The 71,320-nt window shown below is 47.7% G+C and overlaps 1 protein-coding gene and 1 pseudogene across 1 annotated transcript; both read right to left on the minus strand.

The window, feature by feature from the left end:
* Positions 1 to 7,955: 7,955 nt before the first annotated feature.
* LOC134391621 (mortality factor 4-like protein 1) lies at positions 7,956 to 9,587 on the minus strand (annotated as a pseudogene).
* A 338-nt stretch (positions 9,588 to 9,925) lies between these two features.
* On the minus strand, positions 9,926 to 27,544 carry NCF4 (neutrophil cytosolic factor 4). The gene is made up of 10 exons (XM_063076059.1): positions 27,493 to 27,544; positions 22,136 to 22,220; positions 21,586 to 21,736; positions 19,195 to 19,265; positions 16,578 to 16,705; positions 15,442 to 15,499; positions 14,658 to 14,756; positions 12,018 to 12,148; positions 11,721 to 11,786; positions 9,926 to 10,121 (listed from the first exon to the last, which is right to left on the minus strand). Exons 1-10 carry the CDS (start codon positions 27,522 to 27,524, stop codon positions 9,926 to 9,928), a joined length of 1,017 nt encoding a protein of 338 aa, XP_062932129.1. The 5' UTR covers positions 27,525 to 27,544.
* Between the last annotated feature and the right edge of the window lie 43,776 nt (positions 27,545 to 71,320).

The raw sequence follows: 71,320 nt of genomic DNA on the forward strand, positions 1-71,320 counted from the left end.
GCACTGCCTCTGCATTCCAGAACAGCACCTCTTACCTTTATTAGAGCTTTTTTATTTGTGTGTGTGTGGGGGGGGTTGAATTATTATCTAGTGTCACTTCCTTTCAGCCTGAAGAATTTCTTTTAATATTTTTTGTATGGAAGGTCTGCTTAACAATGAATTCTCTCAGTTTTAGCTTATCATGGAATGTTTTTATTTCACCTTCATTTTTGAAATATACTTCTGTTGTATATAGAATTCCTGGATGACAGTTTTTGTTTTTGTCTTTGTTTTCTTTTAGCACTTTGAATATGTCATCCATTGCCTTTTGCCATTCATTATTTAAGGTGTGTGGTCAGCTGTTAATCTTATTGTGGTTTCCTTTTATGTGATGAGCCATTTTTCTCTTGCTGCTTTAAAATTTTTCTCTTTATTTTTGGATTTCCACATTTTGACTATGATTTATCTAGGTGTGGATCTTTTTGCTTTTATACTATTTGGAGGTTTTTTTAGCTTGTTGGATATGTAGACTGGTGTTTTTCATAACATTTGGAAAGTTTTCAGCCATTATTTCTTATTGTCTTTTGTCTGACTCTTTCCTCTCTCTCTGATATTCCCATTATGCATAAGTTGGTGCACATACTGGTGTCCCACTTTTTTTGAGATTCTTATTATTTTTCTTTATTCTTTTTTCTTTCTTTTCTTAAGATTACATATCTCTATTGTCTACCTCTCAGTTTGCTTATTCTTTCTTTTGAGCCTCTCTAGTGGATTTTTCACTTCAGTTATTGTGATTTTCAACCGTAGCATTTCAGTTTGGTTCTTTTTAAAAAATCATTTCTGTCTTTAAATTGATATTCTTTATGTGCTGAGTCATCATTACCATAATGTCTCTTAATTTTTAAACATGGTTTCTTCTAGTTTGTGGGAAAAATAGAATAATTTAGTCAGCCCCTCCCCTTAGGTCTGGTTGGGGGTGGTGCAGCACATTTTTTGTAAGCAAGTTGTGTCTGGGTGGAATTAGTACACATGTGCACCAATGTACCTTTCTAGTTTGTTGCTATTGTGTGTTCTTCAGTTTGTGAAGCAGTGCTGTTGTCTATTTTTAGCTCATGTCTAAAAATAGAACATGTTTACTCTGCTGGCAGCTGCTCAGTTTTTCTTTGGACTTTGCCAGTAGCAGTGGAGTTTCTGAGTTTCTCTTTGGACTGCCTAGGTATTAGCTGTATGTGTGCTGAATAAAGACTATTTTTCCTTCAACCAAGGCTCCAAGGACCTTTTTGCCAGTTACCTGACAGACCTGCGTGTGAAGGGTTTGTGAATGGGCCCAAGGGGTCTGTGAGCTCCAGACCCAGCCTTAGCTCTACAATTGGCATAGTTGGCAGGATTCTGAGCATGTACAGGAGCCAAAAGCCCTTGGAAGAAGGAGGAAATGTGGCTACTTTTGCATATGCTGTGCCCTGTGGCCACTTTCCTATTGACTGGGATCTGGTTGCTGTTCACTGTAATGCAAGGCAGCATAGACCAGGCACTACAATGGAGAACCCCTTGGGAGGTGGAGGAAATGTGGCTGTCTTTGAGCATGTGGTGCCTGGTGGCCACTTTTCTGCTGACCAGAGCCCGGCTGCTACTCACTATGCTGCAAGTTGATCAAGATTTGAAGCAGAAAGCAGAGTTGTTGGAAGTGTGGATAGATGTCCTGGAGGATGACATGCAGTGACTGGCACTCCTGCTTCTCACACCAGGGAGGACGATGAACCCATTGTTGAGTTGGGGGAGACCGTGCGTCCCCAGGCACAACCTGTCATGTATCAGAAAATGAAGTATGAGTAGCCTATGGGACAGAGCAGGCAACCAGTGGGCAATCCACAGGTGACCCAACTTACCACCTAAGTCCCATATACCCAGGTTGAATTAGTGGATTTGGGGAGACCGTTCCAGAAGAAAAAGGGGAAGCCCCTGACTGTTTGGCTGTTGTGGTTATGGGACCTAGGGGTGGATAGTGTGATGTGCTCTGGTGAGGAGATGGAAAAATTGGCCTCCATCACCATGCACCCATCCCTGAGGCAGTGGCTGCAGAATACCCGCAGATATGCACAAGGACCAGGTAATCACTCCTTAATGGAAGGAACTGCCAAAGTCCTAATAAGGACAACATACCCCATAACAGGTTGGCTGTACACAGGGGCCACCAACCCTAAAATGGGTGTAGCTCAGACCCCCATATATAGAACAAAGGAGCACTGTGTCAACGTGTCCTCTGTCCAAAGTGCTGCAAACTGTGCTAGGCCCGGTAGAGGTTGTAGATGAAATTTTGATACAACCATTACCCCTGGAGGTGGAGGCTACACCTTACCTGGAGGGACAGGGACATATCACAGAGCAAGCTTGGTATACAGATGGCTCTAGCATGGGACCTTGAGCATCATGGACAGCTTTTGCTGTTCAGCCCTCAACAGATACCATGTGGTATGAAAATGGTAAAGGGCAAAGCAGTCAATAGGATGAATTGAGAGAAGTATGGATGGTGATAAAAAATGAACCTGGGCCATTAACCACCTGTACTGACAGCTGGGCTGTGTTCAAAGGTTTAACCCTTTGGATCTCTACTTGGAAATATCAATGGTGGATGGTAAGCCACCAACCCCTGTGGGGACAAGCCATGTAGCAAGAATTATGGGAATTGGGGCATGAGAAAGAAGTAACCCTTTTTCATGTCACAGGACATCTCCCCCTAGCCAGTCCAGGAAATGATGAAGCTGATGCCTTGGCTAAGGTAAGTTGGCTAGAGAGAGCCCCAGCTACTGATGTAGCCCAGTGGTTACATCGATGAATGCAGCATGCTGGCAGTAAAACCCTGTGGATGGCAGCTCAAAGATGGGCCTTGCCTATAAAATGGGAAGATGTAGTGAATGCCTGTCGTGTTTGTCCAGTATGTGTTCAAGAAAGTCCATACCCCCAGAGGATGCCCCATACAGATGGGCAAATAACTCGAGGAAGGGTGCCACTGACTCAATGGCAAGTGGACTTTGTTGGACCACTGCCAAGGTCAGAGAATTTCAGATACATCTTCACAGCTGTTGATACGGCTACTGGTCTTCTGTTTGTGTGGCCTTGTAAGGCCCCAGACCAGGTAAACAGTGTGAAGGCATTGAATAGCCTTACTGCTATGTATGGCTGGCCTGTAGTCATAGAGAGTGATAATGGAACCCACTTTCCTGGACATGGAGTTCAAAGGTGGGCCTCCAAGTTGTCCATTCAATGGAAGTTACATGTGCCATATCATCCCCAGGCAGTGGGAATTATTGGATGGTACAATGGTCTTTTTAAAAAGGGACGAAAGCTATCTACCTAACCCCCATCCCTGAAGGGCTGGACACGGTGGTTATGGCCGACAGTCAGAATTCTAAATGAGAGACCCCACAAGGGTGGGCCCTCTCCAGTGGAAGCTCTGTTGCATAGGGCTACAGCATCTATACAACTGCAAGTCACTACTAGAGATGAGCTTTTGAAGCCAGGATATGGCAAGAATGGAAATATTCTCTTACCAGCCCCAATCTGTTTGCAACAGGGATAGACAATTCAATGGGAATGGCCTTGGAGAATAAAAGCCCTCCCCATATATGCTGGGTAGGTCTACTAGGATTAGAGGAAGGCTTGCAAGTTTCACCTTGGATGACAAGTACCTGGCCTCCTCAGGTAAAGGTAACATGGCCTGGAACAGATAAGTGCTCTATTCTAAAGAGCACATTTGTATTATCATTATGGACGATTATGAGTTCCCCTATACTGTTACATGTAGAACCTAGGATCCCACAGTGTTAGCAGATTAAGTATGGTGTCATAAACCAGGTAAGATACCTATTCCTGCAATCATCCATTCTCAGGATGGCAAACTGGCATGTATCTTACCAGAGGGGCAAGAACTTCCCCTTTTGGTACCAATAACCCTTCTGTCTTTTCTCCCATAGTGTTCTGGCTGCAGGCACTGCACCAGAGTCAACTGGGTACATACATACATTGGCGTGATCATCTACTGAATATGCACTGAACTTCACATCAATATGACTGCAAGATTCCCATGAAAAATCACACCAATGATGACTACTAACCAGACATGTGCAGCTAAAGGACAGAACTACAGGACAAGCCTTAAGGCATATCGAACAGACAATAGGTTATATAAATGTAAGAGTCATTTATCCTCACTAAGGGAACATCACGGAAGACTTTGAATGAATAGATTGTACAGCAACAGACCCTAAAGGGGTGGATTGTGGGGAAAATCGAATAATTTAATCAGCCCCCCCCCACCTTAGGTCCAGTTGAGGGTAGTGCAGCACATTCCTTGTAAACAAGTTATGTGTGGGTTGAGTTAGTGCACATGTGCACCAATGTATCTTTCTAGTTTGTTGCTATTGTGTATTCTTCAGTTTGTGAAGCAGCACTGGGCTGGCAGCAGCACTTGTGTCTAAAAATAGAACATGTTTCCTCTGCTGGCAGCTGCTCGGTTTTTCTTTGGACTTTGCCGGTAGCAATGGAGTTTCTGAGTTTCTCTTTGGACTGCCTAGGTATTAGATGTGTGTGTGCTGAATAAAGACTATTCTTCCTTCAACCAAGGCTCCGAGGACTGTTTTGTCTGGTTACCTAGCTCATAGACCTGCATGTGAAGGGTTTGTGAATGGGCCCGAGGGGTCTGTGAGCTCCAGACCCAGCCCTAACTCTACATAGTTCTTTGAACATATTTATAATTTGAAGTCTTTGCTAAGTCCAACATCTGGATCCCCCTCAAAGGAAGTTTTTGTTGCCAGCTCACCCCTGACCCTGTGTATAGGTCACACTTTCCTGTTTATTTGCAATTCACAAAAATTTTTGTTGAGAACTGAACATTTTACATAATACATTGTAACAACTCTGTGCATTGACACCCCCCCCCCTCCATCTAGGGCTTAATGTTGTTGTTATTGTTTGTTTGGCCATTTTTTTATTTAGTGACTTGGCTAAACTAACTTTGTAAAATTTATCTCTCCCACAATGTGCAGCCTCTGATGTCCCTGCTTAGATTTTTCCCCCTTGCTTTTTTTTCTTTTAGACTGGCTTGCTAGGGGTTGCTCTTGGATCTTCATAAACCATTTATCGGTTAAAAGACAAGCTTAAGCCCCCTTCACCAGTTAGAGTTTTACCCTTTACCTCTGGCTGTGTATGTGGCTTAGAGACAGCTTTCATGGTTCAGGGTGTTTACAATTTTGCTCACGCTTAGTCAGGAACTAGGAGCTCAGTTTCTTTCTCCAGTCACTACTTAGAGCAAGCAGCCTTGGGTATACACACAGTCTTCCAGACCATCAGGAAATTAGTATAATTTTATTTTTAAGCCTGGCTTCCTAAGAATCCCCTCTGTGTCAGAGTAGCTTATCGTTTAGCCATTGTTCTGTCAGAGGTTATGCCCCTTGAGCCAGTAAGGCCGTGTGTTTTGCTGGTGGGATATGTGTGGTTTAGGGAATTAGTTCAAGCCTGTCACACTTTCTACTCTGATTTTCCCGAGTGGGGGCAGCCTAGCACATGTGCACAGTCTTCTGGAGTCCTCGGGGATGACTGTAATCCCAGAAGGACTATTCTTGGCTGTATCTTTACCTGTTTCTCAGTTAAATTTCTGGCTTTGCATTTCACTTGTTGCAATTAATGCCTTGGAGCTACCAGTCTCCTTTTAATTGCTACTCACCAAAATATTCATTATTTTTAACAACTTTCCTGGCTTCTTTCCAAAAAAGTCAGTCCCCTCAGGAAAAGCTGTGGAATTTTCCATCCTTAAAGCCTGACTCTTTCCTTGGGCAGAACTTCTGCACCATTGCAGCAGAAGGGCAGGGCAATCAGTTCACTTCTCCAAGAGTGACAACCTGTTCTACAAGTGAGCACTGAAATGGAGGATGGTATCCCTTGATCTTCTCAGGTTGTCCCTCTCAGCGTGGAACCTCCACCCTGCAAGGGAACTAGCATTCCTTCTACATCTGTGTCAGAACCTTTGCTTTACTAGTGGGAGCTGAGTTGTCAAAGGGTGTGTTATGGGTTGAATTGATACATTCAAATCAAAAACGATATGTTGAAGTTCTAACTCCTAACCCTAGTACCCCAGAATGTGACCCTATTTGGAAATAGGGTCTTTACAAAGGTAATCAAGTTAAAGTGAGATCATTAGGGTGAGCCCTAATCCAATATGACTGGTATCCTTCTAAAAAGGGGAAGTTCGGACACAGAGACAGACAATGTGAAGACGCACAGCGGACGTCACGTGAAGACAGAGTGATGCATCTGCAAGCTCAGGAATGCTGAAGATTGCTGGCAAACCACCAGATGCTAGGAAGAGCTAGGAAGGATTCCCTACAGCTTTCATAGGGAGCATGGCCCTGAGGACAACTTGATTTCAGACTTCAAGCACCCAGAACTGTAAGACAATAAATTTCTATTGTTTAAGTCTCTATTTGGTAGTACTTTGCTACAGCAGCCCTAGGAAACCAAATCGTCTCAGCTGTGATTGCCTAGGATAGTGCTTCACTACCCAAGGCTGTGGTGATAAGAGACACAAGGGCCTGTCCCTTCTGGGATGAAACTGCAGAATATCAGCCACTGAGGAGAGAGGGAGCCCCTGTTGGTGGCTGCATCCATCCAGAGAAGAGTGTCTGGAGTGGAGTTTCCACTACGTGGAGCTGGGGGATGGGAACACGTTGTGGCTCAAATCATCAAGTCGAAGGTATACCTGTTCCCCAATGTTCATTGCAGCACTCTTTACAATAGCCAAGAGTTGGAACCAGCCCAAATGTCCATCATCAGATGAGTGGATACGGAAAATGTGGTACATCTACACAATGGAATACTACTCAGCTATAAAAACGAATGAAATACTGCCATTTGCAACAACATGGATGGACCTTGAGAGAATTATATTAAGTGAAACAAGTCAGGCACAGAAAGAGAAATACCACATGTTCTCACTTATTGGTGGGAGCTAAAAATTAATATATAATTCACACACACACACCCACACACACACACAAAAAAAAAAAAATGGGGGGGGGAAGAAGATATAACAACCACAAATACTTGAAGTTGATATGACAAGCAAACAGAAAGGACATTGTTGGGGGGGAGGGGGGAGGGAAGAGGGAGGGAGGTTTTGGTGATGGGCAACAATAATCAGCCACAATGTATATCGACATAATAAAATTTAAAAAAAAATAATAAATTAAATAAATAAATAAATAAAAATTTGATTAGAGACAAAATGGAAAATGATTAATAAGAAAAAAAATGCCATATACTCATCGTTCTTATGGAGATTTACTGATTTTTTTTTGAATTTTAAAGAAAAAGTTTTTTGAAGATCTAAAAAACAATTCCTACAGATTGACTTTTCCAGGAAACTGTAGCTACACGATGCATTGCATGTATCGTGCTAAAACACGTGTCAGACACAAATACAAAAACCACTAAACAAGCCACCATTCTTCAACAATCTGAGGAAAGATAAAATGCCTAAGGAACAACACGGATGACTTGCACAGGTTAGGCTATTTACTTTAAGCACCATAAAAAAATTAAAAGGAGCACAAATGATGAGTGTGTTCAGTTATATACACTGAGCTGAAACTTTGGCATGAGGAGTCACAGCATTTTGGCATATAGCATTAACACGTATTTAAAAAGTGCATAGAGTCAAAGGAATGGAGCCTCTAGCATTCACAAGCGACTTTGTCAGCTAGGCAGTAAGACACTCTACAGCAGGTCTCTCTGTCGTCCATCGTTGAATACATTGGGAGCAACTTTGACATTAAAAAAAAAAAGTAAGAAAAGAAAAAAGGAGCTGTTCCCCTTTTATTTTCTCTGTTTAAAACCGAACAGGAAACAAATATCAATTCTGTTATATACTGACATCTTCAAAGTACGTCATCTGTACAAGAGAAGGACGAAGAACAAACTTGTGTTTACAGAAATCCGAAGGTAAGTGAGCGAGCGTGCACCCCACCCAGCTTCCAGTGCTGCTCAGGAGGGGCCCCCTTCTGATCGCTGGCAGTAAACACAGTTGCAGCTACTTTAGGAAATCATGAAGATAATTCAGTAATAAAGCAAGGCTCTTCTCATCCAGAGGCGTATAGGCCAGCGTCTCTCCAATGTGTGCGAACAGTCTCAGCAGATGTGGTGCTCCGTACACCTGGGCACGGGGTCCCCAGGGTGACCTGTGAGGATCTCGGCATACTGCAGGCTCTCACGTCTGTAGAGCAGCCGAGGGCCCAACGTCACACTGCAGTATTCTTTGATCCCTGCCACAACTTCATTAACAGCATATTCCCCATTATCTGTGTGTCCTCTGGATTTCTTGTAATCGGCATCATCGTCTAGAATGGAATTCACATTCTTGACAGGAAGACAAAAGAGCTGTTTCCCCAGGGTAATTAACTCCCCGTCATCAGCAAGCCATGGTTTTAGCTCTTCAGGAATCTTCTTTAACTTCAACTCTGTTCATGAATGTTTTCTCACTTTCAGTGGTAGCGTCCACCCGGGCCCTTTGCTTCCCAGGAGACTGAGGCATCTCGATGCCACCGCCCCCATCTCCATCGCCAGGTGTTTTCTGTTTGTCCTTTTTTGTTCTCACATCAACATTCCCTGTGGCAGACCAGATGTCTTCTTTCCTGCGGCGGCCTTTTCCCATCCCCTCTGCGTATTGCCCTTGACCGGCTTTTTGAAGTTCTCGCTGTTTCTGCAGATTAATGTCCATGCATTCGAGGACTCTGTTCTCTGGAAGCCATTCATACCAGTTTTTATCCCCGCCACCGTAATGTCCGAAGTATTTCATTTGTCTGTCCTTTACGGCACCCTTGACCCACTTTGCTTCATAAGGAAGAGGTCCGTGAAATCACAGCACTTGTGCACCTGCCTGGGATCCAGGCTTTGGGCGCTGCTTTGGCTCCGTTTATAAGGGATTGACTGCCGCCTTCTCCCGCTGCTTTGGCTCCGTTTATAAGGGATTGACTGCCGCCTTCTCCCGCCGCCCCTAACCCTCCACGCCTCCTTAACCATCTTCCTGAGCAAGGGTTTCTCCATTGGCTGTATGCCCTTAGAACAATTTTCGGAGACTTTAGATAGTGGGCTTTAAGCATTTTTCATCAGTTAAATACTTGTTTCACTGGAGAGAGGGTCCACCGAGCTCCTCACACCACCATTCTGGAAGTGACACCGGTTTAATTTTCTGAGGGATCGGGATAGAAAGAGCATTGGCTCATAGAAGAAGATCCTGTCACTCTGCTCCCTCTTCTCCCCCAAGGGAGCAGAGTCCCCACTACCACCCCACCCTACTTACAGTGGAGACCACCACCAGCAGGACTCAAGTCTCCCCCGCCCCTCTGCAGAGCAGCAGAAATAGAAGGGCGGAGGAAAGCCCCCCGACCCTCATCACACAGCAGGGGACTTGGCACTGGTGTGACTCCGGAGGGCACCTGGGAGTGGATTACTTCTGTGAAGCAGGCAGCCAATCCCAGGAAAAGGGAGCAGTGGCAGGGAGAAGGGGTGAAAGGGAGGTGGGCAGCCGGGCTGGGGGTGTCACTGATGTCTCCACACATGTAGACAAAGCGACGGCAGGGGTGGCTGGATTAGAGGCCCAAGCCAGGGCCCTGCCAGATCTGGATGGTCCCCAGGTGACGCTCATTCATATTTTACTCCCTCTTCTCTCTCCCCCCAAAACACACCACTTCCCCCAGTGTGGCCCTTTGAGATGGAATGATTTATTTAATTCAGAGACACAGTATAGAAACAGAGTACTAGCCAAGCCCAGAGGGTCCATTGGATGCAGAACCAGGATGTCTGTCCCATTCTCTCAGCCTTCCCTGGTCCTAAACTCCTCTGAGGGCTGAAGGTTCTTTGCCAGGTGTCCCCTCATTGCTTCAGGGATGCCATCGGCTCAGGGGACTGTGTTGTAGACCCTGTAGTTGTCCTTCTGGGTGATGTGCAGCTTCCAGGGGAAGAGGCGCTTCTGGGAAGGGAGGCTTTGGGCCTGCCTCACCATGAGCCCCACGTCCTCGTCTGACAACAGCCGGACCAGGTCCCCCTCAGGGTCCCGGTAATTTAGAACAATGTCCTCCCTCTGGAACTCCCGCCTGGGTGGGAAAGGTCAGGGTTAATCAAAGGTCAGAGGAGAGAACCCAGAGGCGATGGGCTTAAGCAGAGGGGTGGGCAGAGGGAGGGCAGAGAGTTTATGGCTTGGGTCTAAGGATCAGAAAAGGTCAGAGCTTGCTCCAGGCCTTCATCAGCCAAGTAGCCCAAGCTCTCATTGTACAGATGGGGAAACTGAGACCTAAAGGGGAGAAGGGACGTTCACAATAAATTAGTGGCACAGCCTGAAATGTCTTGTGTATAAATGTGCTAAATCCTTCAGAACTCTTTGTGAGGCAGAGCAGTGGGTTTGGCTGGGCACAGAATAAAGCCCAGAGAGATGCCTGTTTGAAGCTACTTAGTAGAGAACTCATAAGGACTGGGGCTGTCTACCTGGCTGGGGAACATCAAACTTGATCTGACCTTTCTATACATAATTTGCCAAAATGGGAAGCTAATTGACTTGCGAACACTTTGATTCCAAAATTCCACTTCTCAAAAATCATCCCAAGGAAAATCATCACAAGCCCTGTAGGGCTGAGCTGTGAATAAAACAGGAAGGCAAAATAGGTGCAAAACACCTAGACTTTATACTAACACTTAATATTTCTCCCTTCGTTCTCTCCAGGGGATCAGACAAGTCACCAAATATGTGAACAAAGATGGTCATCACATTTTTTATCACATCATGCATTGTTTACAGTAGTAAAAATGTGGAAGAAAACCTAAGTAGCCAACAAAAGGGTGTGGCTACGTTACTTATGGTGCAGCCACAGAATGGTGCTGTGCAGCCCTAGTAATATCTGCATGCGTGTGTGTGTGTGCGTGTGTGTGTGTGTGCGTGTGTGTGTACTGAAGAGAGCTGAATGTACATCAGCTAATGAGAGGAGTATGAATGCGAGTGTATTACAAAAAGTTCCTGGAAAAATAAATCAGAAGATCATAAAAATCTTTTCATGAATATTTGAAGTACCTTCGTATAAGGTGATTTCACTTCTTTGAATGAATGAGTGAGTCAGTGAATGAACGAGATGAGATGAAAGCAGCTTTCCAGATAAATTCATATCTTGACCTATTCTAAAACTGAAATATGTCTTCTTGGGGATGGACAGCTTGGTGACCTTCCTCACTTTTCCTCCTCTGCATACTGGGACCCAGACCTTATCTGCCTTTCCCTTTCTGGCATGATTACTGACATTTTTTTTTTTATGAGTAGGTATTTATGAGTATAGTCAAAAATGTAACAGTGCTATTACTGTTCTGTAAAATAACTACCCAACAAAGACCTGGATCTTGGGAGGTGGTGAGTTCCTGGCTGGTGGAGAGTCCAAGTCCAAGGCTTTTAGCTACAGAGACTTTAGCTCTGGCTGCAAATCTCTACTCCCAAATGATGTGACCTCAGCTTACTCCCTTCACCTGTCTGCAGCTCCCGGTTCACCTCTACACAGGCTGATGATACCTGACCGTCAGGCTGGGCTGTGAATAAAACGAAAAAGCAAAACGGGCGCAAAATACCCAGCACCTTAATACCCATGCTTCACAGTCCTCCCTCTGTTCTCTTCTCCGGGGCATCTGACTTCTCCTCCAGTGCCCAGCCCTCTCACCTCATGAGCTCCAGCAGGTCTTTGAATAGTGGAGTGCTGCTGAGGTCTTCCTCCACTGCTATGTCCCTAAGGGGTCAACAGGTAGGGGTGAGGTGGCATCAGGCCAGAAGGGGGATGTGGGGTGCTGGGAGGTGGGAGTAAGTCTGGCTAGGCCATGCTGGACATTGACTTCTTGTTACAGTGTTGTGGCTTATCTGGAAGGCAGTGGGAGCCACTGCAGGCTTTGGAGTGGGGGCAGGGACAACATGAGAGTATGTGGTATGGGGGATGGGCTGCCCCTCCCAGCAGGCCACACACTTGATGGTGCTGATTGTGTCTTCGTAGTAGTAGCAGCGCAGCCAGTTGGTGGGGTCGTCTTCCTCGGGGAAGTCCTTGAGGATCTTCACAAAGGACAGTGGGAAGATGCCTGTGGCTCCCCGGACAGTGCCCTGAGGAGGAAAAGAGGGGCCACCCAGTTGACATGAGGACAGGCAGCAGGGCCACACCCTGGAGCCCCGGCCCCTTCATAATGATGAAGAAAGGCAGACAAGGTCTGGGTCCCCATATGCAGAGGGAAGAGGAAAAGTGAGGAAGGTCACCAAGCTGTCCGTCCCAAGAAGACTTATATTTCAGTTTTAGATTAGGTCAAGATCTGGGTTTATCTAGAAAGCTGCTTTCATCTCATTCATTCACTCATTCACTTCACTCACTCATTCATTCTTCCAACAAAGACTCCGTGAACACCAGCTATGCGGCAGGCTCTGAGCACTCAAAATAGATAAAAGTCCTTGCTCCCTGGAGCTCCCGTTCCAGTGAAGGATGACAGGGGACGCATGGGGGAACAGGCGAACTGTACAGTGGGTCAGATGGTGGTGACTGCCACTCATTTACTCATCCCACGGATACCACCAAGCCCCTTCTCTAGACCATGCAGCCAGAAATCTATTTCTCCAGCCCAGTCCTGTCCTTAAAGCCCAGACCAAGCCCTAGGTGTTGGCAGTGCTTTGTACAAATGTTCTCTAATCTTCACCACAGTCCTGTGAAAGACAGATTATTTACATGCCATTTTACAGACACATAAGCTGAGGCTCAAAGTGGCCCCAGCTGCTCCCCTGCCCTTCCTCCAACCTGAGGCCAGAAGTTGGTCAGCATACTGACACATGGAACTTTCCAGTAAACAGGAAGGCAATAAACGTTTCCTGTTTCTGGTGACCCAGAGCTACCCCTCAGGCGGCTATAAGAGCTGTCACATTCCTGAGACAGAGCTCCAGGATTAGGGACAAACAGAAATTGCTAAATCAGCTAGACCAGTCACCACTTGCTCCTCTCCAGCCCTGGACACCAGAGACCCCACCCAACCGTCAACAGTCCCAGGACCCCTGGGGGCTAGCCCTGCCTCTGGGCCTGTCCCAGAACCTCCTTCAGAACCCTCACTACCCCTACCCCCCACCTCCCAGCCCACCAGGAACCAGGAAAGAGAATCTTGTTTAATAACAATAGGACCCCAGGCCAGGCCTCCACACAGTCAGTAGGGGCTCTTCTATGAGCCACGCTGGGCAAAGCAATGACTGGGACAGACAGGCCTTGGCTTTGAAGTCTCACTGTTATGGGTAAATGTGTTCTCAAAGTTCCATGTATTAGAAACTTAACCCCCACTGTGACAGTGGTAAGAGAGTGAGAAATCCCATTATGATAATTGAAAGGTGGGGCTTTAAGAGGTGATCAGATTGTGAGGACTGTACCCTGGTGAAAGGATTGGTCCATTCATGGAATAATGGGCATGGTTCTGACGGCTTTACAAGGAGAGTGAGTGAGCAGGTTAGCTCTCTCTTGCTCAAACCATTCACCATGTGACACCTTGCATGGCTGTAGAGTCACCACCCATCAACAAAAAGACCCTTGTCAGATGTGTTCCCTGGACTCTGGCCTTCCCAGCCTCTGAAACTATAAAGAATAAATTTTATTTCTTTATAAATTATCCAGTTTCAGATATTCTCCTATAAGCCACAGAAACGGACTCATACACTCACTTAAGTGATCCCAGGACCCTCGCACCAGCCAGGCACTGTGTACTCAGGCTCTCTGTGGGCAAGTCCTGCATGTCTACCATCTCCTTTAACCCTTCCAGAAACCCCATGAAGAAGCTGTCAGTATTATCTCCATTTACAGAAAGGGAAACTGCAGGGTTGAGTAACTTTCCAAAGGTTCACAAAGCTAGTTAAAAACAGAGCTAGGAAATTACACAGGCAGACACTAGAGCTCATGCCCTCAATTACAAATTTTTATTGCTGCCTGCAAGGCAAGCAATGTTATCCCATACTGGAGATGAGTGGTTCTCACCTCCAGGAGCAAATGTCTGGAGACTTATATGATTGTTGCACCACAGGGTTTGCTACTGGCATCTAGTGGGGAGGCAAGGGTGTTGCTGAACACCCGACACTGTACAGGATAACCCCAGCAAAGAATGACCTGGCCCCAAATGTTGGTAGTGTCACTGCTGAGAAACCCTGCTATGCACCAAGAAATTAAACTCAGTAGTTTAACTTGTCTAAAGCAACCTGTTTGTTGGGGTCAGAACCAAAGGCAGGTACATGGACTCCATAATCTTCTCCTCCCACCAATACGGCTTTCCCTGACTCCTCCTCAGTCTCTGCACCACCATCCTGATATACACACCTGAAGCTACCTCACCTCCAACCTCATCTCCAACCTCACCTCCATCCTCACCTCAATCCTTACCTCCAACTTCATCTCCACCTCCACCCTCACCTCCAACCTCAACTCCAACCTCAACTCTATCCACACCTCCAACCTCACCTCCAACCTCCCTCCATCTTGACCTCCAGCCTCACCTCCACCACCTCCAACCTCACCTTCAACCTCACCTCCATCACCTCCACCCTCACCTTCACCTCCATAACCTGCATCCTCACCTCCAACCTCACCCTCCAACCTCACCTCCAGCCAGTCTTTGTTGATCCGACTGAGAAGGAAGATCACATCTCCAGCTTTAAAATTCAGCTCCAGTTTGCTGTTCCCAGTGAAGTCAAACAGGGCCTGGAGAGAAGATTGGGGTAAAGAGGGAGGGAGGAAATATCCACTGAGCTCCTACCAAAGTGCCTAACTTACTGCAGTGTCCCATTTTACAGATGAGGAAGCTGAGGCTCAGGGAGGATGAGTGGCTTGTCTAAGGCCACTCCACTTGTTAGGAGAGGAGCTGGGATTTGAACCCAGGTCTCCTTGACTCCAGAATGGGTGCTCCTCCAGACCTGATGGGATGTGCACACAGGGGGCAGGGTCCAAACTCTCTGGGGCCAGCTCCTTCCCCCACCCCCAGGCCTCACTGTAGGCTCCAAGCCCACCATAATTCCAGCTGCTCTCTACCAGGGCACTGTCCATGCTGGTTTTGCAATGCCCATTTGTCTGTCTCCAGGGGGCCGTGAGCTCCTTGAGGACAGGGCCTTGTCTGAGTCATTTCTGAGGCTTCAGTCCCTAAGGCAGGGCCAGCCCAAAGGAGCCCTAGCAAGCTCATTGGATGAGTGGATGGGTGGCCATGTCCTGATCACATTCCCTCCCCTCAGCTGGGCTGAGGGGTCTCCAGTGTCAGAGGCTGTAGCTCCTCACATCCCCCAGTACCCAGCACTCTCCCTGGCACTCAGCGACACCCAGCAGGAGGGACACAGTGGCTGACAGTGGAGCCAGGCCCTGCCCCAACGTGGGAGGGCCTGGGTGCCGAGGGTACCTCTGCTCGTGGAGCTTCCATGCGGTCAGCACTGGTGCCTTGTGGGGACATGCTCTTGCTGTGGAGAGAGAAGAGTGGCTTGTCAGCCCTCCCGACTCAGGGCTTAGTTCCCTGCTTCTGCACAGAGGAGACCCTCGCCAGGGGTGGGAAGCGGGGAGAGGAAGAGGATGCTAAAACGCAACGCAGGTGCTCCTCTGGGCCGCACCCTGTCCCCTTGCCCTCACAACCACCCTGGCGGCGGGACAGTTCTCCCCTCTTCATGGACCAGAAAGCAGAGGCACAGAGGGGGTGGGGAACAGGAGACCCCTTTGTAAGTGCATTCAACTCGTCAAACCCTTCACATTTGTTTCTTCCTCTGTTCCTTACAACCAACCTCGGAAGTAAATGTTATTATTCTAGTTTCCAGCTGAGGAAACTGAGCTTTGGAGAGGTGATGTGCCCTGTTCCAGGCCTCTGGCTGCCATGTGGCATAGCTGGAATGCAGACTGTGTCTGCCTGGGTGCACGGGGGAGAGGCGCCAGGCATGGAGAGGACACTGAGAGATGACGGCGGGAGGAAGAGAGGGAGGCCAGGGGCAGGGGAGCACTGTCCTGCTTTCCTGGAATTCTTAGGGGCAGCAACCTCGGCTTTGGAAGCTCAGTGCTATTTCAGTGGCTTGGAGTTTGGGTAATTCTCTTCTGCTTAGGAAGGGACTGGAAGAGTGTGGTGTGCTCTTTGGAATAAGCGAGTAGCAGCGTCCCCTAGAGGCCAGTGTGATACAACCGGAGCCACAGCCAGCCCCAGAGAACTGAGAAACCAGGGAGCAGGCATTCCCGGGAGCTGCTCAGAGAGAGTTTGGGATTGAGTGGCTCTTCCCTCCTCTATGGCACCCCCTTCTTTTCAGGCAGCCAAACCCTCTGGGGTCAGCCCTTAGTCCCCCTTCTCCAGTCTCCAGTCCTTGCTATCGCGCGCATCAAAACGCAGCCCCTCTGTCCCTCCAGGTCCTGAGCTTGATTTTCCAAACTCATCTAATGAGCCGAACCATCCCGGGGCATCCAGAGATAGAACCGATCGGTCTTCCTTCTCCCGTTCCACGGAGAAGAGAGGCCCTTCCGCAGGGGCCCGGGGCTCGGGCCGGGGGCGGGGCGCTCACTCACATTTTGCGCGTGCGCGGGCGGAGGCGGCGCAGCGCTTGCGGCACCTGCTCCGAGTCGTAGGGCGACTGGTAAAAGAAGATCCGGACGTCCTCGTCCATCAGCACCCAGACCGGCAGGCTGAGCAGGCTCTGGTGGGTGACAGGGTAGGACAGGTCAGCAGAAAGGCCCGGCCAGGCCGGCCCAGCGGCTCCTGTCTCTACTAATGAATCCCATGCCTGAGGTCTGGTAACAGAAATAAGTTATTTCAAAACCAAACGAGAAAAACTCAGCAGGCTGAAGGAAACACTTCACGAGTTCTGCTCCTGGGTCCAAGGTTAGGAGGGGGACCACTGGCTTGAGAGGAGTTTATTTGGAAAAGACCTAAAGTTCCCCAGAAATGACGGTAAGGGCGATGACAGGTAACACGACCTGGTGGTGACTGTGCCAGGCACTGCGCTGAGGACCACATGTGTGTCCTCCACCCATCTCATGACAAGCTGTAAGTCAGGATCAGAGAGGCGAAGGGACCTGCCTGAGGCCACACAGCCTAGCAAGTGACAGAGCTAGGCCACCCAGAGTCAGAGTCCTCCGCTGCTAAAGCCCACACCTTACCCAAGATAACACAACACGGTGGGGGTGGGGGGTTCCCAAAATAACCTAAACTAACAACCTAAATGATGGTGGCATTATGATCTAAAAACTGCTTCCTGATACCTTATCTCATATCACAGTTGGGGAAACTGAGGTTTGGGGAGGGAAAATGCCTGGCCCGGGGAGAACAGAGGTAGGAAGGGGTGGGGTGGTGTCTCGAGCCCTAGTCTCCTGGTTCCATCCCACTCTGGTTACGCCCACCACAGTGCAAAGACTCCCAAGCTGCGGGACCGCGGAGCACCCAGAGCCTGTGGGGTCATCCACCAGGCTCCGCACCGCACAGGTCCAGGAGCACGGAGGGCGGCTTCGGGTGCTGCAGCTCCAGAGGCACCCAGAGCCCTGCAGAGAATCGCACAGAGGCAGCAGGATGGGGAGGGGCAGGGAGCTCCATCTCAGAGAGGCTGGGAATGCAGAGCCTAGACGTGGGAGTCATATGGGGAGGAGCAAGAGGCAGCTAGAAGGTGTATAAGGAGCCAGGTTGATCCTGGGATCAAATCCCAGCTCTGCGTCTCCCCAGCTGGGTGGCTTTGAGCAAGCGTGGCTCCGGATGTTCATTAATATCTCCCTCGTGGGATTGTGGGATTGTCCTCCCACCCTCTCTCCCTTCCTTCCTTCAGAGCTCACCCTGCTCTTCCAGCCCAGCAGCAGGAAGGTGGAGCCTCAGACACCCACAAGGAGCAGCGTCCTCAGCATCCCCTTGAGGGGAGATGCCTCCAGTGCTGGAGACCACGGGCCACAGAGCCCAGGATTCCTGCAGCCACCTGCCCTCTTCTCCCTCCACCCACTTGCTCTGACCTCCTTTTGCTCCCTTCCTCCACCAGGAGTCAGGCTCTCTCACATTCTGGAAGAGGTTCGTATCTTATAAAGCTCTTTCCCATCCTTTTCTCGATAGATCCCAACTTCATTCCTGTGAGACCAGAGCCCCATTTCATGGGTGAGAAAAACAAGGCGCAGAAAAGATGGGCAGCTCTCCCCAAATCACCCAGCCAGTCAGTGTCACAGTCAAGACTAAAGAGGCTCCGAGTTGAGTGCTCTTCAGCTGTAAGGATGCCTCTGGGCAATGAGGAGGGTTTCCCTCGCCAGCTTCCTGGGGTCACTATCAAGCCTCAGCTTGTGTGCCTCTAGTGATGGGGCACTCACTGCCTCATGAGGAACACTGTCCCTTTCCTGGATGGCTCTGTCTTTTTTTTTTTTTTTTTTTTTTGTGACTGGCACTCAGCCAGTGAGTGCACCGGTCATTCCTATATAGGATCCGAACCCGCGGCGGGAGCGTTGCCGCGCTCCCAGCGCCGCACTCTCCCGAGTGAGCCAAGGGCTCGGCCCCCTGGATGGCTCTGATTGGTAGAAATCCTTTCCTGACTCCCCTGGCCTCTGCCTTTAAAATGCCCCTTCTTCTGCGTTCCCTTCTCATATGGGTGCGAACGGTTTGCAGTTTGGGGAATACACAGGGTGCCCAGCTAAGACCTGTGAGTGCAGTTAAAATCAAGCCTCTGCTCAGGTGTGGGGGTGTGCTGGCCTGGGGAGAGGCCTTCTCTGGCTTGCGCAAAGGTGCTGTATGACCGAGCTGTGGCCTGGTCGGTCATGCCCCTGTCATGTAGGCATACATATGCCTCTGTGTGATTTCGTGATTGACCTGTTGGTATTCCCACTGGACAGTGGGTACCTCGGGGGCAGGCACTGGGTCTAACTGACCACAGTATCCTCACACTTAGCATAGACATTCACCTGTGGGCTTGGAGCATTAAATAAAGATTTGTTGATTCAAAGCATGGTTCCTTAAATTTTCTCCATTGCTCCTTCCTCGATCTCTGGAACCCTGAGAACTCACCCTATTTCTCTCCCCAGACCAGGCATTGAAGATGGGGATCATCAGAGCCAGAGAGCCAGCCTCAGTTCCCAAAGCAGTGCCCCGGGGTGAGGCCGGGGCTTCTCCCCAGCCTCCAGCACTCTGTGCCCTCCCACCCGAGGTGGCATGGCCCGCTGATACCTTCATATAGGCGTTGAGGGCGGGTATCCGTGTCTCGGCGATCTCCTGCTTCACGCCCACGTAGACTTTGGCTGAGGAGAGGCAAAGAGGTTCTCAGGAGGCTGGCCCAACACAGTGCCTGGGCTGGGGCTGTCCCTGCAGGCCAGGAGTTCCGCTGGAGCTCATCCTCACTGGCTCAGCACCCTTCCCCTTCAGGCATCAGGATTCTTTAGGTCTGTCAAGGCACTTCCAATATGCCACCAAGGTTAAGAGGCATGGATCTAGAATCATGCCCAGATGGACAAAGACTTGTTGAGGTTATGAGTGAACAATTCCTCAAAAGCAAGGCAGGGTGTTCTGGGGAAGGAGAAACAGATGATGGCTGACCAAGAGACAAATGTCCTCTGCAGGAGCCTTCAGTCGGGGGCACTGGGGGAGCCTCACTGGAGAGCCCCCACCAGGAGGCCAGTGTGGGACCCGCCTGGCTCCCAATGCCTGTGAGACGGACAGGGATGATGTCTGGTGGGGAAGGAGGTAGCATATGGGGGTCTGTGCCGAGATAGACATTTGGGAGTTAGTAGCAAGAAGGTAACAATTAACGTCACAGGCATGGGTCAGCTTGCCCAAGGGAGTGTTCACAGTGAGAAGACAAGACAGGGGACGCTGGCAGTTCAGGGAGTCCCCACCTTCCGAGGAATATCAGAGAGGTGGGTTCTGCAAGGAGAAGTTGCAGGAGGAGCCAGTGAGGTAGGAGGGGAATTGCGAGACTCTGGGGCCACCGAAAGATGGAGAAAGCTTCACAGAGGAAGAAGTGGGAGAGTGAAGATAGGCCTAAAACATGCCCATGGAGGCCAGAGTTAAGTCCCAGCCCACCGCACCGACCGGAACTTCGGTGGAGCTGAAACAAAGCTGGGGATCGAGGAGCAGATGGAGGAGAGGAGAGGAGACAGTGAGTGACAACTTACAGCAAAAGGAAGAAAAAAGAGACCTTTGAGAGCTTGGGGACATGAAGGCTAAGGGAGGCCGGTTGCAAGAATGCTTTTTTATGGCATGTGGTTGTTTAAAGACAGAAGAGAGTGGAGCAGTGCAGATGCGTAGAAGGAGTCGATATACCAAGGAGCAGGTGAATATACAAGAAGACGAGGGATAGATTATCAGGGGAGAGTCCCCAAAAGAGAAGAGAGGAAAGTGATGGCGACCAAGAGCAGAGCTTGGCCTGGCGGAGGCGAGATCCCCATTCACCCGCAGCCCGGGGACGGAGGGAGAGACCGGGCGAGGGGGACCAGCCTGGGAGGAGGAAGGGAGAGGCAAGGAGCCCCTGGGGAGAGCTCCAGTTTCCTCGTGTGGCCGGACGAAGAGGAGCACAGTCATTTGCTGAGACAGAGAGAGACAGAGAGAGACAGAGGCAGAGACAGGGAGACAGAGAGAGACAGACAGACAGAGACAGGGAGACAGAGACAGAGAGACAGAGACAGACAGAGACAGAGAGACAGACAGACAGAGGCAGAGACAGGGAGACAGAGACAGAGACAGAGAGAGAGAGAGACAGAGGCAGAGACAGGGAGACAGACAGAGACAGAGACAGAGACAGGGAGACAGAGAGACAGACAGAGAGGGAGACAGAGAGACAGACAGAGACAGAGAGAGACAGAGAGACAGAGACAGAGAAACAAAAACAAAGACAGAGACAGAGCACATCGCTGAGGTGGGCTTGGTGACTGAGACAGGGGAGGTCAGGAAGGGTCTCTGAGGTTGGGGGAGGGTGAGAGACAGTGCCCGTGTGTGCAGGGCGTGGAGGGCACCGCCAAGCCCATGCTGGTGTAACCCACTCGTGGTGGTGGGAACGGGAGCCTCAGCCAGAGGTTTGGAGCTGTCCAAGGTGTACACACAGGACTGAGCTGGGGAGCAAGGGGCTCGGGGGACTGTCGACAAGCAGAGGCGTGACACCCTTTGGCTTCCCAGCAGGACAGGGAAGGAAGGAGAGACCCGGGACACTGTGGACGCAGAGACTGCGAAGTTAGAGGGCTGGACTCGTGGCAGGAGGCAGGAGGCAGGGCTAGAGGAGGAGTCAGTGGTTTAGTTTAGTGAGGGCGACTCGGGGAATCCTGACTCTTCAAGAGAGACCAGATGCCGACATGCTCCACTCAGTGGCTCCTTGGTGGTAGACAGCTGAGGCAGGGTGGCCGTAAAGGTCATCAGAGGTCAAGGGCTGTGAGGCCGGACTGCTAGAGGTGAGGACCCCGGGATGACACAGAGAGGAGGTGGAGGGATGAGGGTCGGCCTCTGTGACTGCCAGGAGGGGGCCAGGGACTGGGGTTGAAATAAAGTCACTGAACAGTGTCAGCTGAGCTTCAAGGAGGGGCGCGGGGGCGAGCGCAGATCTGCAGCAGCAGGGCTGGCAGCAGCGCCTACCTGGGAGCGTGGGCAGGCTGCAGCTGAAGGGGCTGCTCTTCTCTGGCCCGTAGCGCTCGTCCAGCTTGCTGTGCAGCGCATAGAACTGGCGGTAGCGCCGGTAGATGAGGTATTTGGAACCTCCTTTTGTCTTCACCTCGATGACAAAAACCTAGGGGGACACAGGCCGGCGGGGAGGTCTGAGAGGCCAGGGGCAGAATCTAAACACAGAGGGTGGAGGTTCAGAAGCCAAAGGGATGGAGTAGGGTTTCTCAACCTCAGTGCTACGATGGGGCCGGATAATCCCTGGCTGGGATATGGGGGTGTCCTGTGCACCATGGGACGCTGAGCAGCCTCCCTGGACACTACCCGCTGGATGCCAGGAGCAGCCCTGCCCCACGCTGTAATAATCTAAATGTCTCAGGGTATTGCCAAATGTCCCCTGAGGGGTCAAATCGGCCCTGTTGAGATCCACTAAGGTAGAAGTTAAGAGATGAGTGAGTTGGAGGTTCAGAAGGTGGAGGGTGAAGGTTCAGAGGTCAGAGGGTGAAGAACCAGGGGTCTCTCTTACAAAGTGGCTGGTGAAGCCTCTCTTCTCCTCGATGTCAGCAATGTTGGCTGAGATGGCCACATCATCTGGAAGCTGTTCAAAGTCGCTGGGGGAGGCCAGAGGAAAAGAAACTCTGGTTATCACCCTGACGTGTCACCTGGGCCCACTGGGCATGAGGCAGCGTGCAAAGGAACCAATGGTGTGGCTGGCACTGCTCGTTCAACACCTTCCTGTGCCAGGCGCAGACACCGGCAGTGGGAATACGGAGACAACGAGACTCAGACCAGGCCTTGAGAGTGACAGGATTGGAAGATGGAAACCATATGTCATAGCCATATTCTAGTCTAACAAATTGCTTTGCAAACAATTCACGCAGGAACAAGGTATCAATTGCCTCCTCCATGCCAGGCCCTGGGTCACAGGGGTAAACAAAGTCAACACGCCCTGAACAGAGTACTATGGGATCCCCACAGAAAGGATGGCTAATCACATCCAGGTCACGGAAATCCTCAAAAAAGAGACGACCTTTGAGCCGGGTCTAGAAGGTCAAACAAACCCACCAGGTAGAAAACTAGGGGAGAGGAACAGCATATGCTGAGGTTCTGATGTCAAGGCGTGGGCCTGGGTCCTGCATGGCTGGGCCTGGTGTCACGTGAGACTGAACCAGCAGATGAGGCCGGTCTGAGGAGAGTCTCGAGTGCCGAGTAAAGAACCTCCATAGGCAACGGGAAGCCGTGCAGGGCTTCGGAAGGAAGTAGAAATACGACATGATCCGGGCTTTAGGAAGCCAATGCAGGCAGCCATGTGGAGTGCAAAGGAGGGGCAGAGGCTTCGGGAGAGCACCATTGGAGGCCCTGAAGTGGCCCGACTGTGAGTGATACTGGCCTGAGCCAGACAGCAGGGACAGACACAGGGGCACCTCCTTGGCAGACACTGTTAGTATTTGAGTTCCCTGCTTCTTCCTGGTTAACCAAGTACTCATTTTGTTCAGAGTGGCAACATGCCTAGCCCTAGGATGACTGATCACTATTAGTTTGAGCCAAGCATAACAATCTTGTTCCTGTTTCCCAGCTTCCCTTGCAGCTCACAGCAGCCAGGTGACCAGTTCTGGCTGATGAGACCTAAGAGGAAATCTGTCGCAGGGGCCTCTTGAGAATATTTGCATTCCTGATCTACAGGGATGGACAAGGCCAGCTTGGTATCCTCCCTTAACAACAGCCTTGAAAGCAGGTGTGACATCTGGACCTGCAGCAGCCATATTGCATCCATGAGGCAAAAACATGTTGTCACTGAGCTGTGGAGCCAGCTATAGCCTACCTCTGGACTTCTTGCCATGAGAAAAAATAAACCCCTGTTCATTTAAGCCACCGTCAGTTCCTCTGTTCCCTGCGGACTAATGCATTTCCACTGGACACATAAGCAATTTGTGAGCTGTCCCTACGTTATGACAGCAGGGTTTGGGCACTGTTTGGATGTGGGGGATAAAGAAAGGGCAGTGTCAAGAGTGACACCCACATTTCTGACTGGGATGAATGGGAAGGGGCAGGTTGATGGACTCAGTTTGGGGCATGCTAATTTGAGAGGCCTCTTAGGCACCCATGTCGATGTCCAGCAGGAAGCTGGTGTGTAGCCCTGGAGCTCAGCATGGGGATCTCAGCAGCAGGGGGAGAGGTAGGAGCCATCTGCTGTGGCTTGTGGTTAAAGTCCCCTGTGAAGAGCTATCAGTGAGTAGAGGAGGGGCCAGGAGGGACAGATAGAGGACGAGAAAACAGACAGCCAAGGAGAGATAGAATGGCTGGGAGTCGCCAAGTCCAGCCACTTGGAGCGAGGCAGATGGGGAAAGGAGAAGCAGTTATGACTCTTCATTGTAGCGATTGGGAAACAGGGCAGGGGGAGGTGCGGCCACACCCAAGGCCTCGGAGCTGGTTGGGACCTCAAGAGTCTACACACCCTAGTCCCAGCCCATGCCAGTCCCTACATGACCTCGTCTGCCCAGGGTCTGGGACTGCATCAGAACTCAGGAGGTGACTCAGGGTAGCAGTGGGCAGGCAGAGGAAATCCCCCCCAGCCATAGAGCATCTTGGTGGCTGCTGTCAACCTTCCCACTCACTTTCCACACATGCCCCCATGGTGACACCCTTGGGAGAGGCTTCCTTCTCTACTTTCTCCTTCGAGATTATATATTTCATGGTAATTTTGCCTGCAATATGATGGGGGTGGGGCAGGAAGGAACTTGAAGGGTAGAAATGGCCCTGGGCAGGGAGTCAGGCAAGTTGAGTAATAGTAACTACAGCTACTATTTCCTGGGTGCACACTATGCACTCTTCTAAGACAGTGTCCTCTTTGTACAGATGAGGAAACTGAGGCATAGAGAGGGTAATTAACTTGCCCAAGTAAGTCAGGAAGCTGGGATCTGAGCTCAAGCAGCCTGCCTCCAGAATTTTGTTTCCAAACACTGCTTGGCTGCCCATCTTCTGACCTCCCAGAAGCTGGCTCTATGAACTTAGATAAATCCAGCCCTTCTTAGCCTGCTTCCCCATCCGAAATAATAATCATTTGAGCACACCCTTATGTAGCACTGCTTGTTCTAAGCCCATTAAGACCCCTGTGCTTCTTGGATCTCATAGCTGCAAGGAAGCGTGGAGGGACTGGGCACTGACCAATCCCCTTGTATATTCGGCCGTAAGTGCTGCGAAGGGAAAGCACACGGTACTTTGAGCTACCACAGGAGCCTGACCATTATTATATTCCCTCAAAGAGTCGATAGCGCAGCAGGCGAGAGAGACGAGGAGCAGCCCTTGCGAGACGGAGGGTTTGGCGCTGTGAGAGGGCGGCAGGGCGTGCAGACCGAGGCTGGGCAGGGAGGGCCTCCCGAAGAGGGCACCAGTGGCCAGCTGGGAAAAGCAAGGAGGAGTCGGCCACAGAATGGCAGGAAAGGCTCTTCAGGAAGGGGAAGCGACGAAGGTCCACAGCCACGCAAGAGGGGCAAGTTCAAGGAACTGCAGGGGGTTGAGCATGGCCGGAGCACAGAGCAAAGGCAGAGAGTGGTGCGAGACGAAGCCAGAGACACAGGCAGGTGCCACTCACGAGGGGCCCTTGTGGCTCACGGAGGGGCCTCGACTTGGCGGTGGTGGAGGGTGCCGAGGAAGGGGTTAAGCAGGGCGGACATGGGCAGACATGGCAGAGTGGTCAGGGCACAATGACGGCACTGGAAATAGGATGACCAAATTCTCGCTTGGCCACTGCCAGCGGGGACCTCGGAAAGATTCTTCTCTGTGATCTGGCTCCTTCCCCTCCTCTGTAAAAGGGGTACAGTAGATGCGCTTATATCTTTGGGTGGCCATGAGGTCCCATCTGTAACAAGTGCAGCCCCTAAAATCCCCACAAGGGCAGGGACTCTGCCCACACTGCCGCCCCAGTTTCCAGAACAGCTCTGGGCACATAGTAGGTGCTCAGCACATGGCATGACCTCCTTCTGCGTTCAGTGGGTCCTCTGGCAGGCAGCGTCGCTACCTGGGGTGCGGTGGGGGGGCGGGGACAAGGAGGCTGCCACATGGGGATGGGGCAGGAGATGCGGTGAACCCAGCTGGAAGTGCCCCTGGAGTGGCCACCCCCACAGGGACCTCACCCGGGTCCTGCTGGGCCATGAAGAGCATGCTGCCCATGAAGAGTCTGCTTTGGAGCCTGGACTGGGAAGGAGAGGGGTAGAAAGGCCCGTGGAGGCCGGCCAGTTCAGGTTTTATGGCATTTGGCCCACAGGAGGTGCTCAAAGTACGGCTGTTGGAACCGAACTCGCCACCCCCGAGGCAGCCTCTCCATCTTTGGACATCCCGTCTCCATTTTCTAAAAAGCCCTGCTATACGAGCCTGCGCCCTCTCAAGCATCCTCTGCTTTGGCCTCAAGCCGAACATCCAGGGCCCACTTCAGAGAAGGCTTTTGAGGCACAAGGAGGCCCAATGACCCCCAGCCCCTTCCAGAAGACCCCATGAAGGGGTGGAGGGACAGGCAGTGGGAGGGGTCCTACATCCAGCTGGCCAGCTCTGGGCGTCGTCTCCTGAACCCTGTACCCCAAAAGCAGGAAGTTTTTCAAGCCTCAAGCAGCTGCTGTTTCCAGAAGGTCCAAGTTTGCATGATGGGCTGTCCTCAATGAAAACTCGTGGGGAAGAAGGGCTGGAATCTGGAGGGACAACCTGACCCAGCCCCCCAGCACCACCCTCTGTGGCTCAGGAAGGCCCTGAGGATTTTTTTCTGGTGCCCCCTCCCCATCCCCCCACACAGGCAACCCTTCACTCTGACCTTCAACCTTTTGAAATTCCACCCCAGGCTCCACCATGGGCCCTCACTGCCCTCTAAGGCCCCAACCAGCCTGACCCGTCACTGTTGACCCTCTGAGTGTTCTGCACACACTTAACATGGACACTTGCCTCCTGATATCACCTGTTGTTCCAACCCAGGGTTCAGGAGCCAAGCTCTGCATCTCTAGGGCCTCCTGGCTCAAACCACAGGTCTGGCTACTGGGGAAACATTCAGGAAATGCTTTCTGAGAGATGAGGCTAGGCCCAGGCGAGGCTGTGCTCCAAGCCCCAGCCTTGCCAGTCATTCTACGTGACTCCATGTAAGTCCTTTTTCCTCCCTGGGCCTCAGTTTCCCCATCTGTACAATAGCAGGTTTGGACTAGAAAGATCTAGGACATTTTTCAGCTCAAAGAGCCATCCATTAACTCTTTCAGCAACATTTATTGAGCACTTAGTACATACTGACGCTGTTCTACATCCTAGGGATACAGCAATGTCAAAACAGACCCAAAACCTTCATAAAGCTTGCTTCTAATGGAGGAGCCAGTGATAAAGACAAAAAATAATTAATGAGTATATAATATTATGCCAGTACTATAAGCACTATGCAGAAAAAAGGAAACAGGGCAAGAGGTCAGAGAGCAATAAGGTAGGAGCTATCAGGGAAGGCTTTTTGGAGGAGGTAATATTTGAGCCAACCCCTGTATAAAGAGGGAGAACAAGCCAGATTCCGTGATTCTGTCCGACCAGAAGATGGAAAGCTACTACTGACCACAATGTGGAGCAAAGAGCTCCAGCCTGGGACCCAGAACATCTGTGTTTTCTCCAGACTCTGCCACCCACTGGTTGTGTGACCCTGAGCAAGTCACTCCCCCTATCCGAGCATTGGTATTTTCATATGTGCCTGAAAGAGGTGAGCCACAACTCGAAGGTTCCTGAAAGTGACTCTAAGAGTCTGCATTTCTGAGTATTCAGGTTCTGACTCAACCCCAGCCTCTCACACTGATGAGGGGCTGCAGAAGGGCCGGCCCCTGTCCCCAAGGCCTGCCGGGAACAGTGAAGAGGGAACACCCTGGCACTCACCTCTCGGCCCGCAGCTGCTGGGCCAGGGCCATGGCAGTCGATGGTCCAGGAAGCAGGTCTTGCCCAGCTGGGCCCAGACCGAGTTCACTTTTCACTTCCTCCAGTCACCCCGAGTCCTCAGGAGCCACCTTTGGGGAGGCCCAACCCTGCTTCTCTGGGCTCTAGACGAGACTCCTCCTCCAGTCTCTCTGGGTCTCGCCTGTGGTACAAACTTCCTCTCGCCCCACCTCCCAGCTGCACAGCAATTGGGGAAGTGTCCACCCGTGGGCGCCAAGTTTGCAGGAGTCCACTGACTTTGGGGACTTCCCAGTTTTCTGTTCTTGGTGCCAAGCTTGGCTGGGCATCAGAAAGCCCCACTCTATCAGAGATGAGGTCCCAGTACTGGCTCAGCTACCAACGGGTCTTGTGACCTTAGCAGTCACTTCTCATCCTCTGGCCCATCCATCCCAACCCTCACTCCTGCACCGCCGAGCCTTTGCCCAAGCTATTCCTGAGGCCAAGAATGCAGACCTCCATCTTGCCTGCCATCCCTTAGGCCCAGCACAAATGCCACCTCCTCCAGGAAGCCTTCCTGGTTCCCCTGACCCCTGTTGTACTAGAGTTGGTTTATGTTCCCCTCTTGCTGTTACTCTGGTGCTCTGGGCTCTCCTTTCCTCATCCTTAGATCCCGTGCCCAGCCAATCCCCTCCACTGGGCTGCCAACCAGAGCGAGTTTCTAGACCTGATCATACCCTGCCCCACTTAAACTCTTCAACTGCTCCACCTGAGCTCAAGAAAAAGTCCTGACTCCTCACCCTACCTGCTCTGAAGCCCTCAAGGCCCTGCAGTTTTCCCCAGCCTCTTCCCCTAAGCTTTCTCCTTCTCGCTGGCCCCCTTTCCATTTCTAGAATGCTCCAAACTGTCTGCCCCTCAGGGCCTTTGTGCATGCTGTTCTCTCTGCTGGGATGCTCTCTTCCCTGCCTCCTTTAGGTCTTGGCTTGGAAGTCACCTCTTTAGCTAGGCCTTCCCTGATCCCTTGCATTAAATTAAACCCGTTCCTGTTATATTCTTTCACAGATCCCTCTACTCTTACTGCAGAGCACTTATAACTATTACATTTTCAAATTTGGGTATTTATGTTTAATGACTGCTTTTCTGGCTAGCACAGTGCCTGGCACATTGCAGCACTCCACCAATATTTGGAGAATGAATGAAATGCTTTCAGTTGGTGGCTCTGTGCTTCTTGTAACATGTATGGCTACTTGCTTCTGACGGGAGCTCTCCAAGAGGAAGTCCGCAGGCGGGATGGGTACAGCACACCCAGTAACCCACAACTGGACGCACACACATTTGTACACTCATACCCACACCCACACTCACTCACGCAGAGCAGACGCCGGGCAGAAAGATGGCAGAGGGAGGATGGAGATGAGGGCACCCTGCCTTGGCATCCATGGACGTCACTCACAGGCAGGCCCTTCCACTTCCTCTGCCCTAACACCCCCCCCCCACATTAGGACCCCCCCAGGACATGAGCAGGGGTCTGTGGGGACAGAGCCAGCCCAGTGGAGCCTGGAGCCAGAGTCTCTCTCCCACCCAGGTCTCTCACTTGCCCTGACAAAGGGGCCGGGACAGGAGCCTTCTCAGCAGCCCTAGGGCTATATGGCTCCAAGGACAGAGCACACCAGCAGCCTCAAGCCTCCCTTCAAACCCTGTCCCTGCTCCACCAGCCACCCCAAGGGACCTCTGCCCCCATAGAGCTTAGAGTGGAGCCAGAGTCCCCAGGACAGAGCCCACTCTGGCTCAGACCCATAGCCTGATCCGGTGAGGATCTCCCTCCCTCCATCCAGCCAGGCCAGGGCCAAGGGCTCTTCCGAAATGAGGATCCTTTATGGACTCCTTGGGAAGCGGAGACAAAGTTAGAAAAAGACAGAGGAGGGGACAAGAAAAAAGAAACATGAAGAGAGATAACCAACAACTGTGTATTGAACGAGGCATTTGGGACACAGGAATAAATCACAATGGCAGGGTGTGCAAAAGGTCAGACTTCCCATCCTACTCCGAGCATATAAGAAATGCTGGATAACATGTATGTATTTTAAACATCAAATCCCAGCTCAAAAACAAGAGAGCTTGATCAGCGGGTTCTAAGAAAGGGAGCAGGAATCTATACCAGTGAGAGGGGCTTGTGGCCCACAGCCCATGGGAAAACCAAGAGTGGATATGCATTGGCAGGGCTGACATTGTCAGGCTTAATCTTGGCATTACATAAAATAATTTGGAGTCAGTGAGTCTGCAGAGGCTGTCCCGTGATCTCACAAACCAAAATTACAAATCATGTTAATAACTCTTACATGGTGAAAGACAGCTCACAGACTCAACACACTGGAGACTTCACACCCGAAGAATACACATAATACAAACAATGAACCCAACCCAGTCACTGGTGTCTCGGCTCCCGGTCTAGAGAATGAAAGATCGACTGAGCGGTAACAGGACAAGGTCCTCAGTGGCAGATGTCTGTAAGTACCAAGAGGTGCCAGCACGAGCCATGGCTGAGGGGAGAGGAGGCTGTCAACATACAGTTAGTCAGGAAAGACAGGAAGTGACAGAACAGTTTTAGCGAGAAAGTGTGACCCAGAACCGGCACGTGGTTGTGTAAACAGGGTTTGTATCATAGGTGTATAGTGGAAAACACATATCTGTGTATAAACACATCCAGCTATGTGTAGGCAAGTGCAAGTGTGTTTACGTCGCTTCTATAAAAGAGCACAGAACGTGTGCAGTAGTGACACTGTCAGCATGAGAGGACATACGGAGATGGGCGCGTCACGAGTATAAGCGCAAGCACATTCACAGCACGCGAACTCAGGACCTCTTTCATCCTTTCTTTACAATCTGTACAACAGGCTTATCTAATGGGGTTGTAGTAAGAATTAATGAGAAAAGTGTATGAAAAGTGCCTAGCCACGTGGGAATTTCTTCTTGTTCCTATATTTTAGTGTGCATGCCTGTGTGTGTGTGTGTGTGTTTCAGGTAGGACAAGCCCTCAAGTTCACTTTCCCAGCTTCCTCCAGGTCTGGCCTTCCCATACCCCTCCCGCACCATCCCAAGAAATCTCCCGTGGCCCTGACTCACTGGCAGCCACCCCTGCAGCAGGGGAAGCAAGGGAGTCGGGGGAATGTCCCCAAGCCTGGGATGGGCCAGCTCCTCCCCTCCCCCACTCTCTCTCCCTTTCTTCTGTCCCTGCCGTGCTTCTGCTGAATATGGATATTTCTCTGGCTCCTCATACACAGATCCGTGCTGCTAATTTTATGCCCGAGCTCTGATACAGTGTAACATGAGGCCAGACACTCTGTCAGCAGTGGGCTGCCCTCTTGCTGTAGTGGCGGTTCCTGTCTTCACCCCCGACCCCAACCATGGGTCTCCCAGTGCTTGTGTTGTGGCTGCTGCAGGAAAGAGAATAAGGCAGAGGAATAGCCTGGAAAAGGAGCCAGAGTCTTCACACATTCCATTAACCAAGTATTTATCGAGCCTTTCTGGGCAGGTACAAAGAAATGCCTAAAGTGACCTCTCGCATATAGAGATCTTTGATGACCGCCACTGTCCACAGCCAGAGAGTAAACCAAAAAAAAGCCATTGAACAGGTCCTTCAGAATTGGCAGTTCAAAGTCCACGCCTTAAAGCTCTCATATTCGATTCGTAGAAGAAAGCACCTCTGGCCCTCCCTTCCTGCCAGGTTACTTTGAGAGCACACCCAGACTCAACAACTTAGAGATTTGAAGCAGCAAGTGAAGAGGAAGAAGGAAACTGCAGGGGCAGTCAGAAGCAGAGGACAGTTATGTGACAGCCTGACCGTGATGAAGAGGATGAAATGCTGAAAAAAAGTAGACCCAAAAACTCAAAAACTCCTGCCGGAGGTCGTCCAGAGGAAAGGGAGTCACTGCACTACGCAAGTTTACTGATGTCCATTCATAACCACATCTCCAAGAAAAGGTCTAGTACGCACAGACCATACCTGGGGGATCCTCAGAGCCTGAATGGTGAATGGATGTGCAAGTCACAAAAATGCACAGCACTTTTCAAACCTTCCTCATGCACACACTGGCTATACAGGATAAGAGATAGGCTCCATTTTGGAGATGAGGAAGCCTGCCTCTGAGCAGCCAGTGGTCAGGGCTGAGTGCTCCAGCTGCAGGAACTGGAACAGTGATGGGCAGGGGCTGAGGAGGAGGTGATCATCTTCTGCAGGACCAGCAGATGCCCCTGGGAGCTCATGACAGGTATGCAGCAAGTTCCCACTGCCTGTGCCAGCCACTCTCCTGGGGAAGAGAAGGAAAATCCCTGCTTAGACAGAGCAAGTTCCTAGGGATCCCTCATGCACTGAATTCCCAATCCTGACCCACATGTGTCTCCCTTTATAATTTATGAGAGGAGTTTAACTCGACCTCTTACCTGAGCCATAAATAGCCATCCCTGGCAGGCCCTCAAGGTGGAAATTGAAGACAGGGCAGGTGTGGATGAGGTTAGACAGCAAGCTCCCTGAAGGCAGTGGGCCCGCCCCTCCTGGGAAGTCCTGGACACAGCAGAGCTGGCCTGGGGGCACATGCCTGGCTGCCACGCACTAGCTCTGCAACCTCTCTGGCTATCAGTTTTCTAGTTCTTTTTTCTAAATGGAGAAAACCCTCATAGGATTATTGTATTGTTCATTTGTTCAAAATGTATTGAGTACCTACTATATGCGGGACACCTACAGTGTGCCAGTCTCTAAATGAAACAAAGTCATTGTTCTTGTGACATGTACCTACTAGAGGTGTGTTAAATAAGACAACGAATATCATGTGCTTAGTACAATGCCTGGCACATAGTAGGTGGTCAGTAAATTATAGATGTGAATGTTATTATCAATGATAATTTCTTTGGTATGGCTTGGTCCCTCCCTTTTCTATCTTCCCCTACACACTTTGTTGCTCTCCATCATACGATTTATCACATTAATTCTAATTTTTTCCATATCTGTCATCCACTCTCATCCTGAGGGAGCAAGGTGACATGCATTTCACTTGTGGGACCTGCTCTGCTCTTAATCAAAATGTTGACGGGAACAAATCACCAGGGGGCGCTGCGACTCAGCAGCCGAGGTCCTACTCTGCAGCGCCACCTAGAGGATGAATGTCATAAGCCGCCATAACGGGGCTAGTCCAACCCGAGGATCAAGCTGTGAGCTGGCCAGGTGGAGCGCTGCCTGCCGATCCGACTACCCTCCGCATGGGGCCCATCACTCAGAATCTGAGCAGCACCGGGGAGAAGGTACCCCCGGGGCCTAAGAACCCTGAATCTCCTCTCCACTGATCATAAACATGATAACAGCCAACTGGGAGCTCACTGTGTAACCACCCCTTTACCCAACGAATAATTATATAATTGCCAGAAGGAGCACCTGAGTTACCATTTGCAAAGCCCTTTGTACAGTGCCTGGCCCGCAGTCTGGCTTAGTACGTGTTGTCTCTAATTATTGTTACTTAATCCTCAAGCTGACCCCCATAAAATAGGTAGCATTCTTATCCCTGTCCTGGAGATGAGAAAACCAGTGCTTATGGGATTAGGAGACTAAACCAAAGTGACTTATTTAGTCGGCAGCAGGGTAAGATTTGGACCTCAAATCTGGATGACTGTAAAACCCACACTGTTAATAACTGTTCTATACTGGCCTTCATTCAGTCTTTCACTCCATAAGCATTCACTTAGCATCCACTCTGCACCAGGTGTAAAGGACATTAAGATAAATCTGGCACAGTTGCTGCCCTCAAGTAGCTCACACTGCTGTTGAGGTATAGATAAACACATGTGCACAACACAGGCATACACGTATATGCACATACATGCATTGCATACATGCACCTACATGCATGTGCCTACATGCATATACACAGTACGCATGCATGCACACACACATGCTCACACATACCCATATGCACACATACACACGTGCACTCACACATACGCATGCATACATGCATTTTCACACACATGCACACATGCATACGGAACCAAGTGCAATTCAGGAAGAAACCAGGAGATACATGTCCAGCATCCAATCTCCCTGACTCCATCTCCAGTGCTGTCTTCAGTCCCCAGGGGTTGCAAACACAACTGTCAACAGAGGCCTGGCAAGTCGCCTCACAGTTTCAGATGGAGCGGGGCTGGAAAGGCAAGACGGGTAGGCTGTGGCCTAGGGACTGCCTCTCAATGACATGACCTCTGGCACAAAAGTCCAAGGAGTCCGAGAATTCTGAATTTGAACTTGTTCTTCCAGATTGTTATGAAAGTATGTGTGTTGAGGTAGGAAGATAGACCTTGCTTTTTAGCAGTTGGTTGGCTTGATTTACAACTGCACATATTTGGAGTCATGGTACATGGACCTCTATTTGTGCTTCTGCTGCAAGCCCTATAAGGGCTGGGCTTAATAAGCAGGGCAAATGTAGACCACAGTGATTCTCTGGATTTTATTCAGAGAGGAAAGAGAAATCATTAAAGTGTTTTAAATAAGGAGGTCTGTAACTGGACTTAACGTTTTTATAAGATCCCTTGGTCTGCTGCTTGGAGAGGGGCTCACGGTAGGGAGCCATTGGAAGCAGGTGCAGGAAGTGCCCCTTCTAACAGCAGTCTAATTCAGTTGTTAAAAATCAGCTTTATCAAGGTATAATTTACATACAATAAAGTTTACCAACTTAAAGTGTGCAATTCCGTTTTGACAATTGTGTAACTACCTCCATGATCACAATATAGTACATTTTCATTATCTCAAAAACGTCACTCCTGTCCCTGTGCAGCCAATCTCCTCTCCTTCCCCCAGGCCCTGGCAACCACTGATCTGCTTTCTATCACTCTATTTTGCCATTTCTGAAATTTCATACAAATGGAATTATTGAGCATGTTATCTTTTGTTCCTGGCTTTTTCACCTAATATGCTGTTGAAATTCATGAATGTTGATGCATACATCAGTAATATGTTCTTTTTATTGCCAAGTAGTATTTTATTGTATAGATACAGTACAATTTGTTATCCATTCACAAGTTCATGGACATTAGTGATATTTCCAGTCTGGGGCTATGAACACAAATCTACCACAAACATTAAAGCATAAATGTTTGTGTGCTTTCATTTCTTTTGGATAAGAGTGGTATGTTGGGTTGTATGGTAGACACATATTTTACTTTATAAGAAACCTGTTTTCCAAAGTAGTTATACCATTTTGCATTCCCACCAGCCAATGTATCCAGAGACAGATGCTCCAAGGTACCAGATCCACACTGGCTCAGAGTCAGCAGCTCCAGGTCTGTACAGGCTGGGGGTCTCAATGTAGCCAGAGCCTCTGGGCTAGTTATTAAACTATTTCCACTCAACTCCAAATGTATCTCGGATTCTCTGCTTTACGGTGTTGGGGCTGGCTTGCCAACTGTTTCCTATTAGTCTCTGCTAATAGAAGGCACTAAAGGGAGGCTAGAAGGATGGAGAGGAGGAAGGGGCTTGCTCCTTTATATTTTCTCTCTGTATACCACTGCCCTACCCTAGAAGCCATAGTTGGTCCCAGCTGCCATCTATTCCAGTTTCTAGTTTTTTCCACATTCCCAGGACCAGTCTCACCCCATGCCCTCCCCACAGGTCAGAAGTTCCGAGTCCCAGCTTCCCAGAGCCCCTCTTCCAAGCTTCTAGGTTGTGATAAGCCCGCTCTCTTCCTACTGTTCCCGTGGCTGCTTCCTGTAGTTCCTATCTCTGGTTACCTCAGCATCCCCTTTTGTCTTTTTAGTCTTCCAAGATCTGTTCAACCAATCCCCTGTATTAAATTCTCACTGTTAAAACAGCTTGTGTACTTTCTGTTTTCTCAACACCCAGCCAGCCTAGCAGGAAACAAGGCCCAACTCCCGGCTGCAGAGCATCCCAAGGGCAGCAGAAGGCCCTCTCACTCTCTGGCTGTGGGTCTTGGGACAACTCACTCAACTGCCCTGAGCCTCAGTTTATTTATCTGTAAAAGGCACCCAGCTAGAGCCTGATATAATAGATGATTCAATAAGTCTTTGAGGAAGCAAGTGGAGGAAGGAGGCATTTTACATTAGTTAGTGACACCTACTTAATTTGGGCATTTACAAAATTTATTCCAGTACCCTACAGGGAATGAAAACCCTTCCCCTCCTCACACTGTGCCTTCGTCCTTGCTGACTAGATGTGGCAGAGACTGCCAATATCCCCTGCAATCCACGCTTCCCATTTTCCTTCAGTGATAGAATCCCCAGGTTGTTCCTGGACTCATGGCCATCCAGCTAAAGACAACATTTCCTAAGCCACCTTGCAGCTACATGTGACCATGTGACCAGATGCTGGTCATGGGGTGGGAGTGGCAGCCACATGCACAACTTTCTGCTGTGCCCTTAGAGGGAGATGGCGTATCCCGATTTCCCTTCTCCCCTTCCCACTGGCTGGAGAGGCCGAGGATGGAGGGTTGCTGAACAACAGAACAGAGAGAGATTGGGTCTCTGCCCTGCTTCTACTCAGATTGTTCAGTGAGAAAAAAAGAAATTTCTACTGTGTGTAAGCCACTGATACTTTGACTTTACAACAGCTGAATCTGTGTCCTACCTAATACACTAGAGCAGGGGTTTTCTGTAAAAGGCCAGATAGTAAATATTTCAGGCTTTGCCAGGTGTTGGTTTCTGTCACAACTGCTGAATTCTGTTGTCACAGTGTGAAAACAGCCATAGCAGTAAGTAATTGAATGGGCATGGCTGTCTTCCAGTAAAACTTTACTTACAAAAAAGTAGGCAACAAGCTGGATGAGGCCTTCTGTCTGCACTTTGCCGACCCTGCCCCAGAGTTAAGAGCAAAGAGTTTCCCTTGCAACAATTCACAGAGCTTACACATGAGAAGAGCTGAGGAGAGCTGGGGAAGAGGAATCCCTGGCAGAGGGAGAAGCAGAGCCACTCCCAAGGGTCACCGCCTCCCTGAGCCTCCACCTCTAGCCTCTGCGGCTACTGTGATGTCACTGCCTTTAAAACTCAGCCCCAGGAAAGGAGTGCTCCTCTGGCTGTGGTTTGCACAGCCCAGACATGTTGGAAGTTGACTTTCCTAAAAGCACCAAAAGGGGAAAAATGCATCTGCATAGAGTTGCATTCAAAAATCAGCCCTGCCTCCAAATAGTGACTAAAAAGGAAGTCCAATCTTCCCCTAAGCCTAGCCCTCCTCTCCCCCTCCCTCTTGCACACTCTGCAGCTGCTCTGAAGTCCCTGGCCCAGACACTTCTCCCTCCAGCCCCAACCCAGGGCAGGTCTTCCTCCGTCTCCTTCCTGATTTACCCTGTAGATCACCCTGACCTCTCTTATGCATTCTCCCTACTTCCCTACCACCACTATGATTTGATGGCTCTTCTTCATTTTTTTGATTCTTTGTATCACCTAAGATTCAAAGCTGGTCCAACACTTTCCTTGAAGGCTTGGGCAGCCCCCGCCCCAGCTGTTATAGCTTGGCTGCCTCCTGACTTCCAGTCTCTGTCGGAGCATCTTCTAGACTTCCCACCCCTTCCTGGGCACACTGGGGGCAAGGGCATGAAACCTTGTCACATATGTCTGTGAATCTCCAGTGTCCAAAACAGGACTAGTGGGTGTTTGTGGAAGGAAGGAAGGCAGGAAAGGAGGGAGGGACGAAGGCAGGGAGTGAAGAAGCGGGCAGAGCAGGGGGCAGGCACGCGGGAGGACTGGGCTTGCAGCTCCAAGTGGTCCCCTCTTGCTGGGCCAGGCCAGGACCCAGGTGGCTGAGATAATACACTTCCTCCTCCCCATCAGCTCTGCCCTCTATGTTAAGGGCAGAGCTTCCCCTCTCTCATGCCCACAATGTGGCAATAACTGCCCTGAGTGCCCCGAACCCCGGAATTGCACAGTCAGGAACTGGAGGGCTTCGCAAGCTCTGGGACTGTCCTTCAGCCCCTCGCCTTTGGCAATCTGCTCCCACTGGTGGCTTCCTGGCTGCTGCCCTCAGTGCAACCTGGTCCCCAGCCGACACTGGGGGCTCCAGCCCTGGCCTCTGCTCACTGCCCACGATGCTGTCCCAGTCGCTCCAGTGCCACTCACTCCTGTGCCTCCTCCCCTGTGTCCCAACTGCCTCGTGTACCCCCCACTTCCACCCAGCTGTTCTCCAACCCACAAAGCCAGCAGCTCCTTTCTCTCCTCCTTGTGCATCCTCTGTCTCCTCCACCTCCTCCCACCCCCATCCCTGCAGACTGCTCTTAATTCAGACTCTCTTCTCTTGCCTGAGCTATTTCAACAGCCGCATGCCCGGGCGTTCTGTCCACCTCAGCCCTGAGGTCTGCCGTCCACACAGGCTCCAGGGAGGCCCTTCCTGAATACGACTAACTTGCATGCTTCCCATCCCTCCAGGTCTCCCGTGGCTCTCCTTTAACCAGACTCCAGCGGGCTCCAGCCGCGTTCCTCTCCTCTCCCAACTCCAGCCCACAGTGCAGCATGGCCCCATCCACACTCCGAGGCCTCCACTTGGAATCCACCCACCTCCTCATCTTCTCTGCTTGACCAACTCCTATTTCTCCTCAAATACCACCCACTGGAGAGGTGTCACAGAATTAGAAGTGTGGTATCTGCCTGGCACACAGTAAGTGCTTAAGACGAGGTAGGTAGAATCGTTATGCGGGGCAGGGGATAGGGTGGGGTGAGGACAACCCCAGGGGTGACAACAAAGATCATGATGTCATTGCTTTCATGACCATCTTCGAGCAGCTTCACCCTCAGGATGACATTTGATGCTCAGACCACTCAGACCTGTATAGCGGGTATAGTGATGGGGAGAGGGTCCCCCCATTCCACTTATAGCAGCATCTAGATTTCCTCTAGCAACCCACCCCAAATCCTCCCAAGAGTCCCCTTCTACTACGAGGGGAAAGGGCCTTGTCTCCACCGGCTCCCTGCAGCCAGGATGCATGACCACCCACCCCCCGCCCAGACCCCTGGCTTCCCAGGACCTTGCATTGTCCCATGTGGGCATAGTCCCACCCCTTACTCCCCCCAAATCACATCCAGACTTATGTAGAAGGGTGGAAGGTACAGGGATGGGGGGCAGGGACTCCACACATTCCTGCCATGCAACACCCCTGGCCGGCTCTCCTGGCCCTTGCACCTGCTGCATGGCCACTGTGCTTCTCCCACATGCAACCTTCTCTCCTGTCTGCTCCCTACCCAGTAACCCTGACTCTGCACCTGCAACTCCTCATTGATTTGTCAATGTTTGAATCAAAACCACAGACACTAAGTTCATAACAACAAAGGAGAGAATTGAAAAGCCCTGCTCCTCCCTTTCCAGCCCCGAAAGAACTACTTAAACTCTTTCTGTTATTTCTTCCAAATGCCTCTATATTTCTTTTATTTCCTTTTTTTTTTTTTTTTTTTGGTGTGGTAAGTATTTTGGATTTTATTCTTTTTTTAAATTTAATATCATTTTTTTTTACATCCTATGATGCTGCACAGCAGTTGAGAGGGAGTGGGTGGGGGAAGGGGAAGGAAATGGGATGGAAGAAAGATGAGGGGTGGGATTGAGGCCTGTGGCACCCCCCACCATTCCTATAGGGGGGACTGGGGGGCTTCCAGCAGTGGCTTGGTCATTGCTGGGCTGGGTGCAGATGTCAGGGGGGTGTGGCAAAAGCTCTCGCCCCCCAGCACCCCAGCTCAGGAACCCAGGGCTCATCTTGCTGTGGCTTGGTGGTCGTCGCTGGGCTGGTTGTGCATGTTGAGGGAATGTGGCCGAGGCCCGAGATCCCCCAACCCCCAAGCTTGGGAGAGCCTGGGGCGCTTCCTGAGGCAGCTGGATGGTCATCGCTGGGCTGGTTGCACATGTCGGGGGTTGTGGCCAAGGCCTTCTTCCCCCACCCTCGGGACTGATTGCAGGTGTCAGGGGGCATTACTGAGGCCCCTGGCCCTCCCTCCTTTGGCTTGGTAGCCCAGGGGACTTCTGGTCCTTCTAGGTGTTGTAGGTGTTCTTTGGTGAAATGAGACCTTTACTAGTTAATATCAAACTTTATCTCTGGTTGTGGGTACTTTGTTTTTTCTTTCAGTTCTGTGTCAGATTATTTGCTGTTCCCACCACTTAAACTCTGCCCTGGAACTAATTTGTTGTCCTTTGCTTATTTCAAAATGGGGGAACTTCCTGTGGAGACCAGCACTTGAGCTTTATGGTTGAGCCAAATTGCTGTTTTGCTGTTGATTCCCTGGGGAAGCCTTTTTGTGCAGCTCAGGTTTTAATGTTTGACTTTATAGATACTTCCAGGTCTCGTGAGATTTGGTGCACCTGGGTTGTGTAGAAACTCCGGTCTGGGCTTGAGTCTTTTCAGCAAACTGCACCCCATGCAAGTCTATATTCCTGACCAGTCTCCTCTGAGTGGTCCAATGCTGATTGGGGGGGTAGATAAGCTGTCCTTGCTTTGCCCCAGTGTTTCCCTGGTGGGCCCGTCTCCCCCACCACCCATACTCCAAACACTTCTCATGGGACAGGCCATGCTCCAGTCCCTTGCAATGACTCACCGGCCTCTGAGTGGCTCCTTTTTTTCAGTTGTTGTGGCTCCTTGCTTCTATGTGGGTCCACAGGAACTCTATAAGTGGTCCTGCTGGCCCATGAAGGCCCTCTTCTCCCTTGCTGCCTCCAAGGAACTTCATCCAAAGGTCACAGCTGTGGCCTTTGCCAGCTCCTGCTCTGTGTACTCAGCAGCTCCAGCCTTGAAGTGGCTGGGGCTCGAAATGGTCAGAGCGGTTCTTTCTTCCTCTCATCGCTGCTTCTCCCACCTTCATGCACTCCGTAGGTCTGTCCTCCTCTTCCCCTGAGCTCTAGCAGCCCCAGCTTGGCTGTCGTTGCTTTTTTATAGTTGTAAATTGGCTGATTTGTGGGAGAGAGCTGGGAACCATCTATTCTGCCATATTGACTGGAAGCCAATCTAAATGACTCTATATTTTTAAGTGAAAATCTTATATTGCTATTTTTGACTGATTGAATGATTTTTAGATACAGTAGTCCACCCCACCCCACCATCCACAGTTTCATGCTCTGTGGTTTAAGTTACCCATGGTCAATTGCAGTCTGAAAATATTAAATAGAAAATGCCAGAAATAAACAGTTTCATAAGTTTTAAATTGTATGCCATTCTCAGTAACATGACAAAAATCTCACCATCCGGCTCCATCCCACCTGGGTTGTGAATCCACCCTTCATCCAGCGTATCCATGCTGTAAACACTATCTGCCCATTGGTTACTTAGTAACCATCTGGGTTATCAGATAGAAAAAGCATAGTATATATAGGGTTTTGTACTATCCCCGGTTTCAGGCATCCACAGGGGGTCTTGAAACATATCCTCCTCAGAAAAGTGGGGACTACCGTATTATGTACCAGTCTCCTCTTACGGAGAGGAGAATTCAGTGCTCTTGCAGGCACACAGATATGTGCACACGTGCATGTACACGCACGCATACACGCTACCCTTCCCTCTCCCCATCCTCCCAAAATATTTATATTACTACTTTCAGTTAAAGCAATAATCCTGTGTACATCTTCATGACAATATATATTATTCACTTAAGAGTCATCGTGTGTATTATCATTAATTCTTCCTCCTGGGCAACTTATTTTTTCCATGAGTTAATAATTGCTTTGACTTTTTACTTGCCAGAATGTTCCAAATATATATTGTTAATTCTTTCAGATGCACCATCATGCAAGATATCATCTACTCCGCGGAATCTACTTTTTTCTCAAAGCTCTCTGGCTGCCAGCCCAAGTCCTAAGTGACTGTTCTCTTGGTTTCATTCCTTCCTGAGGCTTCTCTCCACTGTTTTCTCATTCTCCTGAGTTAGGTCCACCATTTCCTGGATGCCGTGTCCTCCTTTTTGGTTCACTCCTTCATGTTACTGGAGCACATTCTCTGATATCTTTCTTAAAATGGATGCATTGGAGGTAAATGTTGAGTCCTTGCCTGTCTGAAAATGTCTTTTATTTTATTATCACACTCGATCAAGTTTACCTGCATAGAGACCTCTTTGCTGAAAATCAGTCTACCTCAGAATAATGAAGGCAGTTTTTCACTGCTTTCTAGCATCCTGTGCAGATCTTGAGAAAAACAAAAATACTGATGCCATTCTTATTTTTGTTTCATTGTATTCTACCTTTTTTCCCCCTCTGTGGAAGCTTTTAGGACTTGCTCTTTACCTCTGATCTTCTGGAGTTATGTGACGATGTGTGTTGGGTGGTTATTTCTAGTTCATGTTATTAGGTCCATGGCAGGCCTACTCAATCTGAAGACTCACAGTCTTCAGTTGGGAAATTTTCATAAATTGGCTCTTTAATGTTTTTCTTCTCTGTCTTTTTTTCTTTTTCTTTTCTTTTAATTCCTCTAAATCAGATGTTAGATTTCTTGATTGTTTTTCCTGTTTTCCCCCTCATATCTTCCATCCCCTTGTCTTCCTTTCATGCCCGTGAAGATATTTCTGTGACTTGTTTTCCAAATCTGCTACTGAAATTCTTATTTTGGCTACTTTATATATTAAATTTCCAAGATCTCGCTCTTGCTCCCCGATTGGTCAGTTGTCATAGCATCCTATTCTTCTTTTATGGATTGTATTAGTCAGCTTCTGTTGTGTGACAAACAACCACAAAAAACGTAGTGGCGCAGAACTATAAAAAACTTGCTTTCTCTTATGCACCTCTGCCTTGACTGGAGTCATTCTGACCCAAGTGACTCGTTCTTGAGTCCAATTTAGAGGAATGATGTTTTTTCCAGTTTCTTTTAAAAATCTTTTTAGTTTGGTGTCTGTTTCACATTGGTGGCTTTCCTCGCGCATCTAACGCCCTTTGGTTCTTCATTGGTATTTAAGACAAAGGTGCTAAGAGGGCTGATAATAAGTTCTGCAAGAGTGGGTGAGGGCTTGCATATTGATAGCTATTCACTTGGTTGTTTGGTCAGGGAGGATGCTAAGTTGTTGGGATCCCCCCACAGATGATAGCATGTGTATGTCTTTTTCTTTCGTAAATTTTCCAGCAATTTGCCTGGAAGCTGACATTCTATGCTTAGAATATAGGAACGGGGCTAGGGTGGGTTGGGGGTTTGAAGGATGTCCTGACCATTTGAAATGCAGACTTCCAGTTAATACCCTGTTGTCAGCCCCGGGTTTTCTCCCTGCCCTCTGCTATGCAGGTGCCCTTGGTGTCCTGAGAATCTGTTCTTTACTGTCTTTAGAGAACAAATCTCCTGCAAGAGGTGCAAGGGTAAGCCCTGGGCTGCCAGCCCTCACCTCACCCCCATCTTCCTCTCCCCTTCTCCCCTTAAGTCATGGACCTTGTTGTGGTTCTGGGTTCATTCCTTTTCTTCTCACTGGTACTGCGCTCCACATTGTGTAGTTTCTTCTGCCTTTCTAAACATATGACCATTTCTCCAAACAAATCCCGCTTTGCACAGTGTGCTGCCACCTCTCAACTGTTGACGCTCCTTTTTAATCCTCTTTGTCCTCATGGGATTATTCTTTACTTGTGTGTATGTGTGTGAGTGTGTGGATGTGTGTGGATGTCTGTGTGTGTGCATGTGTGTGTGAGTGTGTATGTGTGTGTATGTGTGTATGAGTGTGTGTGTGAGTGTGTGTATGTGTGTATGAGTGTGTGTGTGCATATGTGTGTGAGTGTGTGTGAGTGTGTGAGTGTGTGTGTATGTGTGCGTGCGTTTATGTATGTGTTGTGTGGGTGAGTGTGTGTGAGTGTATGTGTGTATGCGTGTGTGTATGTTAGTATGTGTGTGTTTATGTGCGTGTGAGTGTGTATGTGTGTTTGTGTATGTGTGTGAGTGTGTTTATGTTTGTATGTGTGTGTTTATGTGCGTGTGTGTGTGTGCGTGCATGTGAGTGTGTGTATGTGTGTTTGTGTATGTGTGTGAGTGTGTGTGTCTGTGTGTGTGAGTGTGTGTCTGTGTGTGAGTGTGTGTGTCTGTGTATATGTGTGGTTGTGTATGTGTGTGTGTTTGTGTATGTGTGTTTATGTGTGTGCGTGTGCATGCGTGTGAGTGTGTGTGCTTGTGTGTGTGCATATGTATGTTTGAGTGTGTGTGTGTGCGTTTTTGTGTGCATGTGTGAGTGAGTGTATGTGTATGTGTCTGTGTGTATGTGTGTGCGTATCTGTGTGCATGTATGTGTGTGTGTGAGTGTGTGTGCGCTCTGTAGCTGCATGTATGTGTGTGTATGTGCATGTGTATGTTTGAGTGTGTGTGTGTATGTGTGCGTGCGTGTGTGTGTGTGCGTGAGTCTGTGTGTGCGTGTGTGTGTATGTGTATGTGCATGTGTATATTTGAGTCTGTGTGAGTGTGCGTTTGTGTGTGCATCTGTGAGTGTGTATGTGTATGTGTCTGTGTGTGCGTATCTGTGTGCATGTCCGTGTGTTTGAATGTGTGTATGTGCGTGTGAGTGTGTGTATATGGGTTGCGTGCATCTGTGTGTGTATGTGCGTGTGTGTGTATGTGCATGTGTATGTTTGTATGAGTGTGTGTGTATGTGTGCATGCGTGTGTGTTTGTGTGTGAGTGTGTGTGCATGCATGTATGTGAGTGTGTGTGCGTGGGTATGTGCATGTGTATGTGCATGTGTGTATGTGTATGTGTCTGTGTGTGCGTGCATCTGTGTGTATGTGCATGTGTGTGAGTGTGTATGTGCATGTGAGTGTGTGTATGGGTGTGCGTGCGTCTGTGTGTGTATGTGTGTGTGTGTATGATTGTGTGTGAGTGTGTGTGCGTGCATGTGTATGTGCGTGTGTTTGTGTATGTGTGTGTTTCTTTGTGAATGTGTGCAGGAGTGTGTGTGCATGCATGTGTGTGTATATGTTTGTGTATGTGTGTGTGTATGTGTGTGTGGGTGTGTGTGAGAGAGAGTGTGTGCGTATGTGTGCGTGCATGTGTATGTGCGTGTTGTGTATGTGTGTGTATCTGTGTGAATGTGTGGGTGAGTGTGTGTGAGCGTGTGTGTGTGTGTGCGTGCATGTGTATGTGCGTTTGTGTATGTGTGTGTGTCTGTGTGAATGTGTTTGTGTGCATGTGCGTATGTGTGTGTATGTATGCGTGTGTGTGTATGTGGGTGTGTCTGTGTGAATGTGTGGGTGAATGTGTGTGTGTGTGAGGTGAGTGTGTGTGTATGTGTGTGTTTGTGTGTGTATTGTGTTTGTGTATGTGTTTATGTGTGTGTGAGTGTGTATTGTGTGTTTGTGTATGTGTTTGTGTGTGTGTGCATGTATGTGAGTGTGTGTGCGTGGGTATGAGCATGTGTGTGTGCATGTATGTGTGTGTATGTGTGTGAGTGTGTGTATTGTGTGTTTGTGTGTGTGTATGTGTTATGTGTGTATGAATGTGTGTGTGCGCATGCATGTATGTGAGTGTGTGTGCATGGGTATGTGTATGTGCGTGTGTGTGTGCGTGTGAGTGTGCGTGTGAGTGTGTGTGTGAGTGTGTATGTGGGGGGTGTGTGAGTGTGTGTGTATTTGTGTATGCGCATGTGTGTGTGCATGTGTGTGTATGTGTCTCTGTATGTGCATGCATGTGTGTATGTGTGTGTGTGTATGTGTGTGAGAGTGTGTGTATATGTGCGTGCATGTGTGTATGTGCGTGTGTGTGTGTGCGAATGTGTGGATGAGTTTGTGTGAATGTGTACTTGTGCGTGTGCGTGTGTGTGTATGTGTATGTGTGTTTGTGTATGTGTGTGTGTGTCTGTGTGAGTGTGTGTGTGTGCATGTGTATATGTGTGTTTTTGTGTATGTGTGTTTATGTGTGTGTGAGTGTGTGTGAGTGTGTTTGTGTGTATGTTTGTATGTGAGTGTGTGTGTCTGTGTCCGTGTGTGTGTGTGTGTGCATGTGTGTGTATTGTCTCTCTCTGTGTCAGCACATGCTCAGGAGGGAGGAGAGGCCAATGCCTTTATCTTTTTTCCACTAAGTAGTTCATCACTTTTTGCATGCATTACTGTCTTCCATCCAGACTATTCCTAGGAGGCCTCCCCTTTTTAGCAAAAACAACAAAAAATGAATTAAAGGATTTTCCTGAACTAGGAAGTCATCTGCTACTCTCTCCCCACAAAATGCAGCATAACAGCCATTTCAGTTTTAGGAATTTGCATAGGGTTTTTTTTTCCCTTTAGCTTATTTCTCGCATTTCACAGATGAGGACGCTGCAGCTTGGAGAGGAGAATGAACTGCCAAGGTCACAGGGCTGTGCTGAGAAGTTCCATTCTTCTCATTTCAGAGCGTTATGCCCTGGGCACCAGAGCACCAGCTGACAGAGAACACAGTTGCAGGAACCCTGGGCCAGCCCGGTGCTTTACCTGTACTCATTCAGTACAGCTGGTGGCAACAGCCCCATTTTACATACAAGGAAACTGAGGCTCAAAACTGCCAAAGTGACACACTAATACACCCTCATAGGGCAGTTCCCCTCCGTGAAGGGCTGACCTTGACCATTTCCTGCAACTTCCCTTGCAGACACTTCAAACTGTGTCACATATTCAAAGACTGTTTTCTGATGAAGCCAATGGGCATGTGACAAGCTAACCCATGGTCTGCCCTAAAGGACATGAAGCAACAGACCATCATCCTACCTGACCAATGAGGTACCTGAGGCCCAGAGAGGCTCAGTGCCTGGTGCAAGGTCACCCAGCTGCCGTCCACCTGAGAACTCTCAGTTCTCACCACCTGAGAGCCCACACCCTTCACACTTAATGCAATTACTAAACTGTTGTTTCAAAGGCTAATCCAGTCTGCAAACCTATTGGGATGAAGGTCTTGGATGGTGCACGTCGTTTTGCATGCCCCTGTGCTGTTTGCTTAGTGCTTGCTGGGGAATGGTGGTGACAGCAGGCTCTGAGCTCCATGTCCCCATCCTGAGGATGAGGGTCCCAGAGGCGAGGGATCTTTAAGGCAAAATAACCAGGCCAGATGGGTGTCCACAGTGCCATGTGGTGAGGGAGGCTTTCCAAGCCCTGTGGACAAACTCTGGGAAAAATGGGTCACCAAGACCCTGTGCAGGCTTCAAAATAAAAGCTTCCAAAGAGTGATGGGCTGGGGTGGCTGGCACAGCAGCATTATCAACGTCCTCATCGCTAAAAGGATTAGAAAGCCAAGCAGACACACCCGGGCGGTAGATGGTGAATGGCACTGGCTTCAGGGAAGCAGCCCAAGAGCTAGTCATCGAGGGACCCAGGAAGATCATCTTTCCCTGGATTCTCCTGAAGGACAGGCTACAAGCAGGTTCTAAGTGTAACCTTGGGTCCAGGGTCTCCTAAATGCCCAGGTGCTCGCTGCCATTAAAAGGTCAGAAACAGGAAGTGAACCAGTCGTAATCCTTTGTTCTGAGTTTCTGTTTTTGCAAGAGGCAGCAGGAAGTCATGAACCATGAAATATTAGACTCCCCTCGAAAATGTATTGGCTGAAACTGAAATACAGGCCCCAGAGATGAACTGTGTTAAGTCTCTGTCCAATGAGGAGCAGTGTTGCTTTGCATTGCTTTGCCCCCCATGGATTTGTCACCCCTCTTCTCCCGGGTGACAGAGATGCAAAGGATTAATCAAAGCCCATCTCTGCTGAGCAGTGAGAGACCCTGAAGTGGTTAACTTCCCTGGGGCCCTCCAGCGAGAGGCAACCCTTCCTTGGGAAATTAACCCCGAATTGGGGTTCTCTTCCTGCATTTATTTTCCAGACCAGGAAGTTACAGGAAGAGAACATAGGTGGGGTTATAGTTTAAGAGTATAGGCTGGTAACTTTCAGTGAAACAAGCCAGATGACTTTCCAGTAAGGCAATTAAGTGGTCCTATCAACACAAGCTTGATTTTAGCAAACATTCCTTCTCCCTTCACCAATTTTCCAGAATCTTTACATTTCAATCAGTAACCTGTCTGTCCTTGAGCCAGCAACCTTGCTGTGCCACAAATCTTAATCTTACACCAGAGACTTTATAGCCTGAGGAAAATTTCCAGTCCTCTGCAAGGTCAATATTTGAAACTGCAAGGCTTTGGAAACCCAGGCCCTGTGAAGTACATATTCTTTATAGTATATTCCACAGAGCAGGATATCCACATGTACCTGCCCCTTTTTATGTCCCGGGTCAACCACAATAGGAAGTCTCACTTTGTCAGCTATGGACCGTAACCCATACTAGTGGAGGACTAAAAGCTTAGGCAGCATGACAACTTCCTGAGGTCCTGCTGTTGCCCAAAGGCCTTCCCGGGTCCAAATGCAAATTTGGTTTAAAAACTGACCAACGAACTATGTCTCATAGTCGACCAATCCAAACTGAACAGGCTTGTATCCTTCATTTATATGAGAGAACCTTAATGAGAACTGGGGTGAGAAGTTAAGCGGGAACCTTGGCTATATAACAGGACCCCTGTCCCTTGTTTGGGGAGACACTGCTTCGGGAGTGATCCCCGGAGTTCTCCTCACTTGCAAGTAATAAAGCCTTTTCCTCCTACACTGGTCTTGATTGCACTGGGGTGGGGGTGGGGGGTTGGTAAGCTGAGCAAGACTTGCCCCAATTCATGCTCTCTTTGTGTTCACTTCTCAGTCGCTCTTCCTTGGGGTTTCTTAGTCTTTTGACAGCTTCAGTGATTTTGCTATTCTAACAATAAATCCAGGAAGAAGTCTGTGGCCCTGGCTGGGCCAGGTCATTAAAGGGATAGCAGTGCCCCTCCCCTGTTCCTGACACCCCAGTGCAAGTGTCAGAAGGGTCAGACCCAGACTGCAGGGGAGGTTCCGTCCGTTGCCCCCGGAACAGTGGAGTCCATCTCATTGTGCTCTCACCCTTGCCTGTCAGGGTTGTAAAAGTAGGAGACAAAAACCTGGAGGAGGGAGACAACCAGCTGAATCATACAAAAAAAAACCATTCTATTTCTTCATGGTCAAGCCTTATTTCTGATGCAAAATGGTGTTAGACAGCCTGATCCCCTCTCTCTCCAGGACTGAGATCTGAAAGATGGTTACTGTCCAAAGTCAAATTGACGTTGTGCATCAGTCAGAGTCCAGTCAAAGAACAGAAGGCACACACCGTTCCCTTAACAGAACTTTCTACAGGAAATTGAAGACAGGTCTCAGAGGACTGAAAAAGCAAAAGGGGACACTGAGATAACTGAGTAACTTCAGGAAGGAGCACCGCCCCAGGACTGTGGGAACAAAGGGGAGAGGTGGTGGTGAACAGAACCTAGAAGTTCGAGGAGGGGGCCCCACAGAGCTGTGACCTGGGCCCAGGAGGAGGGGCAGTGCCCAGCTGGCTCTGAGATCTCGAGGGAGTGTGACAGGGCTGGTTTGGGGGTGCAGGATGAAAGGCCATTACTGGGGTGAAGAGTGGGGCTGGTCACACTGGGGGAGGGCAAGTGGAAGGGAATGTGCAAGGCTCTCTCCCCCTCCAGTCCCGCAGTCCCCCTCTAGTGCCCCCTAGTGGCAAAGCCTAACAGGAGGCAGCGGGCATCCCAGAAGTGGGTTTGCAGAGGCCCAGCCCAGAGCAATCACAGAAGGGTGCATTGGGCTTATATGAGATGACAGCTTAATAACTAGCACAGTCTGGAAGGAAGACGACCTTGGCCACGGGGGACTCTCAAAGAAATGGGCCACAGCCCTTGCAGCAACTCCCAAAGCACAATTTAAAGGGATATAAACTCTTTAAGAAAGAAATCTGATTTATCTAGCATTTACTGAGTTCCTACTGCGTACCAAGCACTGTGCTGGACACTATGGAAAAGCTTGGAACTAAAAAGAGATCTTCAGGGTTGAGTGTTCAAACGCTGGCTCTGCTATTGCTTGCTGGTGACCCCAGACGAGTTAATGTCACCTCTATTTTCTGATCATAAAATTCAAATGGGGGTGGCTACTATACATCTCAGGGCATAATCAGAACAGCTGAATGGGCTGATGAATGTAAAGGGCTGGCACACAATGGGCTTCCAGTGGGCTTCCCTTTTCCCTATCTTGGTCCCTCCTCTGCTCCTGTCTTTTTCCTCCTCCATCATCATCATCATCATCATTGCCATCATTTATTGGGCACCTGCTACTTAGATGCTGTGTCAAATGCTTTACCTGCATTATCTCATTTACTCCGCACAACAATCCTACAAAGTGAGTGTTATTATCCATGTTTTAGAGATAAAGAGCCAGAGGCTTACAGAAGTAAATCACTTGCCCAAAGTCACAGTACAAAGTAGGAATTATTACTCCCATTTGAAAAATGAAAGTATCGAGGTCCACAAAAGTTAAATGACTTACCCAAAGTCATCACACAGCCTAGCAAGTGGCAAAGCCACACTCAGATACAGTCTTCAGACTATGCATGTGGAATGTGACTTGCCAAAAAGCAGCTGCAGGTCTCTCCATTTTGTTTCATTTTTCATGTCGTAGGGTTGTTTTTCTTAGGTCAGAAAGGAAAAATGGGTTAATCACCCTTCAACTCAGATTACCCCCATAAACATTTTTTAAGGTTTAAAAACATATCATGCATGTGGTTAAAAAAAAACCCAACCTCCACAGTATAATTTATTGTTGGCTAATCCATAAGTGTCTCCCATTGATGGAAATTTAAATTGTTTATAGTTTATTTTGGTTATTACTAAAATATTCTGAAATGAACATTCATTTGGGAGAATATTCATAAGAGTATTCATATAATATATTCGTATTCTATATTTATATAATATATTAAGATTGTACGAATATTTATAGGGTAACCTAGTAGTAGAATTGCTGGATCAAGGGCATGTGCATTTTAAATTTGGGTAGAAATAACCAAACTTCCTCCTAAAATGGAAATTTATGTTTCCTTGCCTCTTTGCCATAACTGGATATAATCAGACTTAAATATTTTTTGCCAATTTGATCAGTAAAAAAAGGCACTTGATTTTGAATTGTATTTCTTTGATGAGGCTGAGCATATTTTCATACATTTATTAGCTGTTTGTATCTTTTTCCTTTTACCCTCTTGCCTGTGCCCTGGGACCCCCCTTTTTTAATTGGATTGTTCATCTTCTTACTGATTATGAGCTCTTTGCAAATCATCAGCAGCATTGGTCCTTTTGCTAACATGTGTATTCCCATTTTACTGTTTGCTTTTGACTTTGTCAAACACATTTTTTCGCCTGGCAGAAGTTTTACATTTTCATGCAGTAACATTTATCAATCTATTTGTTTATGGCTTCTGAGCAGCCTCATGGCTTTAGAGCTGTCTGTCCCTGTCAGCAGGTTGGAGGAATTGCTCCGGGTTTCTCAGCGGCTTGGTGACTGGATGTGTCCCTGCGCTCTCCCTCCACCACCCCCAGGCATAGATGCTGCCCCCTCAGAAGGTTCAGCAGGCACAGCCCCTTGGCTTCTCAGAGAGGGCTGTGGCCTCACTTTTCACAGCCAACTTTGGGATGCACCCGGCTTTGGTTTTCCTGGATATCCAGCTCCTTTTAAGGAGCTTTGCGTCTTATACGTTCCTTAATCCTCCAACTAAATTTACCAGCTGTTGCTTGCAGCCAGGACATCAGCTAAATTAAACTTTGGAGTGGTGAACACAGTGTATCAGATGCACCTCGGTGAGCTGCGGTGGGAGCAGCCATACCCCATCTATCCTGAGGGCTGGGGGTCAAGCTGTCCCTTCCCTCCTGGAATCTCCTAATAACTGCATCTCGCTTCACTCAAAAGCATTATTGTCCCACTTCCACCCTTGCAAGGATTCATCCATTCATTCAACACACGTGTATTGAGTGCTTAATTTTTGGCAGGCACCATTCTGTTTTGTTTCTGGTGGGGGGACAGGTGATGGACAAATGAACACGTAAGCCACAGCCAAACAGCAGGAGGACCTTGATGGAACAAAAGCAGATAAAGAGAGAGAGAAGTGGAAGGGGCAGGCCGAATGCCACTTTAGATGTGGTGGCTGGGGAAAGCCGGTCTGATGAGGCAGCATTTGCAGAGACCCTGATGAAATACTAGAGAAAGTCATGCGGGAATTGGGGGAAGAAGGTTCCAGGCAGAGGGAAGAACTAGGGTAAAGGTGAGAACGTGCATGACATGTCCCAAGACCACAGGGTCACCAGCATCTGGTGGGAGGTGAGGTCAGGAGGACAGGGGTGGGCCACACAGAGCCTTGCAGGTCATGGAAAGAGCTGGGATTATGACAAAAAGTGATGGGAGGGTTGCGAAGTGGGGGAAGAGTGATCGAATTTCTGTCTGAAGTGGGTCCGGTTTGCTTTTACTTCTATGGCACCCTAGACACAGGAAAGGTCCGGTTTGCTTTTACTTCTATGGCAGGATTCAGGCACCTGAGAGTAGCTCCTGGGAATCATTTGAGTGAGCAGAGCCTGGTGCCACTACTGTCACATCTTGGGTAAGTGTGCGAGACCCTCCCTGCTCTGGACAGAGTCACTATGCAGGAAGGTCTGCCTGGCACAAACCTGCATCCCTCTCATCTGGAGGAAGGAAGCCCCTCCAGCAAGCTCCTTGCCCGGGTCCAGCTGTGACCCTGTGTCCCAGTACCAGGCCACAGCTGCTCAGCCTGGCCTCTGAGGACCAGCCGGGACTAGCAGGGGCTGACTGTCCATGCAGATGTCACAGACCGGGTCTGGGCCTCAGTGCTGAGGGCTCCAGAGTTGAGTCGGCCAGCACACCCAGGGCTAAGCCAGGTGTGCAGCCCTGCCCCAGCTTGTTAGAAGGCTCGCAGGAGGGATGATTACAGAGCACCATAAAGCACCTGGTGGACAACAAGGGCTGGATGATTACCAGCTCCTTCTCCAATCACACAGGCTTGCGCAGCACAGCAGCAGTGAGACACACACGCCACTCTGGGTGGCCTCTGAGACAGGAGTGTCAGGGACCAGCCCAGGAGGAGCCTGACCACAGTTTGCAGATTTGACAACACACACACACACACACACACACACGAGTCTGCTCCTTACAAAGAGTCCCCATCATTTGTTTCTGCAGAATGAGGACACCCAAGCCCAAATGTCTCCCCCGATTCCATTGTTAAGCTCCAAACTTCACCACTAAATTCTACTTGGGCCACCAAATTCTGCACATACATAACCATGGCCAAGCCTCTCAATTTCACTTTTATTGAACATACAGAGCGGTAGATGTCACCAAAAATGCTTCTCATTCACCACGTTCCAATAAATTGGAGGTAGAAAATATGTCTATCAGAGAAAATATTGCCTTTGGAGGATGAATCACCAAAATGTTACATGTGTGGGTCCTACTATTAGAGCATCTGCAAATGTCACATGCGCAAAAGCAACTTGGTGGTCAATTCAAAAATAAAAGCAGCCACTGCTTCCTTTAACATATTCTTTAATCTGCCTGCATAAATCTTCCTAAACCAAAATTAGCTTTCCAAAGAGAAAAGAGCTTTTTTCTACCACTTCCACCGCAGGTTAATTGGTTTGGAGTTCCCAGGATGATGGCAAAGATGTGCAAAAAGCCCTCAGGAGCTGCAATGATGGCTCTGCATTTTGGGGCCTCCTGAATGTATCCAAAAGGGAAGCTGGAAGTTAAAACATCTCTTGGCAGAGGAGCTTGTCATGGCAAGGATTATGCAGCAGGTCTAGACAGATTTGGCTTCCTGCTGTCATAAAATATTCTTTCTGATCACAAAAGATCTGCTCAGGAGCTACTCCAGCAAACCACAGAACTGTTACAAGAGAGGAGCTAAGTGGCAAGTCACAGCTTTGATGGTGACAAAAAAAGAGAGAGCAAGCATCACTGGACTGAACTTTGCCCTTTCCTGTCATTTCTCAAAAGCTAAACCCCCAATCCCCCTCCTCACCTCCACCCGAGAACTTTTAGTCTCTCATAGCCCAATATGCTCTAGACCATTCATGACCAGAAGGGTGGACAGCCAGACGCCCCTGGGGAGGAGAGAGGACAGACAGGCTAAGATCCAGGTGCAGGGCTGAGGAACTCTGCCTGGCTCCATGGCGCCTCCCAGTGTCCACCCTCTCACACATGGTGGCAGGAATTGCTCAAATGTGTTGCAGAAGATGCTCTGGTGAAAAAGGCTCCAGAAGGTTTAGGAAAATGGCAGAGTACCGGCCCCTTCTTGCCCCATTGGAGAGAAAACTGCAATGAAAGAGTCTTGCTTATTCTTCCATTGTGTGTTTCTCAAATTTATTTGGCCATGGAATGCTCTATTCACTAAACACCTGCAATGGCATGTGAAAATGGAAGCATTTCCATCTAATTTCCAGCTGAGGATCCAGGAAAACCCTGCCAACTCTTCCCACACTCCAAAGTGAGATTCCAGATTGATGAATTTGTTCCTATGGGGTCAGAGAGTAAACAGTTGAGGTTTTGTGGGCCAAGGCTCAAGAGACATTTTTTTTTAAAAAAGTGGCTGACTGAGTTTGGCCCACAGGCTGTTGTTTGCCAAATGAGAGGGTCAAAAACCAGTTTGTGACTCCCAGCTTCTCATCCAATGGAAGGTGTAAAGAGTTAATGCTGGAGAGGCAGAGGAGCTGGAGGCTGCAGATTGTTCTTTAGAGAGGGTTTTGGGAGAGCCATGATCCCCAACCTCAGAGGGAAATTGTGGGGGAAATAAATCTCCACTACCCATTACTTTTGGGGGGGAAACCACCCCAAAACGTGATCTTCAATGATGCTATTTCTAATGATTTGGGGCTGGGTAGTTGTGTGGTTCTTCTGCTCTTCATGGCATCACCTGGCGTTATCCCTATGGCTGCACTTAGGATTTTGGCTGTTACCGGCAGCCCCAGGTGGCCTCACCCCAAGTCTGGTACATTAGCCGGAGGGTCGTGCAGCTGGCTGGGCCTGTCCCTCATGTGGCCTCTTATCATTCAGAGGTTTAGCTCATTAGGTGGTGGCTGGGCCCTGAGAAAACAAAGGTGAAAAATGCAAGCCGTCTTGAGGCCTAGGCTCTGAAACGCAATGTTGTGAGTTCTGCTGGTCAAGAGGGGACTTCCCAGAGTCGAGGGATGAAGAACAGACTCTGCTTTTGATGGGAGGAGTGGTGTGCACATTCAGGGCTGGGGGCGATCGTCGGTAGCCATCTTCGGAGGTAATTTTCAACAGTCCATAAAAGTTTACGATTCTGTAACAGGCAAAATATACCCACTCCCTCACCAGACCTCCGGAAGTACCATTTAATCACTTTATTCACTCAAAGGCCAGTATCTTACAATCTGCATCAGGTCTAGATGCAAATGAGGCTCCTCAAGTGCCTCTGTTCTTGATCTGGTGACCTAAACACTAAAAGGATAATTTATTTATTATTTATTTATTTATTATTGGAACATAATTGATTGTACATGTCTGTGGGGTACAGCATTGAACATCCATACCTGCATGCAATATGTGAGGTGCAAATCAGGATAATTAGTATATTCAACACTACACAGTGTAATCATTTTCCATGGCCCCTGACCAATTTCTCGCTAACCCCCCTTCCCTCTCCCCCTTTCCCACCTCTGGTGACAAAGGTTCTGTTCTCTCCTTTTCAAAGTTCAATAAATTATCGTGGTGGTTGTTTCTTTCTTCTTTTCTTTTTTTATTTATTTGGGGTTTTTGTTGTGGTAACAGGATTTCTCTTTCGGTGCCTGGCTTATCCCACTTAACATAATTTTCTCTAAGTTCATCCTTGTTGCTGCCAGAGAATTTCATTCTTTATTATGGCAGAGTAGTATTCCATTGTGTAAATACACCACATTTTCCTTATCCAATCATGTGTTGATGGACATTTAGGTTGGTTCCAAGTCTTGGCCATTTTAAATAGAGTTATGATAAACATGGGAGTGCAGGTATCCCTTGAACGTGATGATTTCCATTCCTGTCTGTAGACATCCAGCAGTGGGATTGCGAGATCGTGTGGCAGCTCTATCTGCAGTTGTTTGAGGAACCTCCATACTGTTTTCCATAACAGTTGCCCCAATTTACAGTCCCACCAACAGTGCTGGAGGGTTCCTCTTTCTCCACATCCTCACCGTCATTTGTTATTCTCTGTCTTTTTGATAATGGTTGCTCTAACTGGAGTGAGATGATATCTCAGTGCGGTTTTGATTTGCATTTCCCTGATGCTTAGTGATGTTGAGCACTTTTTTCATGTACTTGTTGGCCATTTGTACGTCTTCCTTCGAAAAATACCTATTTAGCTCCTTTGCCCATTTTTTAATCAGGTTACTTGAACTGTTAAGTTGTTTAAGTTCCTTGTATATTCTGGATATTAATCGCTTGTTGGATGCATAGTTTGTAAATATTTTCTCCCACTCTGTAGGTTGTCATTTCATTCTATTGATTGTTTATTTTGCTGTGTAGAAGCTTTCTAGTTTGATATAATCCCATTTGTTTATTTTTCCTTTTGTTGCCTTTACTTTTGGTGTCTTATTCATAAAGTCTTTGCCCAGTCCTATATCCTGAAGTGTTTCCCCTATGTTTTCTCTTAGGATTTCTATAGTTTCAGGTCTTATATTTAAGTATTTAATCCATTTTGAGCTACTTTTGGTATATGGCAAGAGGTAAAGGTCTAGTTTCACTTTTCTACATATAGATGTCCAGTTTTCCCAGCACCATTTACTGAAGAGGCAGTCTTTTCCCCAGTGTATGTTCTTGGTGCCTTTGTTAAAGAACAGTTGGCTGTAAGTATGTGTGTTGATTTCTGGGTCCTCTACTCCGTTCTGTTGATCCAATTGTCCTATTTTTATGCTAGTATCATGTTGTTTTGGTTACTATAGCTTTGGAATATAATTTGAAGTCAAGTAGTGTTACACCTCCAGCTGTATTTTCTTTGCTCAAGATTGCTTTGGCTGTTTGGGATCTTCCGTTGTGCCATATGAATGTTAGGATTGTTTTTTCTATTTCTATGAAGAATGTGACTGGTATTTTGATGGTGATTACATGGAATCTGTAGGTTGCTTTGAGTAGTATGGACATCTTCACAATGTTAACTCTTCCAATCCAAGAGTGTGGCATGACTTTCCATCTTTTTTGTCCTCTTTAATTTCTTTCAGCAGTTATTTGTAGTTTTCATTGTAGAGATTTTTCAACTCCTTGCTTAAATTGATTTTGGGGGGGGGATGACTATTATAAATGGATTGCTTTCTTTATTTCTTTTTCTGCTAGTTCATTATTGGTGTATAAAAATGCTACTGATTTTTGCATGTTGATTTTATATCCTGCAACTTTACTGAAATCATTTATCAGACCTAGAGATTTTTGTAGAATCTTTAGGTTTTTCTACATTGGATCATATCATCTGCAATCAGGGACAGTTTGACTTCATCTTTTCCAATCTGGATGCCTTTAATTTCTTTGTCTTGCATGATTTCTATGACTAATACTTCCAATATTATGTTAAGTAGGAGTGGTGACAGTGGGTATACTTGTTTTGTTCCTTTTCTTAATAGGAAAACCCATTCAGGATGATATTGGCAGTGGGTTTGTTGTGTATGGCTTTCATTGTGCTGAGATACTTTCCTTCCATACCTAGTTTGCTGAGAGTCTTTATCAAAAAGTGATGTTGGATTTTGTCAAATACTTTTTCTGCATTTATTGAGATGACCATATGGATTTTGTCCTTGATTTTGTTGATGTGGTGTATCACATTTATCGACTTGAACCATATTTGCAACCCTGGAATGAGTCCCACTTTATCACAGTGTATAATTTTTCTGATGTGTTGCTGTAATCTGTTTGCTAATATTGTGTTGAGAATCTCTGCATCTATGGTCATCAGAGACATTGGCCTGTATTTTTCTTTTTTTGTTGTATCTTTGTTTGGCTTTGGTATAAGGGTGATGCTGGCCTCATAGAATGAGTTTGAGAGAGTAGCCTCTGTTTCAGTTTTCTGGAATAGTTTGAAGAGATTTGGTATTAATTCCTCTTTAAAGGTTTGGGAGAATTCAGCAGTAAAGCCCTCTGTCCTGGGCTTTTGTTGCTGTTGTTGGGAGACTGCTGATTACTGCTTAAATTTCGTTGCTCGTTATTGGTCTGCTCAGGTTTTCTGTTTCTTCTTAATTCCATGTTGGTAGTTTATATGTGTCCAGAAATTTATCCGTTTTCTCCAGGTTTTCAGATTTGTTGGTGTATAGCTGTTTATAATAGTCTGTAATGATTCTTAGTATTTTTGTGGTATTAGTTGTAATGCCTCTTTATTCATTTCTGATCTTTGTTATTTGGGTCTTCTCTCTTCTTTTTTTAGTTAGCCTAGCTAATGGTTAGTCTATTTTGTTTATCTCCTCAAAAAAGCAACTTTTTGTTTCATTGATTTTTTTTTTTTGGTATTATTTTTTGGGTCTCTATCTGATTTAGTTCTGCTCTGATCTTAATTATTTCTTTCTGTCTACTACTTTTGAGATTGGATTGTTCCTGTTTTTCCAGTTCTTTGAGGTGTAGTGCAAGGTTGTTTATTTGAAATCTTTCTATTCTTTTGATGTAAGACTTTATTGCAACCAACTTTCCTCTTAGTACTCCTTTTGCAGTATCCCACATGATGTGTCTTTATTTTCACTGGTTTCAATAAATTTTTTTTCCTGCTTAATTTCTTATTGGACCCATAGGTCATCTGGGAGTGTGTTGTTTAATTTCCATGTATTTGTGTAGTTTACAGAGTTAGTCTTGTTTTTGATTTCTAGTCTTAATCCATTGTGTTCTGAAAAGATACTTGAAATGATTTCAGTTTTTAAAAATTTGTTGAGACTTGATTTGTGACCTAATAGGTGATCAATCCTGGAGACTGTTCCATGGGCTGATGAGATGAATGTATATTGTGTAGTTGTTGGATGAAATGTTCTGTAGACATCTGCCAGGTCCAACTGGTCTAAAGCATAGTTTAAATCCTGGGTTTCTCTGTTGATTTGTTGCCTAGATGATCTGCTCAATACTGAGAAAGAGGTGTTTAGATCCTCAACTACTACTGTATTAGGGTCTATCTCTTTCTTTAGGTCTAGTAATGTTTGCTTAATATATCTGGGTGCTTCAGTGTTGGGTGTATATATATTTATGATTGTTATGTCTTCTTGCTGGATAGATCTCTTTATCATTATATAATGTCCTTCTTTGTCTCCTTTTATGGTTTTTTATTTAAAGCCTATTTTATCCAATATATGGTATATCTTTTTCCATCCCTTCATTATTAGCCTGTGTGTATCTTTCCAGGTGAGGTGAGTCTCCTGAAGACAGCTTATAGTTGGGTCTATCTTTTTAATCCATCAGTCAGTCTGTGTCTTTTGAGTGGGGAATTTAACCCATTTACATTTAGGATTGTTATGGAAAGGTACTGTCTTACTCTTGGCATTTTATCAATTTTCATTTGGATGTTTTAAATATCTTTTCTTTCTTTCTTCCCCTTTTATTGTTTTTCTTCAGTGTTTGTTGTTTTTTTGAGGTAGTAGGATATAGTTTCTTTCCCTTTCTTGTTTGCATTTTTGTTCTACCAGTGGGTTTTGCTCTTTCTTGTGCATTCATGGTAATTATTATCATTTTTCAGATTCTAGATGCAAGACATCCTTGAAGATTTCTTGCAGGGCTGGTCATGTGGTGGTGAACTCCCACAGTTTTTGTTTGTCTGAGAAATGCATTATTTATCTCTCATTTCTGAAAGATAGCCTTGCTGGGTATAGTATTCTTGGCTGGAAGTTTTTTTCTTCTAGTATTCTGAATATATCATCCCATTCTCTTCCAGCCTACAGTTTCTTTTGAGATGTCTGCTGTTAATCTGATGGGAACTCTCTTACAGATAACTTTATGCTTTTCTCTTGCTGTTTATAAGGTTCTCTCTTTGTCTTTGAGTTTTGCCAGTTTCACAAAAATGTGACATTTTTGGATTGAATCTGTATGGGGATCTTTGAGTCTCCTATATCTGAAGGTCCGTGTCTCTCCCTATACCTGGGAAATTTTCCTTTATTGTTTCATTGAATATGTTTTCAATGCCTTTTTCTTTCTCATCCCTTTCCAGAACACCCATGATTTGAATATTTGTGTGCTTAAAGTTGTCTGCTAGCTCACTTAGATTTTCTCCATTTTTTAAATTCTTTTTTTTTTTATTGGTCAACTTGGGTTATTCTGAAAAGACTGTCTTCAAGATCAGAAATTCTTTCCTCTGCTTGCTCAAAACTGCTTCTTAAGCCCTTGGTTGTGTTTAATATCTTGTTGAATGAATCCTTCAGTTCAAGGAGTTCTGCCACATTCCTTTTTAAGGTATTAATCTTTTTGTAAATTTCTTCCTTCATAACCTGGATATTTTTTCTCATTCCATTGTGTTGTCTAACTGAATCTTCTCTTACCTCGTTGAGTTTCCCTAAGGTTGTGGCTTGGTATTCCTTTTCAGTCATTTCCAGGGTTTCCTGCTCTATGCATTCTGGTGTTTGCGGAATACATATTCCCTTGGTGGTGTCATTTTTTCTTCTTTTTTCATAATTCTAGTATCTCTATGTTGATGTCTGGTCATCTGGTAGAGCAGTTGCTTTTTCTTTTACTCTGGAGTAGGCTGTAAGGAGAGAGACTTCCTCCTGTAGGTGTGTTTTATATCAAGTGTGTGTATCTCTGTGGCCTAGGTACTAGGGCACTTAATGATTCCTTCCTGAGATTAGTGACACTGTGTTGTTTGTTGAAGATGTGGAAAAGTTCTCAAGTTCTTGGGAGAAGTGCCTGAGTGCCCTGTCACTCTTTGACTGTGGTGCATGTCCCTGGGTGGACTTGGTGGCACTTGGGTTAGTGTGAACTTGATGGGTGCACTGGGATATAAACTGTGCTCCTCAGTTTGAATGCATTACTCTGAGCTGAGTTTTTCTTTTCTATTTCTTATAGGCAGAGGCTCCTCCTGGGTTCTTGTTTCCCCTGATTGGGGGATGGGTTGGTGGTGACTGGGAATTTTCTTTCTTACTCTATTGGGGTATCCTGGGTTTCTGCAATCTTGGGGGATTCTGCATGTGTCCCTCCTCAGTCAAGGCAGTCATGTGGGCTGCACATGTACCTCACAGCCCCAGATATGCTACCATGTGTGGCAGCATAATTCCCCCTGTGGGTTGGGCCACTGGGTCACAGTTCTGCATTCACTCACCTCTTTCCCTGGGCTCCACTGGTGACTCTCCTTGTGTTAAGCAGTCAAGTGGTCATCAGGTCACCTACAAGGTGGCTGTGGCTGCTACTGTTGCAGTGAGCCAACCTTGAGGTGGTGGTGGGTGTGGCAGACCACCTGCATGGAAGCAGCATCTGCACTAGTGGTGGGGGCTGCCCACAGCAGTTCCTGAGGTCCTCAGGTGCATTCCTCCTATCTGCCAGGTGGGAGAATGGCCCACAGTGGCTCCTTAGGTCCTCAGGTGCATTACTGCCATCTGCTGGGTGGGAGGGCTCTAAAAGGATAATTTATTTGCACCCATTCCCCTCTACACACACACCCAACATGCAATGGTGAGATCAGGACAAGACATCTGCAATGGACACTTTCATTAGAGAGAGAGAAAGAGAGAGAAAGAGAGAGAGAGAGAGAGAGAGAGAGAGAGAGAGCAGAAAGAATCTAGTAGTCAATGGTTCATAGCAATTTGAAATCCAGCCGAGCACATGTCACCAGTAGATTGAACTTTTGCATGGGTTCATATCCCATTTACCAATTTATGCATCAATTTTCTATTGGTGAATGAATGTTAAGCCCAACATTTAATGTCTTAAAACAACAAGAACCACTAATTTTCTCATGATTCTGCAACTAGTAAAGACTTGGTGGGACTGGCTTGCCTCTGCTCTGTGTGGTGCTGTCTAAGTTGGTTGAGCTAGGGTTAGAGGATCCCCGATGGTTCCACTAACATGTCTGGCATCTCAAGAGTGTGACTGGAATGGCTGGGGGATGGCTGGGCTTCCCTTTCACCCTCTGTTGTCTGTCATTCTCTGGGGCCTCTCTCCCTAGGCATCTTGTCTCTCCAGCAGGATGATCAGATTTCTTTTCATGGCTGGCTTTCCGCTGCATTGTGTTGGTCAAAGCAAGTCACAGGACCAGCCGAGATTCAAAGACAAGGAAAATAGAGTTTATTTTCTGGTGAGAGAAGATGCAAAGAATTTGTGACTATTATTAATCCACCATAGTTTGCCCTTTGGTTACAAATATTTAAATTCCTCCCAAATGCAAGATATACACCATCTCTCCCAAGACCCATGAAGTCTCATCTCATTAAGATATCAGGCTGGCGGTCCAGGATCTAGGGATCTGAGGCTCCTCTGATGCAGCTCCTCGGGTATGGTTTTCTCTTGATTCAAAAATTTGTGAACTAAAAAGACATGTTTTCTGCTCCCCACACCTAGCATACAATGATGAGACAGGGACAAGATAACCACAGTAGACACTTCCATCCAAAAAGAGGAGGAAGGGGAAGCACACACTGGTCCATAGCAAATCTGGAAATCCAGCTGGGCGCATGTTACCACTTTTCCCTACTCTAGGTCAGGAAATGCTGCTTCATTATGAAATAACTCCCTAGTCCATTTTCTCCTGGCTCTTGCCTCTGCCCTTTGGATTCTCGGCTCCACTCTCTGAGTCATCTCCCATTTCCACAAGAAATGGCCCACATGTGTAGTTCAGTTGCTTTCTCAGCTTGCATTCTAACTACAGAAAGTTGGAATCCCAAAGATTTCTTTTCAATTTGAACTTTCTCTGCTTCTTTGATGGTCATTTCACCAGTCACTTTTCTTAAGAACTTTGTAGGTTTTCCATTAATTTTATAGGGATTTACTGTGTGCCCCTAAAGACACACCAATAATTTTTTCCAAGACAGACTTCACTTTACTTTGAGCAGAGCAGGCTATGTGGGAAAACTCCCTAAGACTTTTTTAAACCCTTTTTTTCCAGGTGAGGGGATCTATAAGGAACAACCTGAAATCTTTCAGAGGTCTTAAAAGAGGACTTACAGCCTTGATGTGATTTTTATCCTGAGGTCATATTTTATAGTGCCCCCTGGGTTTTATCTTTGTCCTGAGACTGTTATTTACTTTGAGAATTTTTTTGCTACCTGGTGGGACTGTCCTGAGTCCTGTGTTTCCTAGAATTCTGCTTGAAAATTGAACAGTTCCTTCTTAAATTTGTTGCCTGCATATACCTTACTATATACATCACTAAAAGAAGCCAGTTATCACTTTCAACATTTTGCCTGAAAATCTCCTTAGAAGATCCACAAATTTATGAAATACATTTTCTACTATTTGCATTATTGGAGGTAACAGTGTTGCTAAAAGTTTTGCTATGACATAACGGGGTCCCCCTTTCTACAGCCTCTGGTGGCATCTTTCTCACTGCTCTTGCAGCCTCCACTAACAAGTGGCCCTTCCAGCTCTACCTGCCACCAAGTCCCAAAGCCAATGCTATGTCTTTTAGGTTTTGTTCCAGCAGCACCCACTTCTAGGCACCACTTTCTATTTCAGTTTTCTGCTATGGTGATTAGTGGCTTAAAACAACAACATATTGTGTCTTGGGATTCTGTGGATCAACTGGGCTTCATTGGGCAGTTCCTCTGTTCCACATGGTATCTGCTGGGGTCACTCACAGGACTACATTTCAGCTGAGAGCTGAAGGGGTTGCAGTGTCTGGGGGCTGACTGGGCCCCTCCCTTTCCATGTGGCTTCTCATCACTGCGTAGTCTAGCCTGAACTTCTGAACGTGGTGACTGGGTCCCAAAAGAGCAAAGGGGGGGGGCTGCACAGTGTCTGCAGGTCCAGGCTCCAGAACTTGCACAATTTACCCTTTCTATTGGTCAAAATAAGTCACAAGGTCATCTCCACCCATCAACGGGGTGGAGGAATAGACTCCACCTCCTGAGGAGAGCTACAGCATACACATACAGACGGGAGGAATTGTTGGTGGATTTGCAGATTAATCCACCATGGACTGTTTGAGAGGCTCCAACAGACCAATGGGAAAGTTTGACCCAAGAATCCTGGAAACTCATGGCTGAATGGATTGATGTCTGGTGTATGGAAGTGGCCCAGAGCAGCAGAGAACAGAACTCTGATTGGGAAGCAACTGGATTCCCAGCTGCAAAAAATCTAATGCTGTCCAGTGATCTCACTTTCTGTACAAGTGACCACACAGCATAGCAAATCTGCATAAGGTTGATTAGATCCCTCCCTGGACATCTGCCTGGAGGGGTAAAGAGATCTCAGCAGAAAGCTACTGGACAAGCAGTGTTGGGTGCCCAGGGGTTAGGAGAGATGTATTAAGTGTCCTTCCTGAGAAGCATCACCTGCTAAGGGTGAGGAGTCCTTAGCAATGAGGGTGTCTAAAGAACCTGTGTTCATGGCCTTTTGAGAGACTCAGCTTTAAACTTTTGCCAAACCAGCCAAACCCAAAAAGGGCCTACACCTCTTCCCAAAAGTACCAGTGAAGTAAGAAATTTCCTGTCCCCTTATCACCAATTCTCAGCAAGCTGAGGGCAGAGTGATATGAGTGAAAGGCAGGGAACCAGGAAAAATGGGCCACATCCCCCTTGCCCACCACAGGCACCAGCTGGAGAAGGGGTGGACCTTCATTTCAGTATATAGTTTGGAGTTTTGACTAAATAAGACCAGACATGCTAGTTACCAAACTGACAGGTATTTGTGTTTATCAGCACAAGAGAGCTTTTTATTACCTGCAAGTAAAAAGATTTCCTCCAGAATTGGAAAAGAACTAGCCCCACAGTGAGGGGAGATAAAATTGCTTTCTGGTTGTATCTGCTCAGTTGATGTGACACTTATGTATCTATTTTCATCCCAGAGACAGTTGCTTGGGAAAGACTATTGGAGAAAACCAGCAGGATGCTCTGGAGCCTCATTCACACCAGCCTGGGGCTGTTTCACATGGTGATGTACGTGCTGTCATTTCCAGGTTCATTTATGAGGCTCTATCCCTATACCCTATGGACAAGATACAAGTCCACATGCCCATGCTTCAGCATGGTGGCTCACAGCACAGGATTTGGAATCAAAACACCTAGGTTCAAATCCTAACACTGCCAGTTATTATCCATGAGATCTAGAATAAGTCACGTAATTTCTCTGAGTTCCAGTTTTCTCATCCATGAAATGGGGATACCAATGCCTCCCCTACAGGGTTGTTAGGAGAACTAAATGAGGGAATGGGTGCCAGGCATCCAGCTGGCGCAGAGTAAGTCCTTGATGCATGTTAGTGCATGCAGTGTGCGGCCGCCTAATAGTGAAAAGGGGGAAGATCACATCTGTTTGGAATTGTCGTGTAGACACAGAACATCCTGGGAAGAAACATAAGAAGCTGGTAACGCTGGTTGCCTTCAGGGAGGGGACTGGATGGCTGGGGAAAGGAGAGAGGGAGACTTTCCACTGTTTCACTTTTTCATATCTTTTGAAGCATGTAAATGTATTAACTATTCCAAAAGTAAATTTAAACTTAAAATGTTTTCAACATTTTATTATAAAAATTTTCAAATAAACAGAAAAGTTGAAAGAATTTTACAGAGAACACCATGTACCCACTGCTGAGAATCTACCATTACCATGGTATTTTAAAAATAAAATTAATCTATCTCTGAGGACTCTATCTGCAGAGCTCTGTGCTAAGCAATTTACATGCACTAGCATACTTGGTCCTAACAATGACCCCATTAAATACAGGTAATATGCTAGTCGGTGCTTCAGTTATCTATTGCTGTGTAATAAACTGCACCAAAACATAGTGGTTAAAACAACAATCATTTTAACATCTCTGTAAATACTGTAGTCCGAACTGGGCTCAACTGGGTGGTTCTTCTGCCCTTTCCTCTGGTCACTCATCTGGCTGCATTCAGCTGGCAAGTTGACTGACTGAGGGCTGGGCTCAGCTAGGACACCGGGAAGCTGGGCTTCTATCTCTCTATGAGGTCTCCGGACTGTTCTCTCTCATGTGGCGTTGCCACATGGTCTCTCCAGCAGGGAGTTACATGGCAGATCAGGGCTCCCAAGAGCCTGGAAGCTGTCAGGATTTCTTCAGGCTTAGGTCCAGAACGGGAACAGTGTCACTTCCATCCCATTCCATTGTTTAAAACAAGTTGCAACAGTCAATACCCACAGTCAAGAGGAGGTGGTAATGCAAGGGTATGAACACTAAAAAGCACAGATCATCAAAAACCACCAATACAAGAAACTATCACAGTCAAGATTCTTTCTATTGCAAGAGAAATAAACTTGACTCATACTAACTAAGTTTTTAAAATGTGGGGTAGAGAAGAATTTATCGACTTTGTAACTGGAAGCCCAGTGTGCATCTGTCTTCAGGAACAGCTGGATCAAGGGGTGTATTGCTATCATTAAGGTTTCCATTTTCTTTTCACGTCACAGACAGATTCTGTATGGTGGATAAGATGGCTTCCCACACCCTGGAATCATACCTACCACCTTTCCGACCCCTGTGTGAAGAGACGAACTCTTCTCAGCTTCACACAGAAAGTTCCAGGCATATCTGGATTCACTCATTTGAGGCCACATACTCATCTTTAAACCAATCGCTGTGACCAGGGGATGAAGCACTCTTAATGGGCAGGTGTAGCCCTGTAAAACCACATGGAATGGACTCCTTATTTAAAAACAGGAAGGAGCGAAGGAAGGATGGAAGGAAAAAGGGAGGGAGGGAGGAAGGGAAGAGAAGACAGAGAGACAGACAGAGAGAAAGAGAGAGAGAGAGAAATAGGGAGAGAGGGAGGGAGGGAGGGAGGAAGGGAAGAGAAGACAGAGAGACAGAGAGACAGAGAGAGAGAAATAGGGAGAGAGGGAGGGAGGAAGGAAGGGAGGGAGGGAGGGAGGGAAGAGAAGACAGAGAGACAGACAGAGAGAGAGAGAGAGAGAGAAATAGGGAGAGAGGGAGGGAGGAAGGAAGGGAGGGAGGGAGGGAGGGAAGAGAAGACAGAGAGAAAGAGAGAGAGAGAGAGAGAGAGATAGGGAGAGAGGGAGGGAGGGAGGGAGGGAGGGAGGAAGGAAGGAAGGAAGGAAGGAGGGAAGGAAGGATGGAAGGAAAAAGGGAGGGAGGGAGGAAGGGAAGAGAAGACAGAGAGAGAGAGAGAGATAGGTAGAGAGGGAGGGAGGAAGGGAAGAGAAGACAGAGAGACAGACAGAGAGAGAGAGAAATAGGGAGAGAGGGAGGGAAGGAGGGAGGGAGGAGAAAGAAAGAGCAAGAAAGAAGGAAAGAAAGAAAAAGAAGAAGAAAGATGGAAAGAAAGGAAAAAAACAAGAAAGAAACAAAGAAAGAAAAGAAAGCCTATGTTAACTGAAAAGGGTTAAGGGATGCAGGGCAGACAGGTGGTATCAGCATCCTCATTTTACAGATGAAAAAGACCCTGACCCTCAAAAAAAGTGAAGGAAGAGACTTCCCAAGTTCACAAATCTAGAAGATGCTACAGCTAAGACAGGAGTCTGGGTCTTTTATATGCCAAAGCTGCTGTTCTTAATGGCCACATTGTACAATAGTGTTTGCAAACAAACAATGACAAAGCCTGTGACACCAGCTACAGCAGAGAATGGCCATGGTTCAGCGGTAGGGACAGACTACTTGCTGGGCAATGGCAGGGCCATGAATCAGGGAGGCCTTCCCAGAGGAGGCTGGGCCGGCCCTTATGGAGTGTAATTCCAGGACAAGGGAACAGCGTGTAAACATGCCTAGGATAACATGTAAGATTTTGGAAGAGCAAAAAAAAAAAAAAAAAAGGTGGTTTCCAAGCTGAGGGCTAAAGATCTCTGGGTCCTAGGATTTATTACAAGTAGTCGGAGAATTTATCTCTGAATCCAGTCTGGTCTATAGACTAAAAAGTACATATACCACATATAGCAATCCATCAAATACATTTAAAAGTACTGCTGAATTCATGGTAGCTTTTTGTTGGAAGATGTTTTCTCAATCAGTAGATACTAAAAGTGAGCTATTATCATGCTTGGTTCAGGGATTATTTTGATAATATAAAGGAGGCTTTATTCTAAAAAGGACTGAGAGACATGGATCTCAAATGCATGTTGCAAAGGCGTCATTTCTAAAAATGAGGCAAGGGAGGGCATCGGGCTCTGGAACCAGACTAACTGAGTTCAAATCCCAGCTCCACCACTGACCTGCTGTGTGACTTTGGGCAAGTTACTAAGCCTCTCTAATGCCTTGGTTTCCTCATCTGTAAAATGGGGATGATGGTGGAGGATAAATGAGTTGAAAAATGCAAACTGGTTGGAAATATATCCAGGCTTAGTACCACCTAAGAATATTATCTCTTGTTGTATATGTATATGTCTATATGAATATTTACTATTATAGTCCGAGGAAGACAGAACAGTGGCCTGAACCGTAGGACATAGGGACCTGGTGAGGAAAAACCTAGAGGTATATACAGATCTACATATGTCTACAAAGTTACATGTGTCTACCTCTATTCCAAATACCATATACAATATATGTATTGTAACTAGTCCAAACACCTCTTGATGGCAGAAATAGTCTTCTAGGTGTTCTGCTCAATGAATACTTGCTGGGACCAGCTGAGAGATTTCACCATCAGGGAGAGAAAGGTTTGGGGGTCTGTGTTGTCTAAAGCAGTGAACACGGGCCTGGAAAAGAATTAAGAAGGCTCCTTTCTTTGGCCTAGAATGGGTGGTTACCCGCTGACTGCTGGGGGAGCCTCACCGGAGACAGATGAGGGTGGAGCCCAGCTTGGCTCTCTTGACTGCTAGGAGCTGGAGAGCCGAGGAGAAGCAGGAGCAGACCAGGAGAGAGACCGAGACTACTCTGGCTCATCGCTGTGCCTCCACTCCGCACTTCTAGGGACTCAGAGGGGACTGAGGCGTCCCACCACTGTCTTTCCAGCTCACAACCTTCCTTCAGCGGGAGGGGGCACAGGCACACCTCCCCCATTTTCCAAGCAAGGAAACAGGTCTGGAGAGGTAAATGATCCCCCGGCGTGGGAGAAAAGAAACAGTGCTGACTGCCCATGCGGGCGCCAGGCCCTGTGCTCAGGATTGACGCGGGGGCCGGGCGGGCGAGGGGGCAGAGGGGCATAGATGATGCCCATTTGACAGATGGGAAACCGATCTCGGGCCATCAGAGCATTTCCTGGGGTTCAGAGGCAGTCTAGAACCTGTGGTGCATTTCCCTCCATTATCACAACAGGTAGGAAGGGAAGTGAGAGGAGGAAATTCAAGGATCGGCCTGTGTTAGGGCTCATCCTGCTGAAGTTTCTTTTATGATCTGTAGGTCCAAGACTTTATTCCACTCCCGCTCTGGAACTTGGAGTCTTCAGGGAGCTGTAGCTCTGGATTCCTCAGCCTGAAGAGTGAGGCCCCCCCGTCCCCTTGCTCCAGCTATGGGACTGGACTTTCACTTGGCCCTGGAGAATAATCCTGGTCCCTCTGTCTCCTCATCCCTCCCTCCGACCCTCCCTCCAAATGCAAAGGGGTCTTGGCCCATGAGCTGTGGTCTGACCAGATTCAAGTGGGGGCATCACTTCCTGCCTCTACAGACCCCATCCTTTACCCTCTCACCGGTTGGCCTGCAACACCAAGAAATGGACACTCCTTTCTTACATGTCTGCAACTCATTTAAAAAATTTGGGTAGCAATTTGGAGTTCTTGAAAGCTCCTTTACTAAAGCATCTGTTCAGAATTCAGCAAAGAGTTGCATGTATTTGTATTTATGTGGGCATGATATTATTATCCAATAAAGTGTGTGTATTACACATGCAAGGAGTCGTGGTGATCTGCTTTGCACATCTGCCAATTACTGCATGCTTCCTATGACCCACTCTCCGTATTAGGTTGTCCCATCTGTGTATTCATTTCACTTTCATGACACTTGAGTAAAGGACTCTCATGAGTCCCAATTTGTAGAAGAGGAGATGGAGGCTCAGAGAGGTTGAGTCTCTGGCCACATCAGACAGCTAGAGCTAGCAGCTGAGCCTAAGTATCCTTTTATCTCCACTATGCAAGAGCAGCTGTCACCACTGTCCCCAAACACTCACCCCTGGGACTCCTCAACTCCCCCAGCTGGCCCCCTGCATCAGCTGGGCATCCCCAGTGAACACCAAGTTCCCCCCAACCCAGGCATTTTGCCCATTTTATTGCCCATATGCTCAGCGAGATAGTTTGAAAATATCCAGAAACAGCCAAAACTATGAGAAAAACAAAAACGATATAATCATCATTATCATCATCATCATAATAAGTACAGAAGTTAAAAGTCTCACAGGGGATATGATTATACATCCAAGACTCCTTGGCACAGCCTTGTAAGGAAAATATTATCTTCATTCTCTAGATGTGAAACTGTTGTTCCAAAAGATGAAGTAACTTGTCCCAAGGTCACAGAGCTAGTAAATTGGCTGACCAGATGTTAAACCCAGGTCAACGTGGCATCAGATCTATGTAGTTTCCTTTCCACTTTGCCTCTAAAGCACCCCTGACTTCAACAGGTTGGGGAGCAGACAAGTAAGTGGATAATTGCTCCACAGTGATTAGTGAACGCAAGTGAACATGGGAGTGGTGTGCAATCAGGAAGAAGGAATCAAAGACGGCCTCTGGGAGAGGTGAGACCTGAGCTAAGCCCACGTGTAGTGGGTCTGCAGGAGAGAAATGGCAGGGCAACGTCCAGAAAAGGTAGCACGCTGTCATTTCTAGCCATTACTACAGGCCACTGTTCCTGTGGTCCATGTTACCCTTCAAGGCAAACCAGAGGTAAGGTCTCCCTTGAGAGTGACTCACATGACTATGTCAGTAACAATGATTGTCATCTGATATTTTTTTATCTACAAGATTCACGAAGAATTCTTGCAGGGAAAAATGTTTTTAATTGAGGTGAAATTCATGTAACAGAAAATGAGTCACTTTAAAGAAAACAGTTCAGTGGCATTTAGTGCCTTTCACAGTGTTGTGCCAACTACCTCCTCGACCTAGCTCCAGAACACTTTCATCGCCCCATAGTAAGACCCACTAAGCAGTTACTCCCTGTTCCTCCCTCCTCCCAGGTCCTGGCATCCACCAACCCACTTTCTGTCTCTGAGTTTATCTCTTCTGGATATTTCATATAAATGGAATCATACGATACGTGACCTTTTGTGTCTGGCTTCTCTGACTGAGCATAATGTTTTCAAGGTTTCATTTAATATTTTATAGCTTTTCTAGTTGAGGAGGAGATGGCAGAGCTGAGACCATGGTCTACAGATGACACAGCCCAGGCCTGGCCTCTCTCCCTTCCACCGCCTGCTCTTCCTACCTCCTTCAAGGGCTCAGAAGTCAGGTCCACAGGCCTGGTGTGAGTGCCTCTCTGCCATTTTCCTCGGACATGTCATGCCCCCTCTGAGTGAGCCTCAGGCTTCCCACCTATAGAATGGGATGGTTGAAAAACAATGTGAATATACTTAACACTACTCAACCCTACACTTACAAATGGTTCAGATGGTAAAATTTATGTTATGTGCTTTTTTAACAATAAAAAAAATACAAGGACAAACCTAAAAAAAAAAAAAAAAAGACGGTTGGATTGATTTCTAAGAGCCCCCCAATCCTACAGCCTGTAAGACGAAAGATGCATGATTGAGACTTGGAGAAAAGAAAGGCCAGCCAAGGAGACAGAAAAGAAAGGAATGATGGGGGAGGGGGAAAAGGAAGGAGAGTGAGACCTGGGAAGTGGGAGGAGGGGAGGCAGGAGCCTTGCAGTCTCAGCCCATTCTTCTCTGCCTCGCTTTCCCCTTGTGTTTATTTCTTGATTCTCAGCCATTGTCATTTTTTAAACCTCAGTCCTAATCTCCAACATGATCAGTGGGTTAGTCTGCAGTGTTGGGTCCAGGTGGGAACCACTGGCTTTTCAAATTGATTCTGCCTGTGTGA

This window comes from Cynocephalus volans, chromosome 12, assembly GCF_027409185.1.
Source record: "Cynocephalus volans isolate mCynVol1 chromosome 12, mCynVol1.pri, whole genome shotgun sequence".
Taxonomy (NCBI): domain Eukaryota; kingdom Metazoa; phylum Chordata; class Mammalia; order Dermoptera; family Cynocephalidae; genus Cynocephalus; species Cynocephalus volans.

Coding starts and splice junctions, on each gene's coding strand:
- NCF4 (XM_063076059.1), bottom strand. CDS start 27,524: ATGGCCCTGGCCCAGCAGCTGCGGGCCGAGAG. Junction 21,737..22,135: donor GAGGCTTCACCAGCCACTTT/GTAAGAGAGACC, acceptor GTGTCCCCCTAG/GTTTTTGTCATCGAGGTGAA. Junction 15,500..16,577: donor CGCCCGCGCACGCGCAAAAT/GTGAGTGAGCGC, acceptor CTCTCTCCACAG/CAAGAGCATGTCCCCACAAG.